The sequence below is a fragment of the Coregonus lavaretus genome (genome assembly GCF_964263955.1).
Source record: "Coregonus lavaretus genome assembly, contig: HAP1_SCAFFOLD_855, whole genome shotgun sequence".
In the NCBI taxonomy this organism is placed as follows: Eukaryota; Metazoa; Chordata; class Actinopteri; order Salmoniformes; family Salmonidae; genus Coregonus; species Coregonus lavaretus.
Genome location: NW_028167053.1, coordinates 34,266 through 106,354, shown reverse-complemented (window position 1 = coordinate 106,354; position 72,089 = coordinate 34,266). Strand labels below are relative to the sequence as shown.

General features: G+C 47.0%; 1 long non-coding RNA gene across 1 annotated transcript; it reads right to left on the bottom strand.

Moving 5' to 3' along the window:
* Positions 1-26,274: 26,274 nt before the first annotated feature.
* Positions 26,275-55,232, bottom strand: LOC311113942. Its single transcript, XR_014611060.1, has 3 exons — positions 55,145-55,232; positions 53,511-53,800; positions 26,275-26,363 (listed from the first exon to the last, which is right to left on the bottom strand). It is a non-coding gene; the product is annotated as an uncharacterized lncRNA (long non-coding RNA).
* Positions 55,233-72,089: the final 16,857 nt, after the last annotated feature.

Genomic DNA, 72,089 nt, shown 5'->3' with positions numbered 1-72,089 from the left:
TATGTCTCTCTACTGTCTCTACAGTATGTCTCTCTCTCTCTCTACTGTCTCTACAGTATGTCTCTCTCTCTACTGTCTCTACAGTATGTCTCTCTCTCTACTGTCTCTACAGTATGTCTCTCTCTCTCTCTACTGTCTCTACAGTACGTCTCTCTCTCTCTACTGTCTCTACAGTATGTCTCTCTCGCTCTACTGTCTCTACAGTATGTCTCTCTCGCTCTACTGTCTCTACAGTATGTCTCTCTCTCTCTACTGTCTCTACAGTATGTCTCTCTCTCTACTGTCTCTACAGTATGTCTCTCTCTCTACTGTCTCTACAGTATGTCTCTCTCTCTCTCTACTGTCTCTACAGTATGTCTCTCTCTCTCTACTGTCTCTACAGTATGTCTCTCTCTCTCTCTACTATCTCTACAGTATGTCTCTCTCTCTCTACTGTCTCTACAGTATGTCTCTCTCGCTCTACTGTCTCTACAGTATGTCTCTCTCTCTCTACTGTCTCTACAGTATGTCTCTCTCGCTCTACTGTCTCTACAGTATGTCTCTCTCTCTCTACTGTCTCTACAGTATGTCTCTCTCTACTGTCTCTACAGTATGTCTCTCTCTCTCTACTGTCTCTACAGTATGTCTCTCTCTCTCTCTACTGTCTCTACAGTATGTCTCTCTCTCTCTCTACTGTCTCTACAGTATGTCTCTCTCTACTGTCTCTACAGTATGTCTCTCTCTCTACTGTCTCTACAGTATGTCTCTCTCTCTCTCTACTGTCTCTACAGTATGTCTCTCTCTCTCTACTGTCTCTACAGTATGTCTCTCTCTCTCTACTGTCTCTACAGTATGTCTCTCTCTCTCTACTGTCTCTATAATATGTCTCTCTCTCTCTCTACAGTATGTCTCTCTCTCTACTGTCTCTACAGTATGTCTCTCTCTCTCTACTGTCTCTACAGTATGTCTCTCTCTCTACTGTCTCTACAGTATGTCTCTCTCTCTACTGTCTCTACAGTATGTCTCTCTCTCTCTACTGTCTCTACAGTATGTCTCTCTCTCTACTGTCTCTACAGTATGTCTCTCTCTCTCTACTGTCTCTACAGTATGTCTCTCTCTCTACTGTCTCTACAGTATGTCTCTCTCTCTCTACTGTCTCTACAGTATGTCTCTCTCTCTCTACTGTCTCTACAGTATGTCTCTCTCTCTACTGTCTCTACAGTATGTCTCTCTCTCTCTCTACTGTCTCTACAGTATGTCTCTCTCTACTGTCTCTACAGTATGTCTCTACTCTCTCTCTACTGTCTCTACAGTATGTCTCTCTCTCTACTGTCTCTACAGTATGTCTCTCTCTCTACTGTCTCTACAGTATGTCTCTCTCTCTACTGTCTCTACAGTATGTCTCTCTCTACTGTCTCTACAGTATGTCTCTCTCTCTCTCTACAGTATGTCTCTCTCTCTCTACTGTCTCTACAGTATGTCTCTCTCTCTACTGTCTCTACAGTATGTCTCTCTCTCTACTGTCTCTACAGTATGTCTCTCTCTCTCTCTACTGTCTCTACAGTATGTCTCTCTCTCTACTGTCTCTACAGTATGTCTCTACTCTCTCTCTACTGTCTCTACAGTATGTCTCTCTCTCTCTCTCTACTGTCTCTACAGTATGTCGCTCTCTCTCTCTCTACTGTCTCTACAGTATGTCTCTCTCTCTCGCTACTGTCTCTACAGTATGTCTCTCTCTCTCTACTGTCTCTACAGTATGTCTCTCTCTCTACTGTCTCTACAGTATGTCTCTCTCTCTCTCTCTACTGTCTCTACAGTATGTCTCTCTCTCTCTCTACTGTCTCTACAGTATGTCTCTCTCTCTCTCTCTACTGTCTCTACAGTATGTCTCTCTCTCTACTGTCTCTACAGTATGTCTCTCTCTCTCTCTACTGTCTCTACAGTATGTCTCTCTCTCTCTACTGTCTCTACAGTATGTCTCTCTCTCTCTACTGTCTCTACAGTATGTCTCTCTCTCTACTGTCTCTACAGTATGTCACTGTCTCTACAGTATGTCTCTCTCTCTACTGTCTCTACAGTATGTCTCTCTCTCTACTGTCTCTACAGTATGTCTCTCTCTCTCTACTGTCTCTACAGTATGTCTCTCTCTCTCTACTGTCTCTACAGTATGTCTCTCTCTCTCTCTACTGTCTCTACAGTATGTCTCTCTCTCTCTACTGTCTCTACAGTATGTCTCTCTCTCTCTACTGTCTCTACAGTATGTCTGTCTCTCTCTACTGTCTCTACAGTATGTCTCTCTCTCTCTACTGTCTCTACAGTATGTCTCTCTCTCTCTACTGTCTCTACAGTATGTCTCTACTCTCTCTCTACTGTCTCTACAGTATGTCTCTCTCTCTCTACTGTCTCTACAGTATGTCTCTCTCTCTCTACTGTCTCTACAGTATGTCTCTCTCTCTACTGTCTCTACAGTATCTCTCTCTCTCTCTCTCTACTGTCTCTACAGTATGTCTCTCTCTCTACTGTCTCTACAGTATGTCTCTCTCTCTACTGTCTCTACAGTATGTCTCTCTCTCTACTGTCTCTACAGTATGTCTCTCTCTCTCTACTGTCTCTACAGTATGTCTCTCTCTCTCTACTGTCTCTACAGTATGTCTCTCTCTCTACTGTCTCTACAGTATGTCTCTCTCTCTACTGTCTCTACAGTATGTCTCTCTCTCTCTCTACTGTCTCTACAGTATGTCTCTCTCTACTGTCTCTACAGTATGTCTCTCTCTCTCTACTGTCTCTACAGTATGTCTCTCTCTCTCTACTGTCTCTACAGTATGTCTCTCTCTCTCTCTACTGTCTCTACAGTATGTCTCTCTCTCTCTACTGTCTCTACAGTATGTCTCTCTCTCTCTACTGTCTCTACAGTATGTCTCTCTCTCTCTACTGTCTCTACAGTATGTCTCTCTCTCTCTCTACTGTCTCTACAGTATGTCTCTCTCTCTCTACTGTCTCTACAGTATGTCTCTCTCTCTCTACTGTCTCTACAGTATGTCTCTCTCTCTACTGTCTCTACAGTATGTCTCTCTCTCTACTGTCTCTACAGTATGTCTCTCTCTCTCTCTACTGTCTCTACAGTATGTCTCTCTCTACTGTCTCTACAGTATGTCTCTCTCTCTCTACTGTCTCTACAGTATGTCTCTCTCTCTCTACTGTCTCTACAGTATGTCTCTCTACTGTCTCTACAGTACAGTGGGGAAAAAAAGTATTTAGTCAGCCACCAATTGTGCAAGTTCTCCCACTTAAAAAGATGAGAGAGGCCTGTAATTTTCATCATAGGTACACGTCAACTATGACAGACAAAATGAGAAAAAATTATCCAGAAAATCACATTGTAGGATTTTTAATGAATTTATTTGCAAATGATGGTGGAAAATAAGTATTTGGTCAATAACAAAAGTTTCTCAATACTTTGTTATATACCCTTTGTTGGCAATGACACAGGTCAAACGTTTCTGTAAGTCTTCACAAGGTTTTCACACACTGTTGCAGGTATTTTGGCCCATTCCTCCATGCAGATCTCCTCTAGAGCAGTGATGTTTTGGGGCTGTCGCTGGGCAACACGGACTTTCAACTCCTCCAAAGATTTTCTATGGGGTTGAGATCTGGAGACTGGCTAGGCCACTCCAGGACCTTGAAATGCTTCTTACGAAGCCACTCCTTCGTTGCCCGGGCGGTGTGCTTGGGATCATTGTCATGCTGAAAGACCCAGCCACGTTTCATCTTCAATGCCCTTGCTGATGGAAGGAGGTTTTCACTCAAAATCTCACGATACATGGCCCCATTCATTATTTCCTTTACACGGATCAGTCGTCCTGGTCCCTTTGCAGAAAAGCAGCCCCAAAGCATGATGTTTCCACCCCCATGCTTCACAGTAGGTATGGTGTTCTTTGGATGTAACTCAGCATTCTTTGTCCTCCAAACACAACAAGTTGAGTTTTTACCAAAAAGTTATATTTTGGTTTCATCTGACCATATCACATTCTCCCAATCCTCTTCTGGATCATCCAAATGCACTCTAGCAAACTTCAGACGGGCCTGGACATGTACTGGCTTAAGCAGGGGGACATGTCTGGCACTGCAGGATTTGAGTCCCTGGCGGCGTAGTGTGTTACTGATGGTAGGCTTTGTTACTTTGGTCCCAGCTCTCTGCAGGTCATTCACTAGGTCCCCCCGTGTGGTTCTGGGATTTTTGCTCACCGTTCTTGTGATCATTTTGACCCCACGGGGTGAGATCTTGCGTGGAGCCCCAGATCGAGGGAGATTATCAGTGGTCTTGTATGTCTTCCATTTCCTAATAATTGCTCCCACAGTTGATTTCTTCAAACCAAGCTGCTTACCTATTGCAGATTCAGTCTTCCCAGCCTGGTGCAGGTCTACAATTTTGTTTCTGGTGTCCTTTGACAGCTCTTTGGTCTTGGCCATAGTGGAGTTTGGAGTGTGACTGTTTGAGGTTGTGGACAGGTGTCTTTTATACTGATAACAAGTTCAAACAGGTGCCATTAATACAGGTAACGAGTGGAGGACAGAGGAGCCTCTTAAAGAAGAAGTTACAGGTCTGTGAGAGCCAGAAATCTTGCTTGTTTGTAGGTGACCAAATACTTATTTTCCACCATAATTTAGAAATAAATTCATTAAAAATCCTACAATGTGATTTTCTGGGGGTTTTTTTCTCAATTTGTCTGTCATAGTTGAGGTGTACCTATGATGAAAATTACAGGCCGCTCTCATCTTTTTAAGTGGGAGAACTTGCACAATTGGTGGCTGACTAAATACTTGTTTTCCCCACTGTATGTCTCTCTCTCTACATTATGTCTCTCTCTCTACTGTCTCTACAGTATGTCTCTCTCTCTCAACTGTCTCTACAGTATGTCTCTCTCTCTACTGTCTCTACAGTATGTCTCTCTCTCTCTACTGTCTCTACAGTATGTCTCTCTCTCTACTGTCTCTACAGTATGTCTCTCTCTCTCTACTGTCTCTACAGTATGTCTCTCTCTCTACTGTCTCTACAGTATGTCTCTCTCTCTCTACTGTCTCTACAGTATGTCTCTCTCTCTCTACTGTCTCTACAGTATGTCTCTCTACTGTCTCTACAGTATGTCTCTACTGTCTCTACAGTATGTCTCTCTACTGTCTCTACAGTATGTCTCTCTACTGTCTCTACAGTATGTCTCTCTACTGTCTCTACAGTATGTCTCTCTCTCTCTACTGTCTCTACAGTATGTCTCTCTCTCTCTACTGTCTCTACAGTATGTCTCTCTCTACTGCCTCTACAGTATGTCTCTCTCTCTCTACTGTCTCTACAGTATGTCTCTCTCTCTCTACTGTCTCTACAGTATGTCTCTCTCTCTCTCTACTGTCTCTACAGTATGTCTCTCTCTCTCTACTGTCTCTACAGTATGTCTCTCTCTCTCTACTGTCTCTACAGTATGTCTCTCTCTCTCTACAGTATGTCTCTCTCTCTCTACTGTCTATACAGTATGTCTCTCTCTCTACTGTCTCTACAGTATGTCTCTCTCTACTGTCTCTACAGTACGTCTCTCTCTCTCTACTGTCTCTACAGTATGTCTCTCTCTCTCTACTGTCTATACAGTATGTCTCTCTCTCTCTACTGTCTCTACAGTATGTCTCTCTCTCTCTACTGTCTCTACAGTATGTCTCTCTCTCTACTGTCTATACAGTATGTCTCTCTCTCTCTACTGTCTCTACAGTATGTCTCTCTCTCTCTCTACTGTCTCTACAGTATGTCTCTCTCTCTCAACTGTCTCTACAGTATGTCTCTCTCTCTACTGTCTCTACAGTATGTCTCTCTCTCTACTGTCTCTACAGTATGTCTCTCTCTCTCTACTGTCTCTACAGTATGTCTCTCTCTCTCTACTGTCTCTACAGTATGTCTCTCTCTCTCTACTGTCTCTACAGTATGTCTCTCTCTCTCTCTCTACTGTCTCTACAGTATGTCTCTCTCTCTCTCTCTACTGTCTCTACAGTATGTCTCTCTCTCTCTCTACTGTCTCTACAGTATGTCTCTCTCTCTCTACACATTATAACACACAGGATATTAGATCACATACAGTGCATTCGGAAGGTATTCAGACCCCTTGATCTTTTCCCATATTTTGTTATGTTATAGCCTTATTCTAAAATATATTTTTTTCTCATCAATCTACACACAATACCCCATAATGACAAAGCGAAAACAAGTTTTTAGAAATGTTTTAAAATGTATTAAAAAGAAAAAGCAAAAACACTTTATTTACATGAGTATTCAGACCCTTTGCTATGAGACTCAAAATTGAGCTCAGGTGCATCCTGTTTCCATTGATCATCCTTTAAATGTTTCTACAACTTCATTGGAGTCCACCTGTGGTATATTCAATTGATTGGACATGATCTGGAAAGGCACACACCTGTTTATACAAGGTCCCACAGTTGACAGTGCATGTCAGAGCAAAAACCAAGCCATGAGGTCGAAGGAATTGTCCGTAGAGCTCCGAGACAGGATTGTGTCGAGGCACAGATCTGAGGAAGGGTACCAAAACATTTCTGCAGCATAGAAGGTCCCCAAGAACACAGTGGCCTCCATCATTCTTAAATGGAAGAAGTTTGGAACCAACAAGACTCTTCCTAGAACTGGCTGCCCGGCCAAACTGAGCAATCGAGATAGAAGAGTCTTGGTCAGGGAGGTGACCAAGAACCCAATGGTCATCCTGACAGAGCTCCAGAGTTCCTCTGTGGAGATGGGAGAACCTTCCAGAAGGACAACCATCTCTGCAGCACTCCACCAATCAGGCCTTTATGGTAGAGTGGCCAGACGGAAGCCACTCCTCAGTAAAAGGCACATGACAGCCCGCTTGGAGTTTGCCAAAAGGCACCTAAAGACTCTCAGACCATGAGAAACAAGATTCTCTGGTCTGATGAAATCAAGATTGAACTCTTTGGCCTGAATGCCAAATGTCACGTCTGGAGGAAACCTGGCACCATCCCTACGGTGAAGCATGGTGGTGGCAGCATCAGGCTGCGGGGATGTTTTTCAGCGGCAGGGACTGGAAGACTAGTCAGGATCGGAGGACAGTACAGAGAGATCCTTGATGAAAACTGTTAGATTAATTTGTATTTTAAGAATAATGACTAAAGGATTTCACCCCAAATACAGTATAAATGTGTAAACTGTGTTAGAATTATCAACCCACTAACAGAGGGGGGCTGGACTAAACATTCCAGGGTGAAGGAGAAAGGTGGAAACTGTTTAAGAAAGCCTCCTAAAGGTGGGCGGAGCAAAGTGCCTTTGTGTGTCAAGTGGTATAAAACAGGAGTGTATGGGTTTTGGCGCCAGAGCTCTCCATGAATAAACATACAGATCATTCTTGCTGGTTGTGGACCTTGAATCATTTATGATTAAAACCAGAGCCTTACAACCTCTGGTAATGATTCAAGCTTAGGTTGAATTAGAGATAGAAATTCTCGTAACAGTGGTCCTTCGAGCGGAGCTTAAAAACGTCTTTGTCGTTCTAAGGACACCGAAACCGTGCACGGGCGGGTGATTGCATCCGTGGAGAATAGTCCTGGCCTTCGACGTTAAGGTTATAAACAGGCCGGTGATTACTCTTATGAACGATAAAGACGTTAACGAGTTTGAAAAAGCATTTAAATCCAAACTGCAAGGAAAAGGTCAGTAATTTTTATTCATGGATTTAGGTGAAATGATTTGAACTTGTATAAGAATAGTAATTCTTGTGAAGGGCAGAGAATAGTTACCAAAATCTCAAAGGAAGTAATTATTATTATTACATTACATTTTAGTCATTTAGCAGACGCTCTTATCCAGAGCGACTTACAGGAGCAATTAGGGTTAAGTGCCTTGCTCAAGGGCACAGACAGATTTTTCACCTAGTCGGCTTGGGGATTAGAACCAGCGACCTTACGGTTACTGGCACAACGCTCTTACCCACTAAGCCACCTGCCGCCCCATATGAGTTTAAGGTTGTGCCGTTGTTTGATCATGTGATAAGGTTTAATGGGTAATCGGACCATAACTAATGTGGTTATAGAAGTAATGTATAAATAGTGGAGAGCCAATAGAGGGTTCCATTGAACTATTATGTTTTGTTGGGCATTTCAATGGCATAAGGTGAAATCTGTGTGTATGAGGGAATTCAACGGCGGGTAGGAATGATAACCGGATACTACTTAGTATTTTGTTGGTTAATGCTGAATGGAACATTTGAGGCATGGTTGGGGGGTAACTAGGAAGACGCACTTATTTAATGGTAAATGGGTGTAGGGAGAGAGAGTTTTTACGTGTATTAAAAGTTGCATTAGATAGCTTTAGTATTATTCTAGATAGGTCTATGAAAATATGTTACAAGTACGAATGACATTATTTCCTAAGAAGGAAGATTCGTAGGGAAGGTCCCCGCGCCTCCCCCATAATGTAGGAAGGAGCGGGGGGGGGGGGGGGGGGGGGGGGGGTGAGAGACAGTACATAGTTCAGATGGTAGTAATGTCATTAAGTGTATGCTTATCAACGATATCAAGTATTTGTTTTATTGATTGGGGCCGAATCAGAGAGAACGGTTAAAGAGATTTAATGGCCACTCTAGGGGAAATAGCTGGTAGAGGTAGAACTCCAGAATAGAAGGGGAGAGAGATTTTCCTAGGGGGTGGATCAAATAATTGATAATGGATCATTTGAGATGAGATCACATGTAGCAGATTTAGGGTAATCAATTAAATAATCATTGTATACTCGAGGAATTTTGAGTGGTTTTATGGATTAGTTATGAGGAATTAGATTGATACAAACATTATTGATGGGTTAGGACTGGGGATATCTGTATCGTGTTTTGTGTGTACTACCATCTTTAGATTACTGATGGTAATTGAATGTTAGCAAAATGTATAACCAGGAGAAAGAGATTAGCTTATCTCATTGGAATATTGCTCAGGGCGAGGGGGAGTTAGGCAGTATTTAGGTCATAAAAGTGAGCTACCAAATTAAGTTGAGCCTGGCTACCTTTGATTGTTGTTTTTCAATTGGGTTTTTCAAATAAAAAAACAACACACCCAGCATGATGTTTATAAAGGGTTGTTATGTTGAATTTAGGGGATTTTCAACAGTTCATAGGTGGTGTTTACTATGCTGTGGGATGGAAGGGTTTGTTGGGTGATATTTGAAATTAAAATTAATGCAATGAGCTGCAGTAATCAGAGGAATGTACAATCTAAGGCGAAACGGCTATTGCCTAGATCATTGATTTAGCAATAGGATCAGGAAGATAGGGACTAGGGGGGAAAAAATAGATGAAGAATGATGAGCTTTTTGGTAATGATAGACTGCTGTAAAGCTTGGGTACTCCATTATGTACTGCATACTGGTAAATTAAGCGATCTTATCTATGGGAAGGCAATGGCAGCCCATGGTAAAATCATTTGGAACTCTGAGGAGGAAGAACAATTTATGTTGTTGCTCTCTTCCCAAACAGTCTTAGCTTTTCATACATATATCAGGGATTTTACCCAAATGGTAGAGAGTAAATAGGGATGACATTGGCCGTGATTTAAAGATGGTGAGGTTTTTTTTTGGTGGGCTATTAGATATAACTGGGTTAATCACGAACATAGAGGTTTTTATTCTTTGTTGCTAGGCAGAAGACTTAGGTGACCTAGGGTCGAAGTGCTTGCTCTTACTTCAATCCATGGCTGTCTTTTGTCTCTCTTCAAACATTGTGAAGGGAGCGGCACCAGGGTTGAGCAGAGTTCAGGCTAAAACCTGTCTCTCCTTTGCTATCTTCGTGATTGATTACAGCATGAAGGGGGGTTGTGTTAGGTTTGAAATATTTAAATATGGACTTGTCATGTCCAACAATCAGTCTTCAGGTCAAGCCCGGGAGAGCCGGGGTAGAACAGAGTTTGAACTAAACATACGTGGTCCTCTGTAGCTCAGCTGGTAGAGCACGGCGCTTGTAACGCGTCTGCTAAATGGCATATTATTATTATTATACAAGATAAGAGATTGATTGATTGGATTACTAATTGATTCTGAACTGAATGAAAGTCGAATTTAGCCGCCATAAAGACAAAGGAAGTGGGAGGAGCAATAAAGAAGCAAAAGACAGTCTCAGAAATAAAAGGCATGGCAATTGGTTGATAAATTACCTAAGTGATTGTTTTGGTAGGTGGTAATATTGACACATGAGCAGAACTATGTGTCAAAAGGGGGGAAGAGGCTAATTGTGTAGGATTAGATAATATACGAAGGAGAGGACAAAATACTTTAAAAAAACATTTTTTTAGATACAGTCTAGAAAGAGAATGCAGTCAGAAATTGTTAGATTAATCTGAACATGTGTGAAGATAGTTTATTAACCACACCCGTATGTCAGAGGTTTTGTGCCCCACAGGTGAACTAAAGGAGAAGGTGACCCACTCTATCTAACCAGGTGACTGGTGAGCATCCAGTCCCTAAAGAAGGAAAACTGGAAGCAGGCCTGTTGGGAAGGGCCCTATCAGGTTATATTGGTCACTGCCTTGGCCATTAGAATAGCAGAGAGAGTAACCTGGGTCCATGTTACCCACTGCAAGAGGTAAGACCACATACAAGCACCACTAAAACACACACAGAGTTGGAGAGCAGAACTGGACCAATAAGGTCCAGGGATCACCTCTGTTAACGAAGATCTCCTACCCCGACCTATCATCACTGTAGTGTGTTCTTAGGGTGTGAGTATGGGGTGGTACCAAGCAGAAGGACTAAAGGCAGGAGAGGGTTGGCGGTTTTTGGGAATATGGGTGACCCTGAGCTGCATCATAGTCTCGGCAATAGTCTTGGTATGTCAAGATCCACCACCACCTCGCACCAATTACGCTATGGCCTTACCATTATTAAGAAATAAAAGGGAAGCGACCCGACATACTGACCGTCAAGGACGAGTGATCTACAAGATAGGAGTCAGAGAAGGGTGGGGAGTAAGATTCAAAATTAGGATTAGGGATCTTATCAGGACGGATAAGCAAGCAACGTGGGATTATAAGATCCCATTGTATTTATGTTCAGCTCCCTCGGCGGATTGTTCCTGGGCTCAGGTATTTGGAGATACTGGGGGACGGAGATATGAGACGGACGGACGGGGGGGGGGGGGGGGGGGGGGGCTGGACGTCCAGATGGAGGATAAGAAGGTATAACGACATCCCCACGGAGATGGTAGTAACAATAGTAAAAGTCACTAAAGAGGACATGAAAAGAACTTACTGGGCTTGCGCGGACGAATACGGACGGGATACTTGTCTAAGATTACATTTGATGGAGTCAAAAGATATGGAGGGCACAGGTACTCTCATTAATCCATTAATAGCAATAGATCGAGTAGATCAGTCAAGGGATGACGGAGTCAATTCGACTAACCCGTCCACTATGAAAGATTTTCTCCTCCAAGAATGGAACCAAGGGGAAGTGGAGGGGGTCCCTGATGAGAATCTCTGGTTAAAGTGGATGAAGTACACCGCTAGGGCCTTGGGGAGACCAATTGTTATGTATGCTCCATTGGGCGACCGACAATGTTGACCGCCCCAATGCCTAAGGCAATGTTTCCCTGTGTATTAGACCTGGGGTCCAATCAAAAAGAGCCCAATTGCACAGGGATTGGGCTGGCAAAGTTGACATACTCGGCCAGCCCACCTAGATTCACTTTAACTCCTGGCGAATACCAGTGTTACAGACATAGAAATGGCACCCGTAACTTGGGTGATTTTGATGGCTGTAAGGAGATAATTAATGTGACTGATTTAGATAAGGAAGGGAGGGGAAAAATTAGGAACCTTAACATCCCTCTGACTGATGTGTGGTGGGCATGTACTAACAAAGGGAGCATTCGGCAGACATTACCAGAAGGATGGGTGGGTACTTGTGCACCAGTATTGTTGGTCCAGCCTGTAAGAATTGGTCATCAAAGACCAGTGACAGGAAGAATAATCAGGAGGAGGAGAAATATAGGTCAGGAAGGAAATAGCCCAATTTGGATAGATGGTACAGGCCTCCCCAGGGGTGTTCCAGACGAATACAAAGCTATGAATCAAATATGGGAGGGTTTTACCACAACAAAAATATGGATTGGATAAATTATATCTATTACAACCAACAACGATTTATTGACCAGACCAGAGATGCAGTAAAGGGGATCTCCGAGCGATTATCTGCCATCCCGCTCATAACTTAGTAGAGGTTGGTTCTAGATCAGGCAGAAAGGGCCAGTGTCTATAGAATGATAAGCCATTGTTGCACATTTATCCCTAACAACACCACACTGGATGGGACAGTCACCAGAGCTCTTACAGAATTAGCTGCACTAAGTGAAGAATGAACTGAGAACTCAGAAGTTAGTACATCATGGATAGGGTGGTTTGATGAAATATTTGGTAAATGGAAAACCATAGCAGCCACCATCTTAGGAGCGGTCAGTGTTTGTATGGGTATTCTTGTATTATGTGGTTGTTGTCTTGTTCCCTGTGTCCGAGGATTGGTGAGTCAGGCGTTGGTGAAATGGAGTATCTCAACAATGATGAGAGATGGACTGACTCCGGACTCTGACCAGGGGAATGTGAAAAACGATCCTCCAGGCTTGGTGGATGACGAGGATTTGGACCCTGAAAGACCGCAATTGGTCTTCCCCAGATCTGTGCCTCGACACAATCCTGTCTCGGAGCTCTACGGACAATTCCTTCGATCTCATAGCTTGGTTTTTGCTCTGGCATGCACTGTAAACTGTGGGACCTTATATAGACAGGTGTGTGCCTTTCCAAATAATGTCCAATCAATTGAATTTACCACAGGTGGACTCTAATCAAGTTGTAGAAACATCTCAAGGATAATCCATGGAAACAGTCTCGAGTCTCATACAAAGGGTCTGAATAGTTATGTAAATAAGGTATTTCTAAAATTTCTAAAATATCTGGTTTTGCTTTGTCATTATGGGGTATTGTGTGTAGATTGATGAGCAACATTTTTTATTTAATCCATTTTAGAATATGGCTGTAACGTAACAAAATGTAGAAAAAGTCAAGGGGTCTGAATACTTTCCGAAGGCACTGTATATATATATATATATATATATATATATACACACACCTGACGATGCATAGAAAAACCAGCTAGATGTATATTATCCATGTCCTTGCTCAGCCACGACTCTGACAAACAGGATATTACAGTTCTTCAGGTCCCGTTGATAGGATAGTCTTGAAACGAGCCTGTCCCATTTGTTCTCCAGTGATTGTACGTTGGCCAACAGAACGGAGGATAGAGGCGGTTTATGACGTGGTTTCGTCAGGGCCATGTCGGCCTCTCTTACCCGGGTCTCTGGGATTAGGGCCTGGTCCGGGGTGAGCAGTATGTCCTGTGCCTCTGAATCATTGAAGTAGAAATCTTCATCCAAATTTAGTCCTGTTAGTGATACTGTAGCTGTTCTGATGTCCAGAAGCTCTTTTTCGGTCAAAACAATGGCGGAAGCATTATGTACAAAAAAAAAGGTAAGATCAGCCAAAAAAAATACATAAATAGCAGAGTTGGTTAGGAGCCCGTAAAACGGCTGCTTTCCATTCCTTGTAGTTTTCTTAGTAGAGTCCTCAACAACACCAACACCAACACCAGCCCTAAGCACAGCATTCTCACATTACATATTCACATTATTGCATAGTTATTACAACATATGTTGTTGAAGTTCTTAATTACAAAGTCTCATATTGTGACAGGATTCTAAAACAGATTTATTGAAACAGTTCCAGCTAAAAACACTTCAGTTCCCCAACACACCTTGAAGTGACACGTCTTACATCCTCACAACACATCCTCTTTCTGCTAACCACAAAGGTAAACACCCCTTCATGTCACCACACAACACTAGCCCCTACTCAACTGAGCCTTCCAATCCACACGCCCCTCAAATTCATATTTAACATTTATGCCAGCCCATTACACACACCCTAACCCCCCCCCCCACACACACACAACCCACAGACCCAACCCTTCACACACATCTCCATCTCTCCTACCTCCTATAACCTGTCTGATGCCAAAACAATCACCAATCATCATCATCCCACCAAAGATTAGCGCGAGTCTGAGTACTTTCCCTCCAGTCGTGGTGGTTTGATCCAGGCTGCTGCGTCCTCCACGGCCCTAATGACTGGTGGTCGTGTTCTTAGCAGCAAATTCCATTATAAATCGGAATTTTCAAATGGAAGCTTTCCAGATTTGGAGTGGAGAATTGATCAGTGGATCACATGAAAGCATGTGATGTTCCATGGGACTGACTGGGGCTGGGAGGAGAGGACTGACCTCTAGGGAGCTAGCTAGGAAACACCATGACTGGGGCTGGGAGGAGAGGACTGACCTCTAGGGAGCTAGCTAGGAAACACCATGACTGGGGCTGGGAGGAGAGGACTGACCTCTAGGGAGCTAGCTAGGAAACACCATGACTGGGGCTGGGAGGAGAGGACTGACCTCTAGGGAGCTAGCTAGGAAACACCATGACTGGGGCTGGGAGGAGAGGACTGACCTCTAGGGAGCTAGCTAGGAAACACCATGACTGATGGCTGGGAGGAGAGGACTGACCTCTAGGGAGCTAGCTAGGAAACACCATGACTGGGGCTGGGAGGAGAGGACTGACCTCTAGGGAGCTAGCTAGGAAACACCATGACTGATGGCTGGGAGGAGAGGACTGACCTCTAGGGAGCTAGCTAGGAAACACCATGACTGATGGCTGGGAGGAGAGGACTGACCTCTAGGGAGCTAGCTAGGAAACACCATGACTGGGGCTGGGAGGAGAGGACTGACCTCTAGGGAGCTAGCTAGGAAACACCATGACTGGGGCTGGGAGGAGAGGACTGACCTCTAGGGAGCTAGCTAGGAAACACCATGACTGGGGCTGGGAGGAGAGGACTGACCTCTAGGGAGCTAGCTAGGAAACACCATGACTGATGGCTGGGAGGAGAGGACTGACCTCTAGGGAGCTAGATAGGAAACACCATGACTGATGGCTGGGAGGAGAGGACTGACCTCTAGGGAGCTAGCTAGGAAACACCATGACTGATGGCTGGGAGGAGAGGACTGACCTCTAGGGAGCTAGCTAGGAAACACCATGACTGATGGCTGGGAGGAGAGGACTGACCTCTAGGGAGCTAGCTAGGAAACACCATGACTGGGGCTGGGAGGAGAGGACTGACCTCTAGGGAGCTAGCTAGGAAACACCATGACTGGGGCTGGGAGGAGAGGACTGACCTCTAGGGAGCTAGCTAGGAAACACCATGACTGATGGCTGGGAGGAGAGGACTGACCTCTAGGGAGCTAGATAGGAAACACCATGACTGATGGCTGGGAGGAGAGGACTGACCTCTAGGGAGCTAGCTAGGAAACACCATGACTGATGGCTGGGAGGAGAGGACTGACCTCTAGGGAGCTAGCTAGGAAACACCATGACTGATGGCTGGGAGGAGAGGACTGACCTCTAGGGAGCTAGCTAGGAAACACCATGACTGGGGCTGGGAGGAGAGGACTAACCTCTAGGGAGCTAGCTAGGAAACACCATGACTGGGGCTGGGAGGAGAGGACTGACCTCTAGGGAGCTAGCTAGGAAACACCATGACTGGGGCTGGGAGGAGAGGACTGACCTCTAGGGAGCTAGCTAGGAAACACCATGACTGATGGCTGGGAGGAGAGGACTGACCTCTAGGGAGCTAGCTAGGAAACACCATGACTGGGGCTGGGAGGAGAGGACTGACCTCTAGGGAGCTAGCTAGGAAACACCATGACTGGGGCTGGGAGGAGAGGACTGACCTCTAGGGAGCTAGCTAGGAAACACCATGACTGGGGCTGGGAGGAGAGGACTGACCTCTAGGGAGCTAGCTAGGAAACACCATGACTGATGGCTGGGAGGAGAGGACTGACCTCTAGGGAGCTAGCTAGGAAACACCATGACTGATGGCTGGGAGGAGAGGACTGACCTCTAGGGAGCTAGCTAGGAAACACCATGACTGGGGCTGGGAGGAGAGGACTGACCTCTAGGGAGCTAGCTAGGAAACACCATGACTGATGGCTGGGAGGAGAGGACTGACCTCTAGGGAGCTAGCTAGGAAACACCATGACTGATGGCTGGGAGGAGAGGACTGACCTCTAGGGAGCTAGCTAGGAAACACCATGACTGGGGCTGGGAGGAGAGGACTGACCTCTAGGGAGCTAGCTAGGAAACACCATGACTGGGGCTGGGAGGAGAGGACTGACCTCTAGGGAGCTAGCTAGGAAACACCATGACTGATGGCTGGGAGGAGAGGACTGACCTCTAGGGAGCTAGCTAGGAAACACCATGACTGGGGCTGGGAGGAGAGGACTGACCTCTAGGGAGCTAGCTAGGAAACACCATGACTGGGGCTGGGAGGAGAGGACTGACCTCTAGGGAGCTAGCTAGGAAACACCATGACTGGGGCTGGGAGGAGAGGACTGACCTCTAGGGAGCTAGCTAGGAAACACCATGACTGGGGCTGGGAGGAGAGGACTGACCTCTAGGGAGCTAGCTAGGAAACACCATGACTGGGGCTGGGAGGAGAGGACTGACCTCTAGGGAGCTAGCTAGGAAACACCATGACTGGGGCTGGGAGGAGAGGACTGACCTCTAGGGAGCTAGCTAGGAAACACCATGACTGGGGCTGGGAGGAGAGGACTGACCTCTAGGGAGCTAGCTAGGAAACACCATGACTGATGGCTGGGAGGAGAGGACTGACCTCTAGGGAGCTAGCTAGGAAACACCATGACTGATGGCTGGGAGGAGAGGACTGACCTCTAGGGAGCTAGCTAGGAAACACCATGACTGATGGCTGGGAGGAGAGGACTGACCTCTAGGGAGCTAGCTAGGAAACACCATGACTGGGGCTGGGAGGAGAGGACTGACCTCTAGGGAGCTAGCTAGGAAACACCATGACTGATGGCTGGGAGGAGAGGACTGACCTCTAGGGAGCTAGCTAGGAAACACCATGACTGATGGCTGGGAGGAGAGGACTGACCTCTAGGGAGCTAGCTAGGAAACACCATGACTGATGGCTGGGAGGAGAGGACTGACCTCTAGGGAGCTAGCTAGGAAACACCATGACTGGGGCTGGGAGGAGAGGACTGACCTCTAGGGAGCTAGCTAGGAAACACCATGACTGGGGCTGGGAGGAGAGGACTGACCTCTAGGGAGCTAGCTAGGAAACACCATGACTGGGGCTGGGAGGAGAGGACTGACCTCTAGGGAGCTAGCTAGGAAACACCATGACTGATGGCTGGGAGGAGAGGACTGACCTCTAGGGAGCTAGCTAGGAAACACCATGACTGATGGCTGGGAGGAGAGGACTGACCTCTAGGGAGCTAGCTAGGAAACACCATGACTGATGGCTGGGAGGAGAGGACTGACCTCTAGGGAGCTAGCTAGGAAACACCATGACTGGGGCTGGGAGGAGAGGACTGACCTCTAGGGAGCTAGCTAGGAAACACCATGACTGATGGCTGGGAGGAGAGGACTGACCTCTAGGGAGCTAGCTAGGAAACACCATGACTGATGGCTGGGAGGAGAGGACTGACCTCTAGGGAGCTAGCTAGGAAACACCATGACTGATGGCTGGGAGGAGAGGACTGACCTCTAGGGAGCTAGCTAGGAAACACCATGACTGGGGCTGGGAGGAGAGGACTGACCTCTAGGGAGCTAGCTAGGAAACACCATGACTGGGGCTGGGAGGAGAGGACTGACCTCTAGGGAGCTAGCTAGGAAACACCATGACTGATGGCTGGGAGGAGAGGACTGACCTCTAGGGAGCTAGCTAGGAAACACCATGACTGGGGCTGGGAGGAGAGGACTGACCTCTAGGGAGCTAGCTAGGAAACACCATGACTGGGGCTGGGAGGAGAGGACTGACCTCTAGGGAGCTAGCTAGGAAACACCATGACTGATGGCTGGGAGGAGAGGACTGACCTCTAGGGAGCTAGCTAGGAAACACCATGACTGATGGCTGGGAGGAGAGGACTGACCTCTAGGGAGCTAGCTAGGAAACACCATGACTGATGGCTGGGAGGAGAGGACTGACCTCTAGGGAGCTAGCTAGGAAACACCATGACTGATGGCTGGGAGGAGAGGACTGACCTCTAGGGAGCTAGCTAGGAAACACCATGACTGGGGCTGGGAGGAGAGGACTGACCTCTAGGGAGCTAGCTAGGAAACACCATGACTGATGGCTGGGAGGAGAGGACTGACCTCTAGGGAGCTAGCTAGGAAACACCATGACTGGGGCTGGGAGGAGAGGACTGACCTCTAGGGAGCTAGCTAGGAAACACCATGACTGATGGCTGGGAGGAGAGGACTGACCTCTAGGGAGCTAGCTAGGAAACACCATGACTGATGGCTGGGAGCAAAGCTTGTTTAGAAGAATGATACTACAATGACAACTACAGCTATTAACCCAACAACTACAAAATCAGTTGTTCCTAAAGAAACTGCTTCAGAGACGTACAAAACCCAAAGCGGTAACTCGTGGCTACTAAACTGTGGTGCCAAAAACAGCTACAAAATGACACAGCAAACATTCCAACTGCGTAGAAAGACATGATCAACTGATGATGCTTTGACTGATACTCTAACCTTGTTACTCCACTCTGTCACAATAGTTCTACAAACACCAATCAATCACTGCTGATCCTTCACACTTCACACCACACAACCTATAATAGAGTGGCTACTTTACCCACGGCTACACCCATAAAGACGGATAGAGAGCTTCTACTTTGGAAATCCCTTTACCCACGGCTCCACCCATAAAGACGGATAGAGAGCCCTTTTAGCACGGCTCCACCCATAAAGACGGATAGAGAGCCCTTTTAGCACGGCTCCACCCATAAAGACGGATAGAGAGCCCTTTTAGCACGGCTCCACCCATAAAGACGGATAGAGAGCCCTTTTAGCACGGCTCCACCCATAAAGACGGATAGAGAGCCCTTTTAGCACGGCTCCACCCATAAAGACGGATAGAGAGCCCTTTTAGCACGGCTCCACCCATAAAGACGGATAGAGAGCCCTTTTAGCACGGCTCCACCCATAAAGACGGATAGAGAGCCCTTTTAGCACGGCTCCACCCATAAAGACGGATAGAGAGCCCTTTTAGCACGGCTCCACCCATAAAGACGGATAGAGAGCCCTTTTAGCACGGCTCCACCCATAAAGACGGATAGAGAGCCCTTTTAGCACGGCTCCACCCATAAAGACGGATAGAGAGCCCTTTTAGCACGGCTCCACCCATAAAGACGGATAGAGAGCCCTTTTAGCACGGCTCCACCCATAAAGACGGATAGAGAGCCCTTTTAGCACGGCTCCACCCATAAAGACGGATAGAGAGCCCTTTTAGCACGGCTCCACCCATAAAGACGGATAGAGAGCCCTTTTAGCACGGCTCTCCCCATAAAGACGGATAGAGAGCCCTTTTAGCACGGCTCCACCCATAAAGACGGATAGAGAGCCCTTTTAGCACGGCTCCACCCATAAAGACGGATAGAGAGCCCTTTTAGCACGGCTCCACCCATAAAGACGGATAGAGAGCCCTTTTAGCACGGCTCCACCCATAAAGACGGATAGAGAGCCCTTTTAGCACGGCTCCACCCATAAAGACGGATAGAGAGCCCTTTTAGCACGGCTCCACCCATAAAGACGGATAGAGAGCCCTTTTAGCACGGCTCCACCCATAAAGACGGATAGAGAGCCCTTTTAGCACGGCTCCACCCATAAAGACGGATAGAGAGCCCTTTTAGCACGGCTCCACCCATAAAGACGGATAGAGAGCCCTTTTAGCACGGCTCCACCCATAAAGACGGATAGAGAGCCCTTTTAGCACGGCTCCACCCATAAAGACGGATAGAGAGCCCTTTTAGCACGGCTCCACCCATAAAGACGGATAGAGAGCCCTTTTAGCACGTCTCCACCCATAAAGACGGATAGAGAGCCCTTTTAGCACGGCTCCACCCATAAAGACGGATAGAGAGCCCTTTTAGCACGGCTCTCCCCATAAAGACGGATAGAGAGCCCTTTTAGCACGGCTCCACCCATAAAGACGGATAGAGAGCCCTTTTAGCACGGCTCCACCCATAAAGACGGATAGAGAGCCCTTTTAGCACGGCTCCACCCATAAAGACGGATAGAGAGCCCTTTTAGCACGGCTCCACCTATAAAGACGGATAGAGAGCTTCCATTGAGGTCTTCCACCATTTTAAAAGTAGTCAAACCAACTGGGTGGGGATTCAGCCAATGAACAGAGGATCGTTTCCTTCATCAAATTGGGTTGATTGGTTAGTAAACGGCTTTAAATTCAAGGTGGTTTTGCTCTCCTGAGGTAGAGTAATGATAAGCTGTAGACCACACTATTTACCAAGAGAGTTTTCATCTATATTTTTCGTAGTTGTCTATTTACCACCACAAACAGATGCTGGCATTAAGACCGCCCTCAACGAGCTGTATAAGGACATAAGCAAACAAGAAAACGCTCATCCAGAAGTGGAGCTCCTAGTGCCCGGGGACTTTAATGCAGGCAAACAAATCCGTTTGACCTCATTTCTACCAGCATGTCACATGTGCAACCAGAGGAAGAAAAACCTCTAGACCACCTTTACTCCACACACAGAGACGCATACAAAGCTCTCCCTCGCCCTCCATTTGGCAAATCTGACCATAATTCTATCCTCCTGATTCCTGCTTACAAGCAAAAACTAAAGCAGGAAGTACCAGTGACTCGCTCAATACAGAGGTGGTCAGATGACACGGATGCTACGCTACAGGACTGTTTTGCTAGCATGTACACCCACATGTACGTATTACCTCAATTACCTCGACTAACCGGTGCCCCCGCACATTGACTCTGTCCCGGTACCCCCTGTATATAGCCTCCCTACTGTTATTTCACATTGACTCTGTACCGGTACCCCCTGTATATAGCCTCCCTACTGTTATTACACATTGACTCTGTACCGGTACCCACTGTATATAGCCTCCCTACTGTTATTTCACATTGACTCTGTCCCGGTACCCCCTGTATATAGCCTCCCTACTGTTATTTCCCATTGACTCTGTACCGGTACCCCCTGTATATAGCCTCCCTACTGTTATTTCCCATTGACTCTGTACCGGTACCCCCTGTATATAGCCTCCCTACTGTTATTTCACATTGACTCTGTACCGGTACCCCCTGTATATAGCCTCCCTACTGTTATTTCACATTGACTCTGTACCGGTACCCCCTGTATATAGCCTCCCTACTGTTATTTCACATTGACTCTGTCCCGGTACCCCCTGTATATAGCCTCTCTACTGTTATTTCCCATTGACTCTGTACCGGTACCCCCTGTATATAGCCTCCCTACTGTTATTTCCCACTGACTCTGTACCGGTACCCCCTGTATATAGCCTCCCTACTGTTATTTTACTGCTGCTCTTTAATTATTTGCTATTTAAATTTTTTACTTATCTAATTTTTACTTAAAACTTTTTTAAATTTTCTTAAAACTGCATTGTTGGTTAAGGGCTTGTTAATAAGCATTTCACTGTAAGGTCTACACCTGTTGTATTCGGCAAATAACATTTGATTTGATTTGACTGGAATATGTTCACATCAGTCACCGGCTTCATCAATAAGTGCATCAACGGCGTCGCCCCCACAGTGACCGTACGTACATATCCTAATCTAAATAGCTAAAGGCTAGAGCTGCCGCTTTCAAGGAGCGGGACACTTATAAGAAATCCCACTATGCTCTCAGACGAACCATCAAACAGGGGAAGCGTCAATACAGGACTAAGATTGAATCCTACTACACCGGCTCTGACGCTCGCGCTGATGTTTAGGCCGAGGTATGTATCGTTTTTTGTGTGCTCTAGGGCAACAGTGTCTAGATGGAATTTTGAATCTGTAGACTGTATACACTCACCATTGATCATTTCTTGTTTTGAATCTGCGAGAGAAGCGCTACCCCTGGTGGAAAGATGTAACGTACAGCGTCAGAGTTTTTTTCCAACTTTTCTCGAATACTATTGGCCCATTACCATATCTAAGCTACATGCTGTTTTGCTAGCACAGAATGTAATATGTTCCTGGATTCTTCCGATGGCATTGAGGAGTACACCACATCAGTCACTGGCTTCATCAATAAGTGCCTCGATGACGTCGTCCCCACAGTGACCGTACGTACATACCTCAACCAGAAGCCATGGATTATAGGCAACATCCACACTGAGCTAAAGGGTGGAGCTGCTGCTTTCAAGGAGCGGGACTCTAACCCGGACGTTTATAAGAAATCCCGCTATGCCCTCAGACGAACCATCAAACAGGCAAAGAGTCAATACAGGTCTAAGATTGAATCCTACTACACCGGCTCTGACGCTCGTCGGATGTGGCAGGGCTTGCAAACTATTATGGACTACAAAGGGAAACCCAGCCGCGAGCTGCCCAGTGAGGCGAGCCTACCAGACGGGCTAATTGCCTTTTATGCTCGCTTCGAGGCAAGCAACACTGAAGCATGCATGAGAGCACCAGCTGTTATGGACAACTTTGTGATCTCTGTAGCCGATGTGAGCAAGACCTTTAAACAGGTCAACATTCACAAGGCCGCGGGGCCAGACGGATTACCAGGACGTGTACTCAGCGCACTGACACTTTCAACCTCTCCCTGACTGAATCTGTAATACCTACATATTACATGTTTCAAGCAGACTACCATAAAGGCTGGTCATGGCTCACATCAACACCATCATCCCAGAAACCCTAGACCCACTCCAATTTGCATACCGCCCCAACAGATCCACAGATGACGCAATCTCAATCGCACTTCACACTGCCCTTTCCCATCTGGACAAAAGGAACACCTATGTGAGAATGCTGTTCATTAACTACAGCTCACCATTCAACACCATAGTGCCCACAAAGCTCATCACTAACATTTACATTTACATTTACGTAATTTAGCAGACGTTTTGGGGGGGGGGGGGGGGGGGGGTAGAAGGATTACTTTATCCTATCCCAGGTATTCCTTAAAGAGGTGGGGTTTCAAATGTCTCCGGAAGGTGGTGAGTGACTCCGCTGTCCTGGCTAAGGACCCTGGGACTAAACACCTGGGACTAAACACCTCCCTCTGCAACTGGATCCTGGACTTCCTGACAGGCCGCCCCCAGGTGGTAAGAGTAGGCAACAACACATCTGCCACGCTGATCCTCAACACGGGGGCCCCTCAGGGGTGAGCGCTTAGTCCCCTCCTGTACTCCCTGTTCACCCATGACTGTGTGGCCAGGCACGACTCCAACACCATCATTAAGTTTGTTGACGACACAACAGTGGTAGGCCTGATCACCGACAACGATGAGACAGCCTATAGGGAGGAGGTCAGAGACATGGCAGTGTGATGCCAGGACAACATCCTCTCCCTCAACATGAGCAAGACAAAGGAGATGATCGTGGACTACAGGAAAAGTAGGGCCGAACACGCCCCCGTTCACATCGACAGGGCTGTAGTGGAACAGGTTCAGAGCTTCAAGTCCCTTGGTGTCCACATCACCAACAAACTATCATGGTCCAAACACACCAAGAAGTTGTGAAGAGGGCACGACAACGCTGTTTCCCCCTCAGGAGACTGAAAAGATTTGGCATGGGTCCTCAGATCCTCAAAAAGTTCTACAGCTGCACCATCAACAGCATCCTGACCGGTTGCATCACCGTCTGGTATGGCAACTGCTCGGCATCCGACTGTAAGGCACTACAGAGGGTAGTGCGTACGGCCCAGTACATCACTGGGGCCAAGCTTCCTGCCATCCAGGACCTATATACTAGGCGGTGTCAGAGGAAGGCCCAAAAAATTGTCAAAGACTCCAGTCACCCAAGTCATAGACTGTTCTCTCTGCTACCGCACGGCAAGCGGTACCAGAGCGCCAAGTCTAGGTCCAAAAGGCTCCTCAATAGCGTCGACCCCCAAGCTATAAGACTGCTGAACAATTCAACAAATAGCCACCCGGACTATTTACATTGACCCCTCTTGGTAGCTTAAGTCTCATAACAGGGCAGTCAGTGGCTGTATACCACATGGAACCCATTAACTATGTGGTGCATTACTTTCTATAGGGAATAGGGTGCCATTCGGCACACAGCAGTGTCAATGAGACTCATTGGCGGGACAATGTATTATTCTAAACAGATGTTACGGAGTGGCTTCCACAAATTAATCACCCAACTAGCTGAACTCCAATGTTTATTACATTGAAAGTCTCAAGCGTTGATCGGCTGACTGGCTCATATGCTAACAAAGGATGAGAAATATGTTGACACGAGATTCTATAGTTAACTTAAAAAGACAAACTATATATGAAGGCTGGGGTGGAAACACTGGACAGGATCATTTATAAAGTTCCTGCCAAGAACATTCAACAGGAAATCAATCAAAATGGCCAATAATATCTACAAACAAATCAAACTTAACAAACACATAAACCTCAGTTGATAAGGAGTGTTAGAAAGGAAAACAGAGGAGGGTACCATGGCTACCACATAGATATTGATTCTGTTCTGTAACTCTGCTCATCTGATCCCTTTTGTTCTGTTGTTATGGGAAGTGATAGGCCGATCTGATTGGAATAATCTACACTGAATACATGTATACAACAGATACAGAAGACATGAGATACGTCCAGGATGTGTAACTTGTATTTGGCTCCTTTCTAAGACCTTGCCATTTTCATAAGACTGTGATTAGAAACTCAGAAAACAGAGTATGGGAAGAAAGAAACATCCATCAGCCTTCTGTTGTTTAGCAGCGTGGTTACAGGCTAACATCCATCAGCCTTCTGTTGTTTAGCAGCGTGGTTACAGGCTAACATCCATCAGCCTTCTGTTGTTTAGCAGCGTGGTTACAGGCTAACATCCATCAGCCTTCTGTTGTTTAGCAGCGTGGTTACAGGCTAACATCCATCAGCCTTCTGTTGTTTAGCAGCGTGGTTACAGGCTAACATCCATCAGCCTTCTGTTGTTTAGCAGCGTGGTTACAGGCTAACATCCATCAGCCTTCTGTTGTTTAGCAGCGTGGTTACAGGCTAACATCCGTCAGCCTTCTGTTGTTTAGCAGCGTGGTTACAGGCTAACATCCGTCAGCCTTCTGTTGTTTAGCAGCGTGGTTACAGGCTAACATCCATCAGCCTTCTGTTGTTTAGCAGCGTGGTTACAGGCTAACATCCATCAGCCTTCTGTTGTTTAGCAGCGTGGTTACAGGCTAACATCCATCAGCCTTCTGTTGTTTAGCAGCGTGGTTACAGGCTAACATCCATCAGCAAGACTGATCTGACATTTAATGTTCTTACTCTCTGCTCATTAATGTCTGGTCGAGCTACCAGCTACGGTCCTGGACTGGGTTACACCAGCTATGGTCCTGGACTGGGTTATACCAGCTATGGTCCTGGACTGGGTTACACCAGCTATGGTCCTGGACTGGGTTAAGCCAGCTATGGTCCTGGACTGGGTTACGCCAGCTATGGCCCAGAAATGGGTTAAGCCAGCTATGGTCCTGGACTGGGTTACACCAGCTACGGTCCTGGACTGGGTTACACCAGCTTTGGCCCAGGAATGGGTTAAGCCAGTTATGGTCCTGGACTGGGTTACACCAGCTTTGGCCCAGGAATGGGTTAAGCCAGCTATGGTCCTGGACTGGGTTACACCAGCTACGGTCCTGGACTGGGTTACACCAGCTTTGGCCCAGGAATGGGTTAAGCCAGTTATGGTCCTGGACTGGGTTACACCAGCTTTGGCCCAGGAATGGGTTAAGCCAGTTATGGTCCTGGACTGGGTTACACCAGCTACGGTCCTGGACTGGGTTACACCAGCTATGGTCCTGGACTGGGTTACACCAGCTACGGTCCTGGACTGGGTTACACCAGCTACGGTCCTGGACTGGGTTACACCAGCTTTGGCCCAGGAATGGGTTAAGCCAGTTATGGTCCTGCAGTAGATTAGCTAATTGACTTTACTGCAGCTCTTTGCCTGCCCAGCAGTGCAGCTAACTGGAGAGAAACACATCCAAAACCTGTCTATTCTGCAGCTTTTCTAAAGGGTTGTACCAATTGTTTTAACAAAGATTTACTCCTAACACCCTCTGGTGGGATGTCAGCTAGCTCTCTGATCATGGTCATTTATTCTGAGTGAGGAAGTTCAGATCGGCCTTACCAGAACTTCAGAGGATCCTTGTTGCCATGGCTGCTGTGGAGGTGGCGGACACAGTGGAACAGACACAGGAAACTCTCCAGGCACTGAAGACTGACCTGAGAGGGAGAGAGGGGGAGAGAGAGAGGGGGAGAGAGGGGGAGAGAGGGGGAGAGAGGGAGAGAGAGAGGAGAGAGGAGAGAGAGAGAGGGAGAGAGAGAGGGAGAGAGAGAGAGAGACGGATAGAGAGAGAGAGAGAGAGAGAAAGAGAGAGAGAGAGAGAGGGGAATAGAGAGAGAGAGAGGGATAGAGGGATAGAGAGAGAGGGATAGAGAGAGAGAGAGAGAGGGATAGAGAGAGAGAGAGAGAGAGGGATAGAGAGAGAGAGAGAGAGGGATAGAGAGAGAGAGAGAGAGAGAGGGATAGAGAGAGAGGGATAGAGAGAGAGAGAGAGAGAGAGAGAGAGAGAGAGAGAGAGGGATAGAGAGAGAGAGAGAGAGAGAGAGAGAGAGAGAGAGAGAGAGAGAGAGAGAGAGAGAGGGATAGAGAGAGAGAGAGAGAGAGAGGGATAGAGGGAGAGAGAGAGGGAGAGAGAGAGGGATAGAGGGAGAGAGAGAGAGAGAGAGAGAGAGAGAGAGAGAGGCAGAGAGAGAGAGAGAGAGAGAGAGAGAGAGAGAGAGAGAGAGAGAGAGAGAAGAGAGAGAGAGAGAGAGAGAGAGAGAGAGGGATAGAGGGAGAGAGAGAGAATAAAGGGGATATAAGAGGGGGGAGAAGAAAGAGAGACACACAGAGGTCAAAGATCAAAATATAGCATTCCTAATTGCTAACAGGAAGTGGTCGTGTTGCTGTGGTTCTGGGATCTAGGAAAGCTCAGGGTTTCGTGCTACCCTAATGTTGTTAGGCGACAGTTTATTTTATGTGAATCAGCTTACATGGTCCACTACACACTACTGACATGATGAATCCTGATGAACAGACAAATTCCTTTAGAGGCTGAGAGACGGCATCCCAACTGGAATTTGAACCCGTTTCCCTCAGAAGAATTATATAAAACTGTTAATGAACTCAGAAAACTAAAAAAGGTTGCAATGCTGTTTCTACTGCTGTACTACTAGCAGTAATCAATTGGCATTCAGTTCTGTCATATACCAGCAAAGGAATGTGAGCCTGTTTCCCTCAGAATAATTATATAAAACTGGACACAGAATGCAAAGCACCACAGGTTGCAATGCTGTACTATGGCTCTACTACTGGTAATCAATTCCCCTTGAGTTATTTCAGTAATCATACATCTCACCATGTTCACTAGCTAGCTCATCAGGTCACCAAGTCTCACCATGTTCACTAGCTAGCTCATCCGGTCACCATATGTTCACTAGCTAGCTCATCAGGTCACCAAGTCTCACCATGTTCACTAGCTAGCTCTTCAGGTCACCATGTCTCACCATGTTCACTAGCTAGCTCATCAGGTCACCAAGTCTCACCATGTTCACTAGCTAGCTCTTCAGGTCACCAAGTCTCACCATGTTCACTAGCTAGCTCATCAGGTCACCATGCCTCACCATGTTCACTAGCTAGCTCATCAGGTCACCATGCCTCACCATGTTCACTAGCTAGCTCATCAGGTCACCATGCCTCACCATGTTCACTAGCTAGCTCATCAGGTCACCATATGTTCACTAGCTAGCTCTTCAGGTCACCATGTCTCACCATGTTCACTAGCTAGCTCATCAGGTCACCAAGTCTCACCATGTTCACTAGCTAGCTCATCAGGTCACCATGTCTCACCATGTTCACTAGCTAGCTCATCAGGTCACCATGTCTCACCATGTTCACTAGCTAGCTCATCAGGTCACCATATGTTCACTAGCTAGCTCATCAGGTCACCAAGTCTCACCATGTTCACTAGCTAGCTCATCAGGTCACCATGTCTCACCATGTTCACTAGCTAGCTCATCAGGTCACCATGCCTCACCATGTTCACTAGCTAGCTCATCAGGTCACCATATGTTCACTAGCTAGCTCATCAGGTCACCATATGTTCACTAGCTAGCTCATCAGGTCACCAAGTCTCACCATGTTCACTAGCTAGCTCATCAGGTCACCATGTCTCACCATGTTCACTAGCTAGCTCATCAGGTCACAATATGTTCACTAGCTAGCTCATCATGTCACCATATGTTCACTAGCTAGCTCTTCAGGTCACCATGTCTCACCATGTTCACTAGCTAGCTCATCAGGTCACCATGTCTCACCATGTTCACTAGCTAGCTCATCAGGTCACCAAGTCTCACCATGTTCACTAGCTAGCTCATCAGGTCACCATGTCTCACCATGTTCACTAGCTAGCTCATCAGGTCACCATATGTTCACTAGCTAGCTCATCAGGTCATCATATGTTCACTAGCTAGCTCATCAGGTCACCATGTCTCACCATGTTCACTAGCTAGCTCATCAGGTCACCATATGTTCACTAGCTAGCTCATCAGGTCAGATGTAGTGGAGATGGATCGATACTGTCTGTAGCAGCACCACACCAGAGCCTGACATTCAGCACGAGGCAGTTGAGACTTTCCAAAACAGGAAGAGCAGAGAAAGACCGGCAACCTGACTTTAGCAGCATCTCTACCTCCTGTCCATCTCTACCTCCTGTCCATCTCTACCTCCTGTCCATCTCTACCTCCTGTCCATCTCTACCTCCTGTCCATCTCTACCTCCTGTCCATCTCTACCTCCTGTCCATCTCTACCTCCTGTCCATCTCTACCTCCTGTCCATCTCTACCTCCTGTCCATCTCTACCTCCTGTCCATCTCTACCTCCTGTCCATCTCCACCTCCTGTCCATCTCCACCTCCTGTCCATCTCCACCTCCTGTCCATCTCTACCTCCTGTCCATCTCTACCTCCTGTCCATCTCTACCTCCTGTCCATCTCTACCTCCTGTCCATCTCCACCTCCTGTCCATCTCTACCTCCTGTCCATCTCCACCTCCTGTCCATCTCCACCTCCAGTCCATCTCTACCTCCAGTCCATCTCCACCTCCTGTCCATCTCTACCTCCAGTCCATCTCTACCTCCAGTCCACCTCCTGTCCATCTCCACCTCCTGTCCATCTCCACCTCCTGTCCATCTCCACCTCCTGTCCATCTCCACCTCCTGTCCATCTCTACCTCCAGTCCATCTCTACCTCCAGTCCATCTCTACCTCCAGTCCACCTCCTGTCCATCTCTACCTCCAGTCCATCTCCACCTCCTGTCCATCTCCACCTCCTGTCCATCTCCACCTCCTGTCCATCTCCACCTCCTGTCCATCTCCACCTCCTGTCCATCTCTACCTCCAGTCCACCTCCTGTCCATCTCCACCTCCTGTCCATCTCCACCTCCTGTCCATCTCTACCTCCAGTCCACCTCCTGTCCATCTCTACCTCCTGTCCATCTCCACCTCCTGTCCATCTCTACCTCCACACCCTGTCTAGTTCTGTCCTCTACGCTACATTAATCAGGTGACTATCTTAGTCCTGGTCATGGCCCTGCTCTGCCAGACATGGGGATGGAGGGAGTGAACGGGTTGCCAGGTCCACACAGCAGAGCAGGGCAACCCGTTTTGTTTGACAGTTTACAGCAGGATGTGGTGACTCAACATCCTTCCTCTGTGTATTACAACATTCAGCGTTCAACAGGAAACACTCAGAATCCTCAGACTAACAGTACAGTTACTTTAACGTAGTGCCAACTGTGTTTTACTGTAACTAGGCTAGCCTTACAGTACAGTTAACTACGTTTTACAGTAACAGAGTGCCAACTGTGTTTTACTGTAACTAGGCTAGCCTTACAGTACAGTTAACTACGTTTTACAGTAACAGAGTGCCAACTGTGTTTTACTGTAACTAGGCTAGCCTTACAGTACAGTTAACTATGTTTTACAGTAACAGAGTGCCAACTGTGTTTTACTGTAACTAGGCTAGCCTTACAGTACAGTTAACTACGTTTTACAGTAACAGAGTGCCAACTGTGTTTTACTGTAACTAGGCTAGCCTTACAGTACAGTTAACTATGTTTTACAGTAACAGAGTGCCAACTGTGTTTTACTGTAACTAGGCTAGCCTTACAGTACAGTTAACTACGTTTTACAGTAACAGAGTGCCAACTGTGTTTTACTGTAACTAGGCTAGCCTTACAGTACAGTTAACTACGTTTTACAGTAACAGAGTGCCAACTGTGTTTTACTGTAACTAGGCTAGCCTTACAGTACAGTTAACTACGTTTTACAGTAACAGAGTGCCATCTGTGTTTTACTGTAACTAGGCTAGCCTTACAGTACAGTTAACTACGTTTTACAGTAACAGAGTGCCAACTGGGTTTTAGTCGTGTTAATCCATTCCTGTTTGATCCTGACAAGGGAAGCAGGGTCATGCGGTCTCAGTGAGGGTCTTTTCTCGGATTCAATTATCTCTTTGATTCAATTGATCAAATGAAACGCCATTCAATTGGTAATTTAACATCAGAAAAAAGAGCTGAGGTGACTGTCAGTGCATTCAGGTTCCAAAGATCTACTAAGATCTGTGGGGCCCAACATCAAAACAAGAGCACACTACAATAGCCAGAGTGACCAGTGTCAGAGGGAAGGAGGGAGGAGGGGGGAGGCAGAATGGACAGGGCTCCAGGGCAAGACAGCAGTGGCCACCCCAGGAGGAGATGGGGGAGGCAGAATGGACAGGGCTCCAGGGCAAGACAGCAGTGGCCACCCCAGGAGGAGATGGGGGAGGCAGAATGGACAGGGCTCCAGGGCAAGACAGCAGTGGCCACCCCAGGAGGAGATGGGGGAGGCAGAATGGACAGGGCTCCAGGGCAAGACAGCAGTGGCCACCCCAGGAGGAGATGGGGGAGGCAGAATGGACAGGGCTCCAGGGCAAGACAGCAGTGGCCACCCCAGGAGGAGATGGGGGAGGCAGAATGGACAGGGCTCCAGGGCAAGACAGCAGTGGCCACCCCAGGAGGAAATGGGGGAGGCAGAATGGACAGGGCTCCAGGGCAAGACAGCAGTGGCCACCCCAGGAGGAGATGGGGGAGGCAGAATGGACAGGGCTCCAGGGCAAGACAGCAGTGGCCACCCCAGGAGGAGATGGGGGAGGCAGAGAGGGACAGGGCTCCAGGGCAAGACAGCAGTGGCCACCCCAGGAGGAGATGGGGGAGGCAGAATGGACAGGGCTCCAGGGCAAGACAGCAGTGGCCACCCCAGGAGGAGATGGGGGAGGCAGAATGGACAGGGCTCCAGGGCAAGACAGCAGTGGCCACCCCAGGAGGAGATGGGGGAGGCAGAATGGACAGGGCTCCAGGGCAAGACAGCAGTGGCCACCCCAGGAGGAGATGGGGGAGGCAGAATGGACAGGGCTCCAGGGCAAGACAGCAGTGGCCACCCCAGGAGGAGATGGGGGAGGCAGAGAGGGACAGGGCTCCAGGGCAAGACAGCAGTGGCCACCCCAGGAGGAGATGGGGGAGGCAGAGAGGGACAGGGCTCCAGGGCAAGACAGCAGTGGCCACCCCAGGAGGAGATGGGGGAGGCAGAATGGACAGGGCTCCAGGGCAAGACAGCAGTGGCCACCCCAGGAGGAGATGGGGGAGGCAGAATGGACAGGGCTCCAGGGCAAGACAGCAGTGGCCACCCCAGGAGGAGATGGGGGAGGCAGAGAGGGACAGGGCTCCAGGGCAAGACAGCAGTGGCCACCCCAGGAGGAGATGGGAGAGGCAGAGAGGGACAGGGCTCCAGGGCAAGACAGCAGTGGCCACCCCAGGAGGAGATGGGGGAGGCAGAATGGACAGGGCTCCAGGGCAAGACAGCAGTGGCCACCCCAGGAGGAGATGGGAGAGGCAGAGAGGGACAGGGCTCCAGGGCAAGACAGCAGTGGCCACCCCAGGAGGAGATGGGGGAGGCAGAATGGACAGGGCTCCAGGGCAAGACAGCAGTGGCCACCCCAGGAGGAGATGGGGGAGGCAGAGAGGGACAGGGCTCCAGGGCAAGACAGCAGTGGCCACCCCAGGAGGAGATGGGGGAGGCAGAATGGACAGGGCTCCAGGGCAAGACAGCAGTGGCCACCCCAGGAGGAGATGGGGGAGGCAGAATGGACAGGGCTCCAGGGCAAGACAGCAGTGGCCACCCCAGGAGGAGATGGGGGAGGCAGAGAGGGACAGGGCTCCAGGGCAAGACAGCAGTGGCCACCCCAGGAGGAGATGGGGGAGGCAGAATGGACAGGGCTCAAGGGCAAGACAGCAGTGGCCACCCCAGGAGGAGATGGGGGAGGCAGAATGGACAGGGCTCCAGGGCAAGACAGCAGTGGCCACCCCAGGAGGAGATGGGGGAGGCAGAGAGGGACAGGGCTCCAGGGCAAGACAGCAGTGGCCACCCCAGGAGGAGATGGGGGAGGCAGAATGGACAGGGCTCCAGGGCAAGACAGCAGTGGCCACCCCAGGAGGAGATGGGGGAGGCAGAATGGACAGGGCTCCAGGGCAAGACAGCAGTGGCCACCCCAGGAGGAGATGGGGGAGGCAGAATGGACAGGGCTCCAGGGCAAGACAGCAGTGGCCACCCCAGGAGGAGATGGGGGAGGCAGAGAGGGACAGGGCTCCAGGGCAAGACAGCAGTGGCCACCCCAGGAGGAGATGGGGGAGGCAGAGAGGGACAGGGCTCCAGGGCAAGACAGCAGTGGCCACCCCAGGAGGAGATGGGGGAGGCAGAGAGGGACAGGGCTCCAGGGCAAGACAGGAGTGGCCACCACAGGAGGAGATGGGGGAGGCAGAGAGGGACAGGGCTCCAGGGCAAGACAGCAGTGGCCACCCCAGGAGGAGATGGGGGAGGCAGAGAGGGACAGGGCTCCAGGGCAAGACAGCAGTGGCCACCCCAGGAGGAGATGGGGGAGGCAGAGAGGGACAGGGCTCCAGGGCAAGACAGCAGTGGCCACCCCAGGAGGAGATGGGGGAGGCAGAGAGGGACAGGGCTCCAGGGCAAGACAGGAGTGGCCACCACAGGAGGAGATGGGGGAGGCAGAGAGGGACAGGGCTCCAGGGCAAGACAGCAGTGGCCACCCCAGGAGGAGATGGGGGAGGCAGAGAGGGACAGAGGTCCTGGACATCACAAGGGGGTTACTGGACAACTAGCATTGCGCAAGCCCCGCCGACCTGAGGATCTGTCTTTTTCAGCCATCTATTTCCTGTGTTTGAGGGGTGCAAAATCCACTTGTCACTTAAATGAATGTAGTAACTACTGTAATATGTGGTACTAAAGTATGTGGACACCCCTTCAAATTAGTGGATTCTATTTCAGCCACACCCATTGCTGACAGGTGTATAAGATCAAGCACACAGCCATGCAATCTCCATAGACAAACAATGACAGTAGAGCTCAGTGACTTCCAACGTGGCACCGTCATAGGATGCCACCTTTCCAACAAGTCAGTTCGTCAAATGTCTGCCCTGCTAAAGCTTCCCCAGTCAACTGTAAGTGCTGTTATTGTGAAGTGGAAACGTCTAGGAGCAACAACGGCTCAGCCGCGAAGTGGTAGGCCACACAAGCTGACAGAACGGGACCACCGAGTGCTGAAGCGTGTACTGCGTAAACATCGTCTGTTCTCGGTTGCAACACTCACTACCGAGTTCCAAACTGTCTCTGGAAGCAACGTCAGCACAAGAACTGTTTGTTGGGGGCTTCATTAAATGGGTTTCCATGGCCGAGCAGCCGCACACAAGCCTAAGATCACCATGTGCAATGCCAAGCGTCGGCTGGAGTGGTGTAAAGCCCTCTTTATAAAAGTTGCTGGCCATAATCAAAAATGTGGATTTGCCAGTCTAGCTATCACTCAATTGAAAGCCAACCCGTTACTATTTAGAACTACCTCTGTGAGGTGATGATTGGTTGAAATGATCCAGTCAAAAAAGCGTTGTTTCCTTTTCCCTATTGGCCATCTACCGTAAACATCGTCCCACAAGGGGAGGAGTTGATAAATGGCTACTACAGGTTGCCATCTATCCACTGGCTACAGGTTGCCATCTATCCACCGGCTAGATCAGGTTGCCATCTATCCACCGGCTAGATCAGGTTGCCATCTATCCACCGGCTAGATCAGGTTGCCATCTATCCACCGGCTAGATCAGGTTGCCATCTATCCACTGGCTAGATCAGGTTGCCATCTATCCACTGGCTACAGGTTGCCATCTATCCACTGGCTAGATCAGGTTGCCATCTACCCACTGGCTACAGGTTGCCATCTATCCACTGGCTACAGGTTGCTATCTATCCACTGGCTACAGGTTGCCATCTATCCACTGGCTAGATCAGGTTGCCATCTATCCACTGGCTACAGGTTGCCATCTATCCACTGGCTACAGGTTGCCATCTATCCACTGGCTACAGGTTGCCATCTATCCACTGGCTACAGGTTGCCATCTATCCACTGGCTACAGGTTGCCATCTATCCACTGGCTACAGGTTGCCATCTATCCACTGGCTACAGGTTGCCATCTATCCACTGGCTAGATCAGGTTGTCATCTATCCACCGGCTACAGGTTGCCATCTATCCACTGGCTACAGGTTGCCATCTATCCACTGGCTACAGGTTGCCATCTATCCACTGGCTACAGGTTGCCATCTACCCACTGGCTACAGGTTGCCATCTATCCACTGGCTAGATCAGGTTGCCATCTATCCACTGGCTAGATCAGGTTGCCATCTATCCACTGGCTAGATCAGGTTGCCATCTATCCACTGGCTACAGGTTGCCATCTATCCACTGGCTACAGGTTGCCATCTATCCACTGGCTACAGGTTGCCATCTATCCACTGGCTACAGGTTGCCATCTACTCACTGGCTAAAGGTTGCCATCTATCCACTGGCTACAGGTTGCCATCTATCCACTGGCTACAGGTTGCCATCTATCCACTGGCTACAGGTTGCCATCTATCCACTGGCTACAGGTTGCCATCTATCCACTGGCTACAGGTTGCCATCTATCCACTGGCTACAGGTTGCCATCTATCCACTGACTACAGGTTGCCATCTATCCACTGACTACAGGTTGCCATCTATCTACTGGCTAGATCAGGTTGCCATCTATCCACTGGCTACAGGTTGCCATCTATCCACTGACTACAGGTTGCCATCTATCTACTGGCTAGATCAGGTTGCCATCTATCCACTGGCTACAGGTTGCCATCTATCCACTGGCTACAGGTTGCCATCTATCCACTGGCTACAGGTTGCCATCTATCCACTGGCTACAGGTTGCCATCTATCCACTGGCTACAGGTTGCCATCTATCCACTGGCTACAGGTTGCCATCTATCCACTGGCTACAGGTTGCCATCTATCCACTGGCTACAGGTTGCCATCTATCCACTGGCTACAGGTTGCCATCTATCCACTGGCTACAGGTTGCCATCTATCCATGTATATATTGTCTATCCAAATATATTTGTCTTGCCTACACAGACGGACATGTGAGTCCCACCATTACAACATCTGTCACCAAAGGCTGCGTTTACAAAGGCAGCCCAATTCTGATTTTTTTTTTTCTCACTAATTGCTCTTTTGACCAATCACATCAGATCTTTTCACATCAGATCTTTTTCAGAGCTGATCTGATTGGTCAAAAGACCAATTAGGGGAAGAAATATCAGAATTGGGCTGCCTGTGTAAACGCTGTGTAAAGTGACTCAAATATCTGACAATACATTGCAATTGATTGAGCACGGAACAGTCCAGAAACCTTTCATTCATGTCCTTTTAGTCATTTGTCATCATAAAAACACTTCCTCAAATACCTTCGTTGTGCTCCTAAATGTCTGTGTGTGCGCCTCCATTTTTCAACACAGGAGCGCGTGCTCCTTGTCATAGTGAAACAGAACTAGCAGTAAATCACAGGATCACTAAATAACACAACGTCTCAGTGCTGTTTTGATGCAGAGCCAAAACAGCACTCTACCTAATGCAAGAGCGTACCATCACGCAACAGCATTGCCATGTGTGTAGGGTTAGGCAATTCTCACAGTCAGAATGAAAAGTGGTTACAATTAAAAGTGCAATTGCTCACATGAAAAAAATAACATTCCTAAAACAGGATCTGCAGGGGTCAATAAATCCCATGTACGTACTCAGACTAAGCACATTGTGCTGTGTATGGGTATACCTTCTACAACCAGACGGACATTTCTACGTTATCACTTAAGCCAAAATACTGGAATTTGTCCCAAAATGTTCCTGAACCAGAGGTGTGTCACGCCAGAGAAACTCTACCTAATGAGCTGATATCAGTAGTAATGCAACAGCATGAAGCCTGTGTGTGTGTGTGTGTGTGTGTGGACGTGTTTAACTATTCGTGTGGGGACCAGAAGTCTCCACAACAACAGTAAATGAACAAATATTTGACCAACTGGGGACATTTTGTTGGTCCCCACAAGGTCAAATGCTATTTCTAGGGGGTTTAGGGTTAAGGTTAGAATTAGTGTTAGAATTGGGTTTAGGGTTAGGAGCTAGGGTTAGTTTTAGGGTTAGGAGCTAGGGTTAGGATTAGGAGCTAGGGTTAGGGTTAGGGTTAGGGTTAGGAGCTAGGGTTAGGGTTAGGAGCTAGGGTTAGTTTTAGGGTTAGGAGCTAGGGTTAGTTTTAGGGTTAGGAGCTAGGGTTAGTTTTAGGGTTAGGAACTAGGGTTAGTTTTAGGGTTAGGAGCTAGGGTTAGGATTAGGAGCTAGGGTTAGGGTTAGGGTTAGGAGCTAGGGTTAGTTTTAGGGTTAGGAGTTAGGGTTAGTTTTAGGGTTAGGAGCTAGGGTTAGTTTTAGGGTTAGGAGCTAGGGTTAGTTTTAGGGTTAGGAGCTAGGGTTAGTTTTAGGGTTAGGAGCTAGGGTTAGTTTTAGGGTTAGGAGCTAGGGTTAGTTTTAGGGTTAGGAACTAGGGTCAGGTTTTTGGGTTAAGGTAAGTGTACGGGTTAGGTGTTAGGGAAAATAGGATTTTGAATGGGACTGAATTGTGTCCCCACAAGGTTAGCTGTACAAGACTGTGTGTGTGTGTGTGTGTGTGTGTGTGTGTGTGTGTGTGTGTGTGTGTGTGTGTGTGTGTGTGTGTGTGTGTGTGTGTGTGTGTGTGTGTGTTTTAAAGGCTAAAAGCATTGTCCTGATGTGAAGGATGCTTCCTAATTTTTCCAGCCAAAATACTGGAATGAATCCCCAAAATATTCCTGAAACACTGTCTGCAGCCAGCTGTCCTGAACATAGGAGAGGCCTCCATTTGATGCATCCTGTTCTGTGTATCAGAGGAGTCTAGCTACTGTAGATTCATGTGAAACATTAAACACAACTTCTTTTCAAATATTTCACTTCAGCCGTGATACTGGAATCCGTCCCGAAGCTGTTCCTGAAACCCCATCTGTCTGCAGGTTCTGAAGCTGTTCCTGAAACCCCATCTGTCTGCAGGTTCTGAAGCTGTTCCTGAAACCCCATCTGTCTGCAGGTTCTGAAGCTGTTCCTGAAACCCCATCTGTCTGCAGGTTCTGAAGCTGTTCCTGAAACCCCATCTGTCTGCAGGTTCTGAAGCTGTTCCTGAAACCCCATCTGTCTGCAGGTTCTGAAGCTGTTCCTGAACCCCCATCTGTCTGCAGGTTCTGAAGCTGTTCCTGAACCCCCATCTGTCTGCAGGTTCTGAAGCTGTTCCCGAAACCCCATCTGTCTGCAGGTTCTGAAGCTGTTCCTGAAACCCCATCTGTCTGCAGGTTCTGAAGCTGTTCCTGAACCCCCATCTGTCTGCAGGTTCTGAAGCTGTTCCTGAAACCCCATCTGTCTGCAGGTTCTGAAGCTGTTCCTGAAACCCCATCTGTCTGCAGGTTCTGAAGCTGTTCCTGAAACCCCATCTGTCTGCAGGTTCTGAAGCTGTTCCTGAAACCCCATCTGTTTGCAGGTTCTGAAGCTGTTCCTGAACCCCCATCTGTCTGCAGGTTCTGAAGCTGTTCCTGAACCCCCATCTGTCTGCAGGTTCTGAAGCTGTTCCCGAAACCCCATCTGTCTGCAGGTTCTGAAGCTGTTCCTGAAACCCCATCTGTCTGCAGGTTCTGAAGCTGTTCCTGAACCCCCATCTGTCTGCAGGTTCTGAAGCTGTTCCTGAAACCCCCATCTGTCTGCAGGTTCTGAAGCTGTTCCTGAACCCCCATCTGTCTGCAGGTTCTGAAGCTGTTCCTGAACCCCCATCTGTCTGCAGGTTCTGAAGCTGTTCCTGAACCCCCATCTGTCTGCAGGTTCTGAAGCTGTTCCTGAACCCCCATCTGTCTGCAGGTTCTGAAGCTGTTCCTGAACCCCCATCTGTCTGCAGGTTCTGAAGCTGTTCCTGAAACCCCATCTGTCTGCAGGTTCTGAAGCTGTTCCTGAACCCCCATCTGTCTGCAGGTTCTGAATGATAGATGCCTGCTGTTCTGTTCTGTTGTGAGTCACTGTGCTCAGTATTCCCAGGCTGGAGTCGCTACAGAACTGGTCCTGTAGCGTAACGTGTTGTTGGGGCGGACAGGAGAACACAACTGGTTACATCATCCTCATGACATGATCATGTGTGAGAAGATGTAGCCTACAAGGTAACTGACATGCATAGTATGAATGTACACAGACAGAACATTAACTAGCTTTCAGCTGAGAACAGGAGGCTAGAGAGACAGACAGACAGGATACAGATAGAGCAGTCTATGAGACAGACAGACAGGAGACAGATAGAGCAGTCTATGAGACAGACAGACAGGATACAGATAGAGCAGTCTATGAGACAGACAGACAGGATACAGATAGAGCAGTCTATGAGACAGACAGACAGGAGACAGATAGAGCAGTCTATGAGACAGACAGACAGGATACAGATAGAGCAGTCTATGAGACAGACAGACAGGATACAGATAGAGCAGTCTATGAGACAGACAGACAGGATACAGATAGAGCAGTCTATGAGACAGACAGACAGGATACAGATAGAGCAGTCTATGAGACAGACAGGATACAGATAGAGCAGTCTATGAGACAGACAGACAGACAGGAGACAGATGGACGACTGTGTGATCAAGCTCTCCGTAGCCAATGTGAGTAAGACCTTTTAACAGGTTAACATTCACAAAGCCGAGGGGCCAATACCCACAAAACACCAGTCTCAACATCAACAGTGAAGAGGCGACTCCGGGATGCTGACCTTCTAGGCAGAGTTGCAAAGAAAAAGCCATATTTCAGACTGGCCACCAAACAGAAAAGATTAAGATGGGCTGTCTGAAATATGGCTTTTTCTTTGTAACTCTGCCTAGAAGGTCAGCATCCCGGAGTCGTCTCTTCACTATTTAATGAAGCTGCCAGTTGAGGACCTGTGAGGCGTCTTTCTCAAACTAGACACTCTAATGTATTTGTCCTCTTGCTCAGTTGTGCACCGGGGCCTCCTACTCCTCTTTCTATTCTGGTTAGAGCCAGTTTGCGCTGTTCTGTGAAGGGAGTAGTACACAGTGTTGTACGAGATCTTCAGTTTCTTGGCAATTTCTCGCATGGAATAGCCTTCATTTCTCAGAACAAGAATAGACTGACGAGTTTCAGAAGAAAGTTATTTGTTTCTGGCCTGTAATCGAACCCACAATTGCTGATGCTCCAGATACTCAACTAGTCTCAAGAAGGCCAGTTTTATTGCTTCTTTAATCTTTAACAGTTTTCAGCTGTGCTAACATAATTGCAAAAGGGTTTTCTAATGATCAATTAGCCTTTTAAAATGATAAACTTGGATTAGCAAACACAACATGCCATTGGAACACTGGACTGATGGTTGCTGATAATGGGCCTCTGTACTCCTATGTAGATATTCCATTAAAAAATCAGCAGTTTCCAGCTACAATAGCCATTTACAACATTAACAATGTCTACACTGTATTTCTGATCAATTTGATGTTATTTTAAAATGGACAAAAGAAATTGCTTTTCTTTCAAAAACAAGGACATTTCTTAGTGACCCCAAACTTTTGAACGGTGGTATATATATATATATATATATATATATATTAGGGCTGTCAAAAATAGCGCGTTAACGACGTTAATTAGTTGTTTGCTGTTAATTACGTCAATTTTTTTAACGCATTTCACGCATGCGCAGTGTGACAAATTATTCAGGTCAGGAAAGTGGTTGGGAGCTAGAGGCGAGATGGAGCAAGGTGAGCAAAGTGGGCCTATTGACGGATTCAAATATAAAAAGAATGATGATGGTACAGTTAACAAGTACAAGGTTATTTGCAAGATTTGTAAGAAGGAGTTTCAATTTCACCGGAGCTGTTCAAGCTTGAAGTACCATGTCAACGCCAAACATGCGTTTGCTGGGCCGTCAGATTCAGCAAGTGGTTTGCGCCAGACCACGCTGAATGTTTGCAGGCAATTAACAAAATCAACCTCAGATAATTTGACCAACACAATAGCAAAATGGATTGCAAAGGATTGTAGACCCATTAGCATTGTAGAAGACTCAGGTTTCCTTGATGTTTTGCAAGTGGCGTCTCAAGACTCATTCTATAAGCCACCGTCAAGAGCCACAGTTATGAAGAAAATCCACGAGCTCTATGAAAACGAAAAAGAAAAAAGGAAAGAGGTCTTGGCTCAAGTAAATCATATCGCCCTGACAGGAGACCATTGGACATCAGTGAGTAACAACAATTACCTCGGAGTAACTGCACATTTAATCAGTGACACGTGGGAACTGAAGTCTTTTGCGCTGACTATATTAAAAACTGAGGAGCGTCATTTTGCGGAGGCTTGTAAAGAACAGTTCCTGTCTGTTGCACGTGAGTGGGACATCGAGGGCAAGACTACAACCATTGGGACTGACAGTGCACGCAACATGGTTGCCGCAATTCGACTTACACGCTATGAACACATGAACTGTGTCGCTCACATGGTGCAGAGAAGTGTCACAGTGAGTCTTGCTGACAGCGGACTCACTGAAAATTATGTATCTGTGTCCTGTTATTTATCTTTTGGTATGCATTTCAGAAAAGAAATGGTTAGGATTCAGGTGTAATTGCAAATAGTGATTAATCATGATTAATCCACTGAAAATTCTGATTAATTTGATTAAAAATTTTAATCATTTGACAGCCCTAATATATATATATATATATATATATATATATATATATATATGGGCTACCAGGAAATAACATATACACAAGGGGTTCCCAATATCGAGTCGATGTGCAGGGGTAAGAGGTAATAACATGGCTATATACAAGGGGTTACCAGTACAGAGTCAATGTACAGGGGTACAAGGTAAATATGTACATATACAGTGTACTCTGAAAGTATTCAGACCCCTTGACTTTTTCCACATTTTGTTACAGACTCATTCTAAAATGGATTTTTTAAAAATAATCTCCTTATCAATCTACACACACCCATAATGACAAAGCGAAAACTGGTTTTTAGAAGAAAAAAAAAGAAAGGGAAATACCTAATTTACAGAAGTATTCAGACCCTTTGCTATGAGACTCGAAACAGAGCTCAGGTGCATCCTGTTTCCATTGATAATCCTTGAGATGTTTCTAAAACTTGATTGGAGTCCACCTGTGGTAAATTCAATTGATTGGACATGATTTGGGAAGGCACACACCTGTCTATATAAGGTCCCACAGTTGACAGTGCATGTCAGAGCAAAAACCAAGCCATGAGGTCGAAGGAATTGTCCGTAGAGCTCCGAGACAGGATTGTGTCGAGGCACAGATCTGGGGAAGGGTACCAAAACATTTCTGCAGCATAGAAGGTCCCCAAGAACACAGTGGCCTCCATCATTCTTAAATGGAAGAAGTTTGGAACCAACAAGACTCTTCCTAGAACTGGCTGCCCGGCCAAACTGAGCAATCGAGATAGAAGAGTCTTGGTCAGGGAGGTGACCAAGAACCCAATGGTCATCCTGACAGAGCTCCAGAGTTCCTCTGTGGAGATGGGAGAACCCAGCTGGTGGGGGGTAGAGTCTAGCGGGGGGGGGGTAGAGTCCAGCGGGTGGCCTCCCGAGTGTGCACAGCGGTCTAAGGCACTGCAGTGCTTGAGGCGTCACTACAGATCTGGGTTCGATCCCGGGCTGTGCCGCAGCCGGCCGCGACCAGGAGACCCCATGAGGCGGCGCACAATTGGCCCAGCGTCGTCCAGGTTAGGGGAGGGTTTGGCCGGTCGGGAAGTCCTTCCCCTATCGCGCTCTAGCGACTCCTGTGGCAGGCCGGGCGCATGCATGCTGACACGGTGGCCAGCTGGACGGTGTTTGGTGTGGCTAGCTTCCGGGTTAAGCGAGCAGTGTGTCAAGAAGCAGTGCGGCTTGGCAGGGTCGTGTTTCGGAGGACGCATGGCTCTCGACCTTCGACTCTCCCGAGTCCCTAAGGGAGTTGCAGCTATGGGACAAGACTAATTGGGGAGAAAAAGGGGTAAAAAGTACAACAAAAAAAGAGTCCAGGGTAGTCAAAAAGAGTTAGCGCTAAAAGGGTCAATGCAGTTAGTCCAGGTAGCTATTTGGTTAACTATTTTGTAGTCTTATGGCTTGGAGGTAGAAGCTGTTCAGGGTCCTTTTGGTTCCAGACTTAGCGCTCCGGTACCGCTTGCCGTGCGGTAGCAGAGAGAGAAGTCTATGACTTGGGTGGCTGGAGTCTTTTTTTAAGGCCTTCTTCTGACACCGCCTGGTATAAACGGTCCTGGATGGCAGGGTTTATGTTCATATTTACCTCAACTACCTTGTACCCCTGCAAATGGACTCAGTACTGGTACCCCGTGTACATAGCCAAGTTATCGTTACTCATCGTGTATTTATTCTGGTGTTATTATTTCGTCATTCTTATTCCCTCTGCGTTGCCTTGGGAACGGCCTGTAAGTATTTCATTGTTAGTCTACACCTGCTGGTTTACGAAGCATGTGACAAATAACATTTGGTTTGAACATTTGATTTGAGACAGATACACAGTCTGTGTGTGTGGGCCGGCCTATCACTGTGTGTCTCCATCACACAGCTGGGTAACTATTGAAAACAGCTGACATCAGCACAACAGAGAGAGAAGAGAATTGCAGGGTCGTCGAGTACACACACACACACACACTCACACTGATACACACAATCAATCGTAGCCCTCTGCAGTACAGGCACCAGGCCAATAGGGAGGGCCTCTACTTAAATACAACAAGACAGAGACAGCCTCCATGATACAGATAACTACATACACTGGGACAGAAGCATGTCGATACAGCACAGCTGTTATCATGTTACACTGATCCACTGAGGCAGAGACATACAGAGACATGGTGCGAACAGCACAGCTCTGCTTGCTATCAGGTGAGAGACAGAGGAGAGGAGAGGAGAGGAGAGGAGAGGAGAGGAGAGGAGAGGAGAGGAGAGGAGAGGAGAGGAGAGGAGAGGAGAGGAGAGGAGAGGAGAGGAGAGGAGAGGAGAGGAGAGGAGAGGAGAGGAGAGAGCTGTTTGTTATCAGATGAGAGGAGAGGAGATGAGGAGAGAGCTGTTTGTTATCAGAGGAGAGGAGATGAGGAGCGAGCTGTTTGTTATCAGAGGAGGAGAGGAGGAGAGAGCTGTTTGTTATCAGAGGAGAGGAGAGGAGATGAGGAGAGAGCTGTTTGTTATCAGAGGAGAGGAGAGGAGATGAGGAGAGATGAGGAGAGAGCTGTTTGTTATCAGAGGAGGAGATGAGGAGAGAGCTGTTTGTTATCAGAGGAGGAGATGAGGAGAGAGCTGTTTGTTATCAGAGGAGAGGAGATGAGGAGAGAGCTGTTTGTTATCAGAGGAGAGGAGATGAGGAGAGAGCTGTTTGTTATCAGAGGAGAGGAGAGAGCTGTTTGTTATCAGAGGAGAGGAGAGGAGATGAGGAGAGATGAGGAGAGAGCTGTTTGTTATCAGAGGAGGAGATGAGGAGAGAGCTGTTTGTTATCAGAGGAGGAGATGAGGAGAGAGCTGTTTGTTATCAGAGGAGAGGAGATGAGGAGAGAGCTGTTTGTTATCAGAGGAGAGGAGAGAGCTGTTTGTTATCAGAGGAGAGGAGAGGAGATGAGGAGAGAGCTGTTTGTTATCAGAGGAGGAGATGAGGAGAGAGCTGTTTGTTATCAGAGGAGGAGATGAGGAGAGAGCTGTTTGTTATCAGAGGAGAGGAGGAGAGAGCTGTTTGTTATCAGAGGAGAGGAGAGGGGATGAGGAGAGATGAGGAGAGAGCTGTTTGTTATCAGAGGAGGAGATGAGGAGAGAGCTGTTTGTTATCAGAGGAGGAGATGAGGAGAGAGCTGTTTGTTATCAGAGGAGAGGAGATGAGGAGAGAGCTGTTTGTTATCAGAGGAGAGGAGATGAGGAGAGAGCTGTTTGTTATCAGAGGAGAGGAGAGAGCTGTTTGTTATCAGAGGAGAGGAGAGGAGAGAGCTGTTTGTTATCAGAGGAGGAGATGAGGAGAGAGCTGTTTGTTATCAGAGGAGAGGAGAGGGGATGAGGAGAGATGAGGAGAGAGCTGTTTGTTATCAGAGGAGGAGATGAGGAGAGAGCTGTTTGTTATCAGAGGAGGAGATGAGGAGAGAGCTGTTTGTTATCAGAGGAGAGGAGATGAGGAGAGAGCTGTTTGTTATCAGAGGAGAGGAGATGAGGAGAGAGCTGTTTGTTATCAGAGGAGAGGAGATGAGGAGAGAGCTGTTTGTTATCAGAGGAGAGGAGAGGAGAGAGCTGTTTGTTATCAGAGGAGAGGAGAGATGAGGAGAGAGCTGTTTGTTATCAGAGGAGAGATGAGGAGAGAGCTGTTTGTTATCAGAGGAGAGGAGATGAGGAGAGAGCTGTTTGTTATCAGAGGAGAGGAGATGAGGAGAGAGCTGTTTGTTATCAGAGGAGAGGAGATGAGGAGAGAGCTGTTTGTTATCAGAGGAGAGGAGATGAGGAGAGAGCTGTTTGTTATCAGAGGAGAGGAAAGGAGATGAGGAGAGAGCTGTTTGTTATCAGAGAAGAGGAGATGAGGAGAGAGCTGTTTGTTATCAGAGGAGAGGAGATGAGGAGAGAGCTGTTTGTTATCAGAGGAGGAGATGAGGAGAGATGAGGAGAGAGCTGTTTGTTATCAGAGGAGAGGAGATGAGGAGCGAGCTGTTTGTTATCAGAGGAGAGGAGATGAGGAGAGAGCTGTTTGTTATCAGAGGAGGAGATGAGGAGAGAGCTGTTTGTTATCAGAGGAGAGGAGATGAGGAGAGAGCTGTTTGTTATCAGAGGAGGAGATGAGGAGAGATGAGGAGAGAGCTGTTTGTTATCAGAGGAGAGGAGATGAGGAGCGAGCTGTTTGTTATCAGAGGAGAGGAGATGAGGAGAGAGCTGTTTGTTATCAGAGGAGGAGATGAGGAGAGAGCTGTTTGTTATCAGAGGAGAGGAGATGAGGAGAGAGCTGTTTGTTATCAGAGGAGAGGAGATGAGGAGAGAGCTGTTTGTTATCAGAGAAGAGGAGATGAGGAGAGAGCTGTTTGTTATCAGAGGAGAGGAGATGAGGAGAGAGCTGTTTGTTATCAGAGGAGGAGATGAGGAGAGATGAGGAGAGAGCTGTTTGTTATCAGAGGAGAGGAGATGAGGAGAGAGCTGTTTGTTATCAGAGGAGGAGATGAGGAGAGAGCTGTTTGTTATCAGAGGAGGAGATGAGGAGAGAGCTGTTTGTTATCAGAGGAGAGGAGATGAGGAGAGAGCTGTTTGTTATCAGAGGAGAGGAGATGAGGAGAGAGCTGTTTGTTATCAGAGGAGAGGAGATGAGGAGAGAGCTGTTTGTTATCAGAGGAGAGGAGATGAGGAGAGAGCTGTTTGTTATCAGAGGAGAGGAGATGAGGAGAGAGCTGTTTGTGATCAGAGGAGAGGAGATGAGGAGAGAGCTGTTTGTTATCAGAGGAGAGGAGATGAGGAGAGAGCTGTTTGTTATCAGAGGAGAGGAGATGAGGAGAGAGCTGTTTGTTATCAGAGGAGAGGAGATGAGGAGAGAGCAGCAGTGATGAAACAAGATTAATTATACCCAGAGAGAGAGGAAGATGCTACCAACACGGTCATCAGTGTGTGGACTGCTATGTGCTGTGAATGAGAGAGAAGCACACAAAACACAGATAGTAGCAATCCTGTCATAAAACAAGCCATGACGATAACTCAGAGGAGAGAACCCACCGATGCAGCTGCTGCTACAACTCTGCTGCTACTCTGTTGTTACTCTGTTGTTACATCTGGGCTTGTGGATCTCCATGGCAACTGGGGACATGAGTAGTAGTAATTCTGATGTTGTCGCAAGTGCAGTGAAATGATTGTTTCTAGCACCGACAACGCAGCCGTATCGAGCAATACAATAATAATAATATAATAATAATAAGCCATTTAGCAGACGCTTCTATCCAAAGCGACTTACAGTCATGTGTGCATACATTCTTTTATATTTTTTGTGTAAGGGTGGTCCCGGGGATCGAACCCACTACCTTGGCGTTACAAGCGCCGTGCTCTACTAGCTGAGCTACAGAGGACCACAATACACAGTCTATAATATAAATATACTGTATATGTATGTGAATGGTATGCATAGACACTACATGAATAGAAAAAAGGTACAGCAGTTATATAGTTTGAGCCATGACTAGAATACAGTATATACAACAGTCAAAAGGTTTGGACACACCTACTCATTCAAGGGTTTTTCTATATTTTTACTATTTTCTACATTGTAGAATAACAGTGAAGACATCAAAACTATGAAATAACACATATGGAATCATGTAGTAACCAAAAAAGTGTTAAACAAATCAAAGAATCAAAAAGATTCTTCAAAGTAGCCATCCTTTTCCAACATTCTTGAAGGAGCTCCCACATATGCTGAGCACTTGTTGGATGCTTTTCCTTCACTCTGCGGTCCAACTCATCCCAAACCATCTCAAATTGGGTTGAGGTCGGGTGATTGTGGAGGCCAGGTCATCTGATGCAGCACTCCATCACTCTCCTTCTTGGTCAAATAGCCCTTACACAGCCTGGAGGTGTGTTGGGTCATTGTCGTGTTGAAAAACAAATGATAGTCCCACTAAGCGCAAACCAGATGGGATGGCGTATCGCTGCAGAATGCTGTGGTAGGCATGCTGGTTAAGTGTGCATTGAATTCTAAATAAATCACAGACAGTGTCACCAGCAAAGCACTCCCACACCATCACACCTCCTCCTACATGCTTCACGGTGGGAACCACACATTCGGAGATCATCCGTTCACCTACTCTGCGTCTCACAAAGGCAAAGCGGTTGGAACCAAAAATCTCACATTTGGATTCATCAGACCAAAGGACAGATTTCCACCGGTCTAATGTCCATTGCTCGTGTTTCTTGGCCCAAGCAAGTCCCTTCTTCTTCTTGGTGTCCTTTAGTAGTGGTTTCTTTGCAGCAATTCGACCATGTAGGCCTGATTCACACAGTCTATTCTGAACAGTTGATGTTGAGATGTGTCTGTGACTTGAACTCTGTGAAGCATTTATTCTTGCCATAATATGGACTTGGTCTTTTACCAAATAGGGCTATCTTCTGTATACCCCCCCCCCCCCCCCCCTACCTTGTCACAACACAACTGATTGGCTCAAACACATTAAGAAGGAAAGAAATTCCACAAATTACCTTTTAAGAAGGCACACCTGTTAATTGAAATGCATTCCAGGTGACTACCTCATGAAGCTGGTTGAGAGAATGCCAAGCGTGTGCAAAGTTGTCATCAAGGCAAAGGGTGTCTAGTTGAAGAATCTCAAATATAAAATATATTTTGATTTGTTTAACACTTTTTTGGTTACTACATGATCCATGTACCTGTGTGTTTTCTACAACGTAAATAAATTGTAGACCTCCACAAGTCTGGTTCATCCTTAGGAGCAATTTCCAAACGCCTGAAGGTACCACGTTCATCCTTCGACCACATGGCTTGGTTTTTGCTCTGACATGCACTGTCAACTGTGGGACCTTTTATAGACAGATGTGTGCCTTTCCAAATCATGTCCAATCAATTGAATTTACCACAGATGGACTCCAATCAAGTTGTAGTAACATCTCAAGGATGATCAATGGAAACAGGATGCACCGGAGCTCAATTTCTGTAAGTCGCTTTGGATAAAAGCGTCTGCTAAATGGCATATTATTATTATTATAATTTCGAGTGTCATAGCAAACGGTCTGAATACTTATGTAAATAAGGTATCTTTTTAAAATATTTTTATTAAATTTGTAAACGTTTCTAAAAACCTATTTTTGCTTTGTCATTATAGGGTATTGTGTGCAGATGTTTGCAAATGTTGTTTTCCTCGAAGCGGGCAAATGTGTATAGTTTGTCCAGGAGCGAGGCGTTGGTGTCCAGGAGCGAGGCGTTGGTGTCCAGGAGCGAGGCGTTGGTGTCCAGGAGCGAGGCGTTGGTGTCCGCAACACGGATGTCTTTCCCTTTATCATCAGTGATTGTTTGGAGTCCCTTCCACATGCGTCTCATGTCTGAGCTGTTGAATTGGGACTCCATTATGTCCCTGTACTGTCGTTTTTGCCTTGCGGAAGTCACAGCTGGTCTGTTTGTTCACGTCCATGTTCCCAGTCACCTTAACGTGGTTAAATGTGGTGGTTGCTGCACGAATGCTGCCATCTATCCACGGTTTCTGGTTTGGAAAAATTCTAATCGTCACAGTAGGTACAACATCCTCTATGCACTTCCTGGTGAACCCAGTCACTTCCTGGTGAACCCAGTCACTTCCTGGTGAACCCAGTCACAGAGTCAGTGGATATGTCGATACTATTCCCAGAGGCGACCTGGAAAATGCCCCAGTCCGCATGATCAAAAACAGTCTTGAAGCATAGATTCCGATTGGTCAGACCAACGTTGAACAGTCCGCTTAAGTTTCTGCCTATAGGGGTATCGGCACCTAAGCATCGCGATATCGTATTGTGGAGGTCCCTGGCAATTCCCAACACTAGACAATATATCTGGAGAGAGCCATGATTACGTAAAACAGAGCATGTTCCAGTCCCTGAAGTCTCTCTGGAAGTAGATCCTCACTCTGAGCTAGTCTACTGTATTGTCCAGGGACTGAACGTTAGCCAGTAATATACTGTATTGTCCAGGGACTGAACGTTAGCCAGTAATATACTGTATTGTCCAGGGACTGAACGTTAGCCAGTAATATACTGTATTGTCCAGGGACTGAACGTTAGCCAGTAATATCCTGTATTGTCCAGGGACTGAACGTTAGCCGGTAATATACTCGGACGTGGTGGATGTTTTGCTCGCTGCCTGAGCCTGACTACAACCCACTTCTCTGGCATCGACATTATGGTGTAGCACCCGGGATGAATGGGCCTGCCTGAGGAAGTCCAAACATTTTACATTTTAGTCATTTAGCAGACGCTCCTATCCAGAACGACTTACAGGAGCAATTAGGGTTAAGTGCCTTGCTCAAGGGCACATCGACAGATTTTTCACCTAGTCGGCTCGGGGATTAGAACCAGCGACCTTTCGGTTACTGGCACAACGCTCTTAACCACTAAGCCACCTGCCAGACCCCGGATCCAGTTCAGGGAAGTCACATTTCTGGTGAGTGACCGCCAATCTAATGTCCAAAAGTACTTTTCGGCTGTAGGTTATAATACTAGAAATGTTCTGAGTAAATAATGTAAGAAATAACACAAAAAAATACATACTGCAAAGTTGGGTAGGAGCTAGAAACAGGGCGACCATGTCTGTCGGCACCATCTAGTCACTTCTCTCTCCGTCCATGACTGCTCCTCTTCTCTCCTCTCTTCAGTCAATGAGGGAGAGACGAGAGAGGACAACTTGCACCGAAAGGTAAATTAGCTTTAATATCCAAATGCACAAAAATGCCTCTCCGCTTTTCAAACACTTACCCCAGAATCATCCCAGACCCCAGTCCTAGTGGCTAACACACCACTAACCACTCAGTCAGAGGACTGAGGACCGTGGCACTGGAAAGCCTTAGTTCGGACAGAGCTGAACTCAGCTTCAGCTACTAGCCTGACTGATATATCAATGGAGCGGAGGACACATTACAAATAGATGTTATTTCTATGGAGGACACCTCATCTCCTTTGTAAAGCACGAAACCTACAGTAAAAAACTAGGTCATCGTTAAAAAAGGCCCAGTATATCTCCATAGAAATAAGAGATCTTGTGACTTCCCCTTGACAAAAGCATTATTAAGCCTCAGTATGACACAGAGCAAAGCACTACGAGTCCACTGACTATGTTATGCTGTGAATATCCAGGATAGGGCCGGGATTCATAAAGGCATTTCTGATCTAGGGTCAGCTTTGCCTTCTGATCATAATAAATAGGATTAAATGGACAACAGGGGACCTGATCCTAGATCTGTGGCTCTGCTCTGGGTCTGCAGTCCAATCCCAGGCTTTCCTCTGGCGGTTGAACAGCCTAATCTGAGTCTGGTGATCTCTCCGTTGAGGACTCACGGTCACGGGGTGAGAGGTACCAGGGGGAGAGGAGGGGGAGGTGCAGCTGGTTCACCGGGGTGAGAGGTACCAGGGGGAGAGGAGGGGGAGGTGCAGTTGGTTCACCGGGGTGAGAGGTACCAGGAGGAGAGGAGGGGGAGGTGCAGTTGGTTCACATGGTGTAGTGGTGGCCTGGGAGAGGTCAGAACTAAAAACTCCGTTTGGTATTTACTTTTTCCACTTAGGCCCTTAAGGCTGGGCTCAGTCTAGTAACGGAGAAAAGGACCTGTGCTTCGCATGCTTGGCCAGACAGACACCCAGCAGGCAAGCTGTGGTTGACACTCACGCCCGCCTAATCGTCTTTGCTGTAACTTACATTAAGTCCGTCCGTCTCATGCTGGCTGTATCAGTTAAAGCCAGGGTTCATACACATTTTGAAAGATGGAATTTCATGACTTTTAACCTAATTGCCATCACCAACAATAGTGAACATTAAATTGCCAGAACATTGAAAATGTCCCATGGTCTCTGTCAGGTCCACATTGGGTAGACATAAATGGAAACATAGGAAATGACTATGAAATAATACAATATTTCAGTTGTGTTTATTACTTACATTTTTATTTGATGACTTTATTATTGTTCATTCCTTAAAGACATCATCTCATCTCAGGCAGTAGCAGCCAGCCAGACAACGTTGTGCTCCCCGTACTGTCCTGTCTTTAGTCATGCTACGTAGCTAACCTGCCTAAAGTATGCTGCAGAGCTGTCTGACTAAATCATTGTACTAGTTCTTCAAAGTAGATAAGGCATACTTTCACCAACTGTCTCTATCTCTCTCTTGTTGTTGTAGTGTGTAAATGTTTCTCTCCTGAGGTATATGTAGTCTGTGTGTATCTAACCTAAATTAGCAGGCGTAAAAGTGTATCCATCTCTGTCCGAACCAGAAAGAACAGGCGCAATGGATTATGGTCATTGTAGTTAATTACCACGTTTCTGCATTGAACTAGGTTGAATAATATTTTGCTTAGTGAAAACTACAACTCCCTTCAGCCCAGCGGCCCACATAGTTCTTTACTTGATTTCTAATTGAACCAACTGTCAATTCATTGCTTAATAACCAGAAGAAACTAAGACATTTTGGTTAATCGCTCAGCACTAGATTAAACAGACCAGTCAACACACGCTCACACAATACACAGCACACAAACCAGTCAACACACACAAACCAAACAGCACACACACACACAAACCAGTCAACACACACACACACAAACCAGTCAACACACACAAACCAAACAACACACACACACACAGCCTTTTCATGAGCCTCTGACCTACTCGGTTCCCATTTGGACAGACATGATTGAGGTTTTAGTGAACTACCACTTGGCATCCACACCAGACCACAGCTACCTCACAAGTAAATCCAGACTTCAAGTAGCCAAAATAGAAATGCATCCGGAATTCTGTATACCACTGATGATGTGGCACAGAAGAGCACTGCCATATTCACACACAGGCTGCACTAGCCTATAGCCTAGCGTTGTCTTTGCCATAAAGGCTAAACTAGACAGACTGAACCATCTTATCTCTTTTGCTTCCCCATCTGGCCTGCTATCAACTAATGTTTCTTTGCAAAAAAGTTATGCTGAAGCAACTTTCCCTTATTTTAACGTATGATGTGACTGAAGTAGCCAATCTGATATATACCTTCTGTGGACCTAAGGCAAGCTGATAGTCTGTGGACCTAAGGCAAGCTGATAGTCTGTGGACCTAAGGCAAGCTGATAGTCTGTGGACCTAAGGCAAGCTGATAGTCTGTGGACCTAAGGCAACCTGATAGTCTGTGGACCTAAGGCAAACTGATAGTCTGTGGACCTAAGGCAAGCTGATAGTCTGTGGACCTAAGGCAAGCTGATAGTCTGTGGACCTAAGGCAACCTGATAGTCTGTGGACCTAAGGCAAACTGATAGTCTGTGGACCTAAGGCAAGCTGATAGTCTGTGGACCTAAGGCAAGCTGATAGTCTGTGGACCTAAGGCCAGCTGATAGTCTGTGGACCTAAGGCAAGCTGGCAGCAGAGTACAGAGCGTGGTCATTTGTGGGGAAACAGATCTGAACAAATGTTTTCCTCGATCAGCTTAATCCTGTGATGAACGATCACCATTCTTATGCTCCTGAGTTGGTCTAATCGCCTACCGGAAAAATCTACAAAGTAGACCATGTGACTTACCAGAACCCAGTTAGGTAATGACAAGTGGTATAATGAATAGCAGCAAACATCCCGTTAAGCCATTATACTACTGGTGTCCATGTGTACTACAGCCAATGCCTCTATATCAGGCTAGTATACCACAGCAGGGATTTCCCACATCTACAGTAGCGTATTTCACGTGCTATTCATTGACAGAACCCTATTTTTAAAAGTCATACAACAATAACGATCATGTTGCAACAGCTGTAATGTGAATGACAGTTTCATCGTGCAAAAAGTTGCTCGTAAGCTGTCATGTGGAGTTGTGGCTAGCTGCCATAATGGTCAGATCCACCTCTGGATCAGGGTCCCAATGTCTGATAACATGGGACGAGCCAAACACACTGAAGGCAGACTCAGGTAAAACCAGGGTCCCTATCTTAGTGTATTAGGGTCTATACTGACTTGTGTTTTGACCTGCTGTCATATGAGTTGTGTTGTGGCGTAGCTCTGGTCCAGGTCGGTAGTGCCTGTTCCTCTTAGCAGAGGAACGCGTAGTAATGCCCTGGACCAGAGCTATGCTGTGGCTTGATATTGGCTAGCTGCTGGACCTACCTGTAGCTCTGATCCTTGTACTCGACAGTCCATGTACTTCTCCCAGGCAAAGGCCAGGTTAGCCAGGTGTGGATTGGCCATGTCCCAGGGCTGTAGGTGTACTCCAGGCAGCGGAACCAAGGTAGGGTTGGGGACAGGGACTCACTCCTCGTCTGAGGAAGTCAAATGTTAACCAGGGCCAGCTCAGTTCAGTTCAACAGTCAGTTCATCCTAGTGAGTCACACATAATCCATGACGTCTGGCTGTAGCTAGAACAGATGGTTGGAAGTGTTGCTTCTGTTTGTTGGTTCCTGCAGAAAACATCATAATAAAACAAGTGTTGACGCTTGGGCAAACATCACCATCATCTTGCTGGGTGTCTGTACAGAAAAAAGACTGTAGTTGGTAAGCCGCTAGCTAGCTAGCTAAATATATATTTAAACTAATATTAAGTCAATAAATAAATGACAATTTCTATAATTTCCACTGTCTTCTCACATCATAACTAACCTAACACAGCAGGCGTTAAAGAAACGGCTGAAACTAGATCCCCGACATACTGGTCTTCAGGAGAAAAAGGTTATCTTCTGCACTGTTCAACCAATCCAGTAAATGTGGAGGAGTTAAGATAAGAACGTCCACTTGTTAAAGGGATACTTAGGGATTTTGGCAATGAGGCCCTTTATCTACTTAACCAGTCAGGTGAACAGGTGGATACCATTTTTATGTCTCTGTGTCCCGTATGAAGGAAGTTAGAGGTAGTTTCGCGAGACAGCGTTAACGCAATGACTGGAAGTCTATGGGTATCTGCTAACATACTGGGTATCTGCTAGCATGCTAGTAGATACCCATAGACTTCCAGTCAATGCGCTAACGCTAGTTCGCGTTGGCTCGCGAAACGACCTCTGACTTCCTTCATACTGGACACAGAGACATAAAAATGGTATCCACGAGTTCATCTGACTCTGGGGAAGTAGATAAAGGGCCTCATTGCCAAAATCCAGAAGTATCCCTTTAACGTCCAAAAGCGAAAGTCGCATCACAGGCTCTCTAGGGTACACGGCAGAGGCTACTGCCGCGTTCAAAACATCTGGGAACTCGGAATAATAAGATTTTTAAAATGACGTCAGTGATCTTCAGGTCTGATAGTCAGAGCTCTAGAATGAAGCCCTTTCAAATCGATTTTTCCCAGTCCGAGTTCCCAGTTGTTTTGAACGCAATGAAGTTAGAAGTTGGAGATTTCTCAGTTTCCCAGTTGTTTTGAACGCGGCATACATCACAACTGACTGCATGGTAATGCCAACCGCTGGCTAGTAACTGTCAACAGTTGCTATCCTTTTAGATAGCATACTAGCGACATAGCTAGCTATGCTAGCTTCCTGTGTCTGGCAAGGAGCAACGGCATATTTCAATATTAAAATCCTGGACAGTGCTTACTGTTTGAAACGGGATGGCTGGAGAGTGGAATTACGGGCTCCAGTGGACCATTTCCCCACTGGCTAAGTTAGCTAGCTGCACTGCTAACTGGAGCTGTCAAACTGAAACGTCCCGCATCTCCAACTACGTTCCAAAGCCGTTATAAAGCTTCAAACGACCACTCCTTCACTTTACAAAGCAACTGAAAAACGGCTAGTAGCTTAGCTATTCTCACATACCCGTTCCTATGAGTGTCCAGGACGCTCTCCAAGCTGCGAAACTATCCACCGTTGAGATATCATACGGAATACACAAACCGAGGAAGACAACCGCAACCGGGGGATCTGCGGTCTAGTCGCCATTGGATAAAAAAAGAGGCTGACCTCCCGATCAGTCAAACGTCTTCTTTACGGACACGCTCTGACTCACCCGTCAATCATCTGACGTCATCAGTGTCCCCCTCAGTGGGCGGGGTCTCTCTCTGTGGGCAGGGTCTCTCTCTAAAACAGGGCGCGCGCTCAACGACCGTACAAAGGGGCACGCACGAAGCAGTCGGTTTTCACCGGATGCATTGACAGAAGGTTGAATGTTTTTTGAAGCACAGTTACTAGACAGGAATTTGCGCTGAATTCAGCGAAAACAAATGCCCTACTACAAACACACGGTGCAACGGAGCCTTTTTTTTTTTTTTATACACTGAGTGAGCTCTTTTATAGACCTATACAGTGAGAGAAAATCAGGATGTGACGCAAGGAAGTGGGAAGAGCCAAGCATGAGCTAGTGAGATCCTATTGGCGCGTTCTAGTATTTATTTGCATATTTCCGTTAGGGAACGCCCATTGTGTGCAATAACTCAACTCGCCCTTGCAACTCCTAAACAACGCGATTTTTTTGAAACTTTGGTAAAGAGTAAAGTCTACAAAACGCAGCGCACTCTGTTTGTTACATATTCTAGTTTTGTAAACAGAAAATTGTATGGAGATTAAATGTTTAATCAATGAGAAAATTAGCAGAATGTCGGCCAAAATCCATCTCGCTCCATCTTCTCCCACTGGCCACTGGGCGTCCGCTCATCACCAAATCAAATCAAATCAAATCAAATGATATTGTCCGCATACACATATTTAGCAGATGCTATTGCCAGTGTAGCGAAATGCTTGTGTTTCTAGCTCCAACAGTGCAGTAATATCTAACAATACACAACAATACACACAAATCTAAAAGTAGAATAATTGAATTAATAAACATTTAAATATTAGAAACAGCAATGTCAGAGTCAGAAGTATAAGTATATACAGTACCAGTCAAAAGTTTGGATACACCTAGTCATGCAAGGTTTTTTCTTTATTTTTACTATTTTCTACATTGTAGAATAATAGTGAAGATATCAAAACTGTGAAATAACACATATGGAATCATCTAGTAACCAAAAAAGTGTTAAACAAATCAACACATATTTTATATTTGAGATTCTTCAAATAGCCACCCTTTGCCTTAATGACAGCTTTGAACCCTCTTGGCATGCTTGAGCACCTGGAATGCTTTACCAACAGTCTTGAAGGAGTTCCCACATATGCTGAGCACTTGTTGGCTGCTTTTCCTACACTCTGCCGTCCGACTCATCCCAAACCATCTCAATTGGGTTGAGGTCGGGTGATTGTGGAGGCCAGGTCATCTGATGCAGCACTCCATTACTCTCCTTCTTGGTAAAATAGCCCTTACACAGCCTGGAGGTGTGTTGGGTCATTGTCCTGTCGAAAAACAAAGCCCAAACCAGATGGGATGGCATATCGCAACAGAATGCAAAGTGCAAAGCTGTCGTCAAGGCAAAGGGTGGCATTTTGAAGAATCTCAAATATAAAATATATTTTGATTTGTTTAACACTTTTTTGGTTACTAGATGATTCCATATGTGTTATTTCATAGTTTTGATGTCTTCACTATTATTCTACAATGTAGAAAATAGTACAAATAAAGAAAAACCCTTGAAAGAGTAAGTGTGTCCAAACTTTTGACTGGTACTGTATGTGATGGGATGTGTTATGTTGATAGAACATATAGTACAGTTGTCACGATCGTCTTGAAAAGTAGCGGGCCAAGGCGCAGCGTGAGATGCGTACATATTTATTTTATTGTACACCACAGCGAACAAAACACCAAACGAAACGTGAAGTCCTTCGACACAAACACAAATCAAAAGGAACAAGAAACCACAAACACAAAGTGAAAGACAGACAGTTAAATATGGCTCCCAATCAGAGACAACCAGCTGACACTCGTTGCCTCTGATTGGGAGTCACTCAGGCCAACCTAGAAATACAAACATAGAATATAACACCCTGGCTCAACATACGAGAGTCCCCAGAGCCAGGGCGTGACAGTACCCCCCCCCAAAGGCGCGGACTCCGGCCGCGCCAACCAAACACAACAGGGGAGGGACCGGGTGGGCACTCCGCCTCGGCGGTGGATCCGGCTCCGGGCATGACTCCCACTCCCTCTCTAACCCCCCAAAGCACCCCTGATCCGGTCTGGCCCTGCTGGCCGGAGCTGGACTGAACACTGGTGGAGCAGGAACGGATCGGACCGGGCTGACGATGCGCACCCCTGGCTTGGTGCGTGGAGTAGCAACTGGCCGGACCGGGCTGACGATACGTACCCCTGACTTGGTGCGTGGAGCAGGAATGGACCGGACCGGGCTGACGAAGCGCACCCCTGGCTTGGTGCGTGGAGTAGCCACTGGCCGGACCGGGCTGACGATACGCACCCCTGGCTTGGTGCGGGGAACAGGCGCGGGCCGTGCTGGACTGACGACGCACACCACTGGCCTGGTGTGGAGAGCAGGAGCGGGCCGGACAGGGCTGACGAAACGCACCACAGACTTGGTGTGGAGAGCAGGAATGGGCCGGACTGGGCTGGCGACGCGCACCACAGACTTGGTGCGGAGAGCAGGAACAGGCCGGACAGGGCTGACGAAACGCACCACAGACTTGGTGCGGGGAGCAGGAATGGGCCGGACTGGGCTGGCGACGCGCACCACAGACTTGGTGCGGAGAGCAGGAACGGGCCGGACAGGGCTGACGAAACGCACCACAGACTTGGTGCGGGGAGCAGGAACAGGCCGGACAGGGCTGACGAAACGCACCACAGACTTGGTGCGGGGAGCAGGAACAGGCCGGGCCGGGCTGACGACACGCACCACAGGCTCGATGCGAGGAACAGGAACAGGCCGGACCGTACTGGGGACACACACCACTGGCCCTACGCAGGGATCAGGAACGGGCCGGACCGGACTGGTAACACACCCCAGTACCTCTCGCCGTGCCTCCACACTTTCCCTCTCCTCTGTGACCAGTGGCCCCCTTAACCTGGCGGCCTTCTCTGCCAACCCTCTGCACCACTCTATCCCGTACTCCTGCTGCCCCGTCGTCCACGGCGTGAGCCCCCCCCTAAAAATTTTCTGGGCTTGTCTCTCCCCCGTGGACCAGGCCTCCATGGTTCTCGTCCAATTCTCTCTCCACTTCTCGTAATTCCAGCCTTTCTCCTCATCACGCTGCTTGACCCAGTCGTGGTGGTTTCTTCTGTCACGATCGTCTTGAAAAGTAGCGGGCCAAGGCGCAGCGTGAGATGCGTACATATTTATTTTATTGTACACCACAGCGAACAAAACACCAAACGAAACGTGAAGTCCTTCGACACAAACACAAATCAAAAGGAACAAGAAACCACAAACACAAAGTGAAAGACAGACAGTTAAATATGGCTCCCAATCAGAGACAACCAGCTGACACTCGTTGCCTCTGATTGGGAGTCACTCAGGCCAACCTAGAAATACAAACATAGAATATAACACCCTGGCTCAACATACGAGAGTCCCCAGAGCCAGGGCGTGACAACAGTGCTGTGAACAAGTATTTGCCCCCTTTCTGATTTTCCCTATTTATGCATATTTGTGATACTGAATGTTATGAGCTCTTCAACCAAAACCTAATATTAGATAAAGGGAACCTGAGTTTACAAATATTTTTATTGTACTTATTTCATTTATTTAATTAACAAAAAAATATGCAACACCCAATTCCCCTGTGCGAAAAAGTAATTGCCCCCTTACACTCAATAACTGCTTGTGCCACCTTTAGATGCAAATGACTGAAACCAAATGCTTCCTGTAGTTGTTGCTCAGTCTCTCACATTGCTGTGAAAGAATTTTGGCCCACACTGCTTTAACTCAGTGACATTTGTGGGTTTTCAAGCATGAACTGCTCGTTTCAAGTCCTGCCACAACATCCCAATATGGATTAAGATTGGACTTCGAGTAGGCCATTCCAAAACTTCAAATTTGTTGCTTTTTAACTATTTTCATGTAGACTTGATTGTGTGTTTCGGATCATTGTCTTGCTGCGTGACCCAGCTGCTCTTCAGCTTCAGCTCACAGACGGATGGTCTGACATTCTCCTGTAGAATTCTCTGATACAGAGCAGAATTCATGGTTCCTTCTATTAAGGCAAGTCGTCCAGGTCCTGAGGCAGCAAAGCATCCCCAAACCATCACACTACCAACACCAGAATAATATACAGTGCCTTCAGAAATTATTCAGACCCATTGACCTTTTCCACATTTTGTTAGGTCACAGCCTTATTCTAAAATTGATTAAAATAAATAAGCAATTCTCATCAATACCCCATAATGACAAAGCAAAAACAGTTTTTTTGAAATGTTTGCAAATTTAATAAAAATAGAAAAAAAGATACCTTATTTACATAACTATTCAGACCATTTGCTATGAGACTCGAAATTGAGCTCAGGTGCATCCTGTTTCCATTGATCATCCTTGAGATGTTTCTACAACTTGATTGGAGTCCATCTGTGGTAAATTCAATTGATTGGACATGATTTGGAAAGGCACTGTCACGCCCTGACCTTAGAGATCACACACCTGTCTATATAAGGTCCCACAGTTGACAGTGCATGTCAGAGCAAAAACCAATAATAATATAATAATATGCCATTTAGCAGACGCTTTTATCCAAAGCGACTTACAGTCATGCGTGCATACATTTTTGTGTATGGGTGGTCCCGGGGATCGAACCCACTACCTTGGCGTTACAAGCGCCGTGCTCTACCAGCTGAGCTACAGAGGTCGAAGGAATTGCTCCGAGACAGGATTGTTTCGAGGCACAGATCTGGGGAAGGGTACCAAAAAATGTCTGCATCATTGAAGGTCCCCAAGAAAACAGTGGCCTCCATAAAAAAAACAGAAATATCACATTTACATAAGTATTCAGTCCCTTTATACTCAGTACTTTGTTGAAGCACCTTTGGCAGCCTCGAGTCTTCTTGGATATGATGCTACAAGCTTGGCACGCCTGTATTTGGGGAGTTTCTCCCATTCTTCTCTGCAGATCCTCTCAAGATCTGTCAGGTTGGATGGGGAGCGTCGCTGCACAGCTATTTTCAGGTCTCTCCAGAGATGTTAGATCGGGTTTAAGTCCGGGCTCTGGCTGGGCCACTCAAGGGCATTCAGAGACTTGTCCCGAAGCCACTCCTGCGTTGTCTTGGCTGTGTGCTTAGGGTTGTTGTCCTGTTGGAAGGTGAACCTTCACCCCAGTCTGAGGACCTGAGCGCTCTGGAGCATGTTTTCATCAAGGATCTCTCTGTACTTTGCTCCATTCATCTTTCCCTCGATCCTGACTAGTCTCCCAGTCCCTGTCACTGAAAAACACCCACAGCATGATGCTGCCACCACCATACTTCATGGTGCCAGGTTTCCTCCAGACGTGACGCTTGGCATTCAGGCCAAAGTATTCAATCTTGGTTTCATCAGACAAGAGAATCTTGTTTCTCATGGTCTGAGAGTCTTTAGGTGCCTTTTGGCAAACTCCAAGCGGGCTGTCATGTGCCTTTTACTGAGGAGTGGTTTCCGTCTGGCCACTCTACCATAAAGGCCTGATTGGTGGAGTGCTGCAGATGTGATTGTCCTTCTGGAAGGTTCTCCCATCTCCACAGAGGAACTCTAGAGCTCTGTCAGAGTGACCTCCCTGACCAAGGCCCTTCTCCCCCGATTGCTCAGTTTGGCCGGGTGGCCAGCTCTAGGAAGAGTCTTGGTGGTTCCAAACTTCTTCCATTTAAGAATGATGGAGGCCACTGTGTTCTTGGGGACCTTCAATGCTGCAGAAATGTTTTGGTACCCTTCCCCAGATCTGTGCCTCGACACAATCCTGTCTCGGAGCTCTACGGACAATTCCTTCAACCTCATGACTTGGTTTTTGCTCTGACATGCACTGTCAACTGTGGGACCTTATATAGACAGGTGTGTGCCTTTCCAAATCATGTCCAATCAATTGAATTTACCACAAGTGGACTCCAATTGAATTTACCACAGGTGGACTCCAATCAATTTGTAGAAACATCTCAAGGATGATCAATGGAAACAGGATGCACCTGAGCTCAATTTCGAGTCTCATAGCAAACGGTCTGAATACTTATGTAAATAAGGTATTTCTGTTTGTTATTTTTAATAAATTATGCAAGAATATCTAAAAACCTGTTTTTGCTTTGTCATTATGGGGTATTGTGTGTAGATTGCTGAGGATTTCTTTTTTTAAATCCATTTTAGAATAAGGCTGTAACGTAACAAAATGTGGGAAATGTCAAGGGGTCTGAATACTTTTCGAATGCCCTGTATATACAGCAATAGTTTAATAGGATGGCATTGACTAGAATACAGTAAATACATATGAGATGTGTAAAGCAGTATGTAAACTTTATTAAAGTGACTAGTGTTCCATTATTAAAGTGGCCAGTGATTCCATGTCTATGTACATAGGGCAGCAGCCTCTATGGTGCAGGGTTGAGTAGCCGGGTGGTAGCCGGCTAGTGATGGCTATTTAACAGTCTGATGGCCTTGAGATGTAACCGGGTGGAGGCTGGCTAGTGATGGCTATTTAACAGTCTGATGGCCTTGAGATGTAACCGGGTGGTAGCCGGCTAGTGGTGGCTATTTAACAGTCTGATGGCCTTGAGATAGAAGCTGTTTTTCAGTCTCTCGGTCCCAGCTTTGATGCACTTGTACTGACCTCGCCTTCTGGATGGTAGCGGGGTGAACAGGCCGTGGCTCGGGTGGCTGAGGTCCTTGATATTTGGTAGTGAGTGGAAACGAAGTATCTGGCTCATTGTTCTATCTGTGGCTTTACTAGGCTATTCAGAATGGTACCGAGCTGAGCCTAGGCCAGCTGCTGAGTGAGAAGAAGCTGGGGATGTACAGTGCCTTCACAAAGTATTCACACCCCTTTTACCACATTTTGTTGCGTTACAGCCTGAACAGTCCCAAATGGCATCCCAGATGGCATCCTATTCACTATGTAGGACACTCATTTTAACCAGGACCCATAGAGATCTGGTCAAAAGTAGTACCCTAAATAGTGAATAGGGGCGCCATCTGGGAGGCCTCCGCATCAGTTGGAAATACCTGTGTTCCATTTCGTCGACAACGAGATGATGGACCGACTGTTCTAGTTTTTTGTTCTAGGCAGCACATAGGCTAAATGACGTTCTTGTTTCTGATGTCATCTAATTTCAATTCCCATAAATGCGTAGCCTACACTACACATAACGTGAATACTTTAAATTGTATCAACATTTCTGTGAGAATAGACAATATCGAAAATGATATTACGGCAACCTCTGTAACATTAGCTCAGTAACAGTAACACTCGATGATATGGCAACAAACACATCGATATATGAATCGCAGGCAGCATTGGAAACTAAGTCAACACCGTCATCTAATGGTGTATAATAGCAGAACACACGTTGGCCATTGCAATACATTATTCTGGCCTGCTGACGCCAGGGGGCACCATAACTCCACTTACAAGAAGTTGCCCTTGAAGTAAAAACACATTTTATTTCACATCTCTGTGAAATCTAGATGTATGTATGGTACGTTTTTGTATTTAAAAGTCTTTGTAAGTAGCTTTCTGTACCACCTTATGAATTTGTTGTTCAAAAACAAAAACATCTGACACGTCTGTAAAAAAAAAAAGTTTTTTTATTGGATAGCTGCACAGGATGTACAGTAAACTCCTCTCTGCCACTCCAGCAGCGAATACAGTCGACTCTGTTACATACTTCAGTATGGTGTTTAAATGGGGACATGGGGGTGATCTGATGCCACACATTTCACAGAACATGGAAGGGAGTCATGACAAGCTAAGATTTATTTTGTCCAACAGTTGGCTTGATATCATAATACTAATACAAAACAATTTCACATTGATTTTCCTTGAAATACTCTTAACAGCACCATAGAACAATGTATTTATACTTTTAAAGTATTTATTTACAATTCAAAAAAATTTAAACGTATGTGACTTTATAACGGGATTAAGATAAAAAATTTGAAATAAAACGTCAGTGAGATAAAAGGAGAAAAGACGGCAAGGTTTCAGTGGCGATATTTAGAACAGCTACAGTCTAGAGATCATAGAAATATAATCTTATAGAAAGGGCTTGGTACCTCTAAACCTGGTCACTTCACAGATAAACTGTTGGCTGCCAGACTACCTCATTATGCCATCAATGGTATGAATGGTGAGGCCCGTTCTATGGTTTATATTTCTACGTTAAGAGACTAGCAGCATCTAACTCCTCAGGGTAACCAGAGAAGACATTAGGCTATCTATCTATGGTTACGTTCTAGGCCGACTACATTGCATTCTTTGTTGCATTGCATCAACCAAAGGTTACATACCACATCACCGAATGCGCAGCCAGCCACCACTTTTGCTATATTATATCAGATTGCTGGTATATAAAGGGCTTTATAAAATTACATGTTATTGATTGATTGATTGGTTAATATATCGAATGATGTGGTTAGCAGATATACTGTATGTTAATTCAACACACATCCAGGTGTTGTGAGATCTGGCAGGCGTCTACAATGTAGTCAGCCTGGAATCAAATCAAGTCCAATTGGATTCGTCACATGCTTTGTAAACAACAGGTGTAGACTAACATTGAAATGCTTTCTTACGGGTTCTTTTCCAACAATGCAGAGTTAACGATAAAGATAAAATACATATAATGTAGCCATTATCTCTGAGTCCCCTGTCTGTCTCTCCATCTCAAAACCTGCCCCCCCGCCCCTCTCCATCTCAAAACCTGCCCCCCGCCCCTCTCCATCTCAAAACCTGCCCCCCGCCCCTCTCCATCTCAAAACCTGCCCCCGTCCCTCTCCACCTCAAAACCTGCCCCTGTCCCTCTCCATCTCAAAACCTGCCCCCCGCCCCTCTCCACCTCAAAACCTGCCCCCCGCCCCTCTCCACCTCAAAACCTGCCCCCGTCCCTCTCCACACAGCTGACGACCAGCGCGTTGTCGGGACACAGACAGGAGCGACCTTTGGGTGTGGCCAAACATAGGTGGGTGCATCCTCCATTGTTCACAGCACAGTAGTTTTGACCTGGTGGTAAAAAAAAACAGACATTAGTTAACACGCAGTGTTGATATTGAGTATTCCCTCTGTAAGCCCTGTGATAGACTAGCGTTCTGTCCAGGGGGTTGTAAAAGCTGCCTCACGCAGAAACAAGTTCCCGCCATATGGGCTGTTCTGGCTCAGACAAGGCGACCCGGTTCTGGCTCAGACAAGGCGACCCGGTTCTGGCTCAGACAAGGCGACCCGGTTCTGGCTCAGACAAGGCGACCCGGTTCTGGCTCAGACAAGGCGACCCGGTTCTGGCTCAGACAAGGCGACCCGGTTCTGGCTCAGACAAAGCGACCCACTGGGCACAGACGTCAGTTCAAAGTACAGTTTTCACATTTGATATTCAGGATCTACAGTCCCTGGTTCCTTGTGTAATGCTATCTAGCTTGTATTCATCCCTCCCTTCACACAGTAACCCCTAGTAGCCCTTATCTCCACTAGGAATAAGATGAAAACATGGAAGGTAATGACCCTCCTCCCTGCTGACAGTGGTACCATAGGGAGATAGGGATGGGTTATAGAGTTCTGCTGCTGACAGTGGTACCATAGGGAGATAGGGATGGGTTATAGAGTTCTGCTGCTGACAGTGGTACCATAGGGAGATAGGGATGGGTTACTGAGTTATAGAGTTCTGCTGCTGACAGTGGTACCATAGGGAGATAGGGATGGGTTACTGAGTTATAGAGTTCGGCTGCTGACAGTGGTACCATAGGGAGATAGGGATGGGTTACTGAGTTATAGAGTTCTGCTGCTGACAGTGGTACCATAGGGAGATAGGGATGGGTTACTGAGTTATAGAGTTCTGCTGCTGACAGTGGTACCATAGGGAGATAGGGATGGTTTACTGAGTTATAGAGTTCTGCTGCTGACAGTGGTACCATAGGGAGATAGGGATGGGTTACTGAGTTATAGAGTTCTGCTGCTGACAGTGGTACCATAGGGAGATAGGGATGGTTTACTGAGTTATAGAGTTCTGCTGCTGACAGTGGTACCATAGGGAGATAGGGATGGTTTACTGAGTTATAGAGTTCTGCTGCTGACAGTGGTACCATAGGGAGATAGGGATGGGTTACTGAGTTATAGAGTTCTGCTGCTGACAGTGGTACCATAGGGAGATAGGGATGGGTTACTGAGTTATAGAGTTCTGCTGCTGACAGTGGTACCATAGGGAGATAGGGATGGGTTACTGAGTTATAGAGTTCTGCTGCTGACAGTGGTACCATAGGGAGATAGGGATGGGTTACTGAGTTATAGAGTTCTGCTGCTGACAGTGGTACCATAGGGAGATAAGGATGGGTTACTGAGTTATAGAGTTCTGCTGCTGACAGTGGTACCATAGGGAGATAGGGATGGGTTACTGAGTTATAGAGTTCTGCTGCTGACAGTGGTACCATAGGGAGATAGGGATGGGTTACTGAGTTATAGAGTTCTGCTGCTGACAGTGGTACCATAGGGAGATAGGGATGGGTTACTGAGTTATAGAGTTCTGCTGCTGACAGTGGTACCATAGGGAGATAGGGATGGGTTACTGAGTTATAGAGTTCTGCTGCTGACAGTGGTACCATAGGGAGATAGGGATGGGTTACTGAGTTATAGAGTTCTGCTGCTGACAGTGGTACCATAGGGAGATAGGGATGGGTTATAGAGTTCTGCTGCTGACAGTGGTACCATAGGGAGATAGGGATGGGTTACTGAGTTATAGAGTTCTGCTGCTGACAGTGGTACCATAGGGAGATAGGGATGGGTTACTGAGTTATAGAGTTCTGCTGCTGACAGTGGTACCATAGGGAGATAGGGATGGGTTACTGAGTTATAGAGTTCTGCTGCTGACAGTGGTACCATAGGGAGATAGGGATGGGTTACTGAGTTATAGAGTTCTGCTGCTGACAGTGGTACCATAGGGAGATAGGGATGGGTTACTGAGTTATAGAGTTCTGCTGCTGACAGTGGTACCATAGGGAGATAGGGATGGGTTACTGAGTTATAGAGTTCTGCTGCTGACAGTGGTACCATAGGGAGATAGGGATGGGTTACTGAGTTATAGAGTTCTGCTGCTGACAGTGGTACCATAGGGAGATAGGGATGGGTTACTGAGTTATAGAGTTCTGCTGCTGACAGTGGTACCATAGGGAGATAGCGATGGGTTACTGAGTTATAGAGTTCTGCTGCTGACAGTGGTACCATAGGGAGATAGGGATGGGTTACTGAGTTATAGAGTTCTGCTGCTGACAGTGGTACCATAGGGAGATAGGGATGGGTTACTGAGTTATAGAGTTCTGCTGCTGACAGTGGTACCATAGGGAGATAGGGATGGGTTACTGAGTTATAGAGTTCTGCTGCTGACAGTGGTACCATAGGGAGATAGGGATGGGTTACTGAGTTATAGAGTTCTGCTGCTGACAGTGGTACCATAGGGAGATAGGGATGGGTTACTGAGTTATAGAGTTCTGCTGCTGACAGTGGTACCATAGGGAGATAGGGATGGGTTACTGAGTTATAGAGTTCTGCTGCTGACAGTGGTACCATAGGGAGATAGGGATGGGTTACTGAGTTATAGAGTTCTGCTGCTGACAGTGGTACCATAGGGAGATAGGGATGGGTTACTGAGTTATAGAGTTCTGCTGCTGACAGTGGTACCATAGGGAGATAGGGATGGGTTACTGTGTTATAGAGTTCTGCTGCTGACAGTGGTACCATAGGAGATAGGGATGGGTTACTGAGTTATAGAGTTCTGCTGCTGACAGTGGTACCATAGGGAGATAGGGATGGGTTACTGAGTTATAGAGTTCTGCTGCTGACAGTGGTACCATAGGGAGATAGGGATGGGTTACTGAGTTATAGAGTTCTGCTGCTGACAGTGGTACCATAGGGAGATAGGGATGGGTTACTGAGTTATAGAGTTCTGCTGCTGACAGTGGTACCATAGGGAGATAGGGATGGGTTACTGAGTTATAGAGTTCTGCTGCTGACAGTGGTACCATAGGGAGATAGCGATGGGTTACTGAGTTATAGAGTTCTGCTGCTGACAGTGGTACCATAGGGAGATAGGGATGGGTTACTGAGTTATAGAGTTCTGCTGCTGACAGTGGTACCATAGGGAGATAGGGATGGGTTACTGAGTTATAGAGTTCTGCTGCTGACAGTGGTACCATAGGGAGATAGGGATGGGTTACTGAGTTATAGAGTTCTGCTGCTGACAGTGGTACCATAGGGAGATAGGGATGGGTTACTGAGTTATAGAGTTCTGCTGCTGACAGTGGTACCATAGGGAGATAGGGATGGGTTACTGAGTTATAGAGTTCTGCTGCTGACAGTGGTACCATAGGGAGATAGGGATGGGTTACTGAGTTATAGAGTTCTGCTGCTGACAGTGGTACCATAGGGAGATAGGGATGGGTTACTGAGTTATAGAGTTCTGCTGCTGACAGTGGTACCATAGGGAGATAGGGATGGGTTACTGAGTTATAGAGTTCTGCTGCTGACAGTGGTACCATAGGGAGATAGGGATGGGTTACTGAGTTATAGAGTTCTGCTGCTGACAGTGGTACCATAGGGAGATAGCGATGGGTTACTGAGTTATAGAGTTCTGCTGCTGACAGTGGTACCATAGGGAGATAGGGATGGGTTACTGAGTTATAGAGTTCTGCTGCTGACAGTGGTACCATAGGGAGATAGGGATGGGTTACTGAGTTATAGAGTTCTGCTGCTGACAGTGGTACCATAGGGAGATAGGGATGGGTTACTGAGTTATAGAGTTCTGCTGCTGACAGTGGTACCATAGGGAGATAGGGATGGGTTACTGAGTTATAGAGTTCTGCTGCTGACAGTGGTACCATAGGGAGATAGGGATGGGTTACTGAGTTATAGAGTTCTGCTGCTGACAGTGGTACCATAGGGAGATAGGGATGGGTTACTGAGTTATAGAGTTCTGCTGCTGACAGTGGTACCATAGGGAGATAGGGATGGATTATAGAGTTCTGCTGCTGACAGTGGTACCATAGGGAGATAGCGATGGGTTACTGAGTTATAGAGTTCTGCTGCTGACAGTGGTACCATAGGGAGATAGGGATGGGTTATAGAGTTCTGCTGCTGACAGTGGTACCATAGGGAGATAGGGATGGGTTACTGAGTTATAGAGTTCTGCTGCTGACAGTGGTACCATAGGGAGATAGGGATGGGTTACTGAGTTATAGAGTTCTGCTGCTGACAGTGGTACCATAGGGAGATAGGGATGGGTTACTGAGTTATAGAGTTCTGCTGCTGACAGTGGTACCATAGGGAGATAGGGATGGGTTACTGAGTTATAGAGTTCTGCTGCTGACAGTGGTACCATAGGGAGATAGGGATGGTTTACTGAGTTATAGAGTTCTGCTGCTGACAGTGGTACCATAGGGAGATAGGGATGGGTTACTGAGTTATAGAGTTCTGCTGCTGACAGTGGTACCATAGGGAGATAGGGATGGGTTACTGAGTTATAGAGTTCTGCTGCTGACAGTGGTACCATAGGGAGATAGGGATGGTTTACTGAGTTATAGAGTTCTGCTGCTGACAGTGGTACCATAGGGAGATAGGGATGGGTTACTGAGTTATAGAGTTCTGCTGCTGACAGTGGTACCATAGGGAGATAGGGATGGGTTACTGAGTTATAGAGTTCTGCTGCTGACAGTGGTACCATAGGGAGATAGGGATGGGTTACTGAGTTATAGAGTTCTGCTGCTGACAGTGGTACCATAGAGAGATAGGGATGGGTTACTGAGTTATAGAGTTCTGCTGCTGACAGTGGTACCATAGGGAGATAGGGATGGGTTACTGAGTTATAGAGTTCTGCTGCTGACAGTGGTACCATAGGGAGATAGGGATGGGTTACTGAGTTATAGAGTTCTGCTGCTGACAGTGGTACCATAGGGAGATAGGGATGGGTTATAGAGTTCTGCTGCTGACAGTGGTACCATAGGGAGATAGGGATGGGTTATAGAGTTCTGCTGCTGATAGTGGTACCATAGGGAGATAGGGATGGGTTATAGAGTTCTGCTGCTGAAAGTGGTACCATAGGGAGATAGGGATGGGTTATAGAGTTCTGCTGCTGACAGTGGTACCATAGGGAGATAGGGATGGGTTATAGAGTTCTGCTGCTGACAGTGGTACCATAGGGAGATAGGGATGGGTTATAGAGTTCTGCTGCTGACAGTGGTACCATAGGGAGATAGGGATGGGTTACTGAGTTATAGAGTTCTGCTGCTGACAGTGGTACCATAGGGAGATAGGGATGGTTTACTGAGTTATAGAGTTCTGCTGCTGACAGTGGTACCATAGGGAGATAGGGATGGGTTACTGAGTTATAGAGTTCTGCTGCTGACAGTGGTACCATAGGGAGATAGGGATGGTTTACTGAGTTATAGAGTTCTGCTGCTGACAGTGGTACCATAGGGAGATAGGGATGGGTTACTGAGTTATAGAGTTCTGCTACTGACAGTGGTACCATAGGGAGATAGGGATGGGTTATAGAGTTCTGCTGCTGACAGTGGTACCATAGGGAGATAGGGATGGGTTACTGAGTTATAGAGTTCTGCTGCTGACAGTGGTACCATAGGGAGATAGGGATGGGTTACTGAGTTATAGAGTTCTGCTGCTGACAGTGGTACCATAGGGAGATAGGGATGGTTTACTGAGTTATAGAGTTCTGCTGCTGACAGTGGTACCATAGGGAGATAGGGATGGGTTACTGAGTTATAGAGTTCTGCTGCTGACAGTGGTACCATAGAGAGATAGGGATGGGTTACTGAGTTATAGAGTTCTGCTGCTGACAGTGGTACCATAGGGAGATAGGGATGGGTTACTGAGTTATAGAGTTCTGCTGCTGACAGTGGTACCATAGGGAGATAGGGATGGGTTACTGAGTTATAGAGTTCTGCTGCTGACAGTGGTACCATAGGGAGATAGGGATGGATTATAGAGTTCTGCTGCTGACAGTGGTACCATAGGGAGATAGCGATGGGTTACTGAGTTATAGAGTTCTGCTGCTGACAGTGGTACCATAGGGAGATAGGGATGGGTTATAGAGTTCTGCTGCTGACAGTGGTACCATAGGGAGATAGGGATGGGTTACTGAGTTATAGAGTTCTGCTGCTGACAGTGGTACCATAGGGAGATAGGGATGGGTTACTGAGTTATAGAGTTCTGCTGCTGACAGTGGTACCATAGGGAGATAGGGATGGGTTACTGAGTTATAGAGTTCTGCTGCTGACAGTGGTACCATAGGGAGATAGGGATGGGTTACTGAGTTATAGAGTTCTGCTGCTGACAGTGGTACCATAGGGAGATAGGGATGGTTTACTGAGTTATAGAGTTCTGCTGCTGACAGTGGTACCATAGGGAGATAGGGATGGGTTACTGAGTTATAGAGTTCTGCTGCTGACAGTGGTACCATAGGGAGATAGGGATGGTTTACTGAGTTATAGAGTTCTGCTGCTGACAGTGGTACCATAGGGAGATAGGGATGGTTTACTGAGTTATAGAGTTCTGCTGCTGACAGTGGTACCATAGGGAGATAGGGATGGGTTACTGAGTTATAGAGTTCTGCTGCTGACAGTGGTACCATAGGGAGATAGGGATGGGTTACTGAGTTATAGAGTTCTGCTGCTGACAGTGGTACCATAGGGAGATAGGGATGGGTTACTGAGTTATAGAGTTCTGCTGCTGACAGTGGTACCATAGGGAGATAGGGATGGTTTACTGAGTTATAGAGTTCTGCTGCTGACAGTGGTACCATAGGGAGATAGGGATGGGTTACTGAGTTATAGAGTTCTGCTGCTGACAGTGGTACCATAGGGAGATAGGGATGGGTTACTGAGTTATAGAGTTCTGCTGCTGACAGTGGTACCATAGGGAGATAGGGATGGGTTACTGAGTTATAGAGTTCTGCTGCTGACAGTGGTACCATAGGGAGATAGGGATGGTTTACTGAGTTATAGAGTTCTGCTGCTGACAGTGGTACCATAGGGAGATAGGGATGGGTTACTGAGTTATAGAGTTCTGCTGCTGACAGTGGTACCATAGGGAGATAGGGATGGGTTACTGAGTTATAGAGTTCTGCTGCTGACAGTGGTACCATAGGGAGATAGGGATGGGTTACTGAGTTATAGAGTTCTGCTGCTGACAGTGGTACCATAGAGAGATAGGGATGGGTTACTGAGTTATAGAGTTCTGCTGCTGACAGTGGTACCATAGGGAGATAGGGATGGGTTACTGAGTTATAGAGTTCTGCTGCTGACAGTGGTACCATAGGGAGATAGGGATGGGTTACTGAGTTATAGAGTTCTGCTGCTGACAGTGGTACCATAGGGAGATAGGGATGGGTTATAGAGTTCTGCTGCTGACAGTGGTACCATAGGGAGATAGGGATGGGTTATAGAGTTCTGCTGCTGACAGTGGTACCATAGGGAGATAGGGATGGGTTATAGAGTTCTGCTGCTGAAAGTGGTACCATAGGGAGATAGGGATGGGTTACTGAGTTATAGAGTTCTGCTGCTGACAGTGGTACCATAGGGAGATAGGGATGGGTTACTGAGTTATAGAGTTCTTCTGCTGACAGTGGTACCATAGGGAGATAGGGATAGGTTATAGAGTTCTGCTGCTGACAGTGGTACCATAGGGAGATAGGGATGGGTTATAGAGTTCTGCTGCTGACAGTGGTACCATAGGG